The 72,089-nt window shown below is 42.1% G+C and overlaps 1 protein-coding gene across 1 annotated transcript; it reads right to left on the bottom strand.

The window, feature by feature from the left end:
- Positions 1-15,536: 15,536 nt before the first annotated feature.
- CDH20 (cadherin 20) lies at positions 15,537-51,089 on the bottom strand. The gene is made up of 11 exons (XM_035552706.1): positions 50,847-51,089; positions 43,823-44,117; positions 42,020-42,139; positions 38,503-38,670; positions 36,259-36,446; positions 31,321-31,574; positions 27,900-28,036; positions 25,259-25,380; positions 23,310-23,427; positions 16,578-16,829; positions 15,537-16,036 (listed from the first exon to the last, which is right to left on the bottom strand). Exons 1-11 carry the CDS (start codon positions 51,087-51,089, stop codon positions 15,537-15,539), a joined length of 2,397 nt encoding a protein of 798 aa, XP_035408599.1.
- Between the last annotated feature and the right edge of the window lie 21,000 nt (positions 51,090-72,089).

Below are 72,089 nucleotides of genomic sequence, written 5' to 3'. Positions count from 1 at the left end.
AAACTCAAGAACTGAAGGGATCACTGCATGGGACTTGCCCCTCCAACTTTCTGGATGGGTTGTCTGTTTTGGTCTGCATCGGACGTGCTTTTATAACCTCGTGGTGCTACCAGCAGTTGGAGCTAATTAAGGAGCTAGGTTTTTGACATACATGTCCTTCCCTGAAAACTCTATATCTCAAGGGGCATCACATACGTGCTGTTTGTTATCTAGGCAAAATCTTTCCAAATGAGGTGGCAATTAAGGGATTTTTAAAGCAATTCCTGTGAAGAAATTGCTGTACACAGTAGCAGGGATATTCCACAAAAGGTTCTCTAGCTTTTAAAAGTTACGGTAAAAAACTTCTTTGCCCTTGAAATCGGTGTGCTGATTTCAGTGGGAGCAAGGGCACCGTGCCATCCCATCAGGACACTTGATTACTGTGATTTCCAGAGTCTTTCAGAGATCCAAGGGGAAATGCCTGCCCTGCTGAGCTTACAATGTTTTGATATGCTCAATTGCTACCGCATCCATTAAAAGAACAAACAAATGAAAAAACAGAGGAGGAGATTTTCTCCAGCTTTTTTCCTGATGGTATTTTCCAACTGTCTGAGTGTGGACTCAAAGCCTTTTGCCTTTGCAAGCAGATACATATTTAACTTTTGTTCTTCTGTTTGCAAGTGTGTGGCTTTGTTAACACATGTCCAGGAGAAATAAAGAAAACAGAAGCAGAGTGATGGGTTCTTCTGACTAAGCTTGATGCATTGCCATCTACCTTGGGGCTGCAGTGCAGGTCCTGCAGCACCTGTCAAGTCTCCTCTCCTTTTCATTCCCTAGGTGTAGCACTATGTTTGCTGTGTGAGAGCCCCCAGATGTCCACCATCATCATGTCACCAGATCCCACTAGTGCTTGGAGCTGCAGGGATGGAGCCACAGGCTCCGTTTTATCTACGAGGATCACCAAAAGCCACAAAACATTTCAGACCATGGTGTGCAAAAGAAGAAAGAAAGCCAGCAAAACTGTAGACCTCCTTTTCCACTAAAGAGGATGCTCTGGCTTATCCTCCACTGCTGGGCTGAGATGAAACAGCCCCCCTGGCTGTGCCCTGCTCCTTCCCACGCTGCGTATTGGTCTTCCAGGTTTGTCAGCTTGCTCACTTGCTGGGGCAATCTCTCTCTTTGTGCATTGTACAACTGCTTGCCATTACTACAGGCTGCTTACTGGGAAAATAAGATGTTCTGCATGAAGAGAATCCAAGCACTCTTAAACCTGGGTGCCTTTGGCTCACTTCTTTGTGGCGCTGTTTTATCCTTCCTTCTCATTTTTTTAAAAAACCTCTGTACAGCCCCTGTGCAGCCCATTCATATGAGGATGAGTAATTGGACTGGCAGCAATACACAGTTGGACAGTGAAGTTTCATGTACAGTACAGTAAAAAATAATACTGGCATCACCTCAGCCTATGGCAATGACTAGAAGGTGATTTCTTTTAAGCCTGGATACATTACAGTGACAGTTTTTTCTTTCTTTGTGTGTGTGCGTGTGTACAGAGCATCACAAAAGGCAGATGATGGTAAACATGATTTTTTTTTTTTAAACTGAGTGACAGATACATCCAGTGATACAACCCCAGAGGTTGTACCTTTTTTTTTTTTTTTTTTTTTTTTTTTTCCATTTACCCAGCTCCCCTCCTGGGGGCAGCACACTTCGGTATCTTGGTGTTCTGCCCTACCACTGCTATGAAGAAAGGATCGCTATTTTGCTCAAAATGGAATTTTAATGCATCCAGATGGCAGCCAGTGAGCATGTGGACTGCTTCTATGGGATGGGAGTATCCACTAAGCTGTGGGGCCTCAGAAAGCATTTGGAAGGGAAAGATTTTGAAACAAATTTTTTGTTGTTGTTATTTTTGGTTTGGTTTGGTTTGGTTTTGGTGTGAAGGGGAGAGGAAAGGTAAAATTGCATGTGTCTTTTGAAATATCTACAAATGTTTTATGAATCTGCAGAAGTGATTAGGAAGCACGTTCCTTCACAGAGGCTGTGACCCTTTGACAAGGCCCCCTGTGAGCTCAGGGCCACCCTAACCAGCTGAGGCTTGCAGTGGCTGCACTCAGTGCAGGCATTTCATGCGGATCTAAGCGGGCCTGAGGGCGTGATTACATTTGCTTTTCTTATAGAAACACTGGCACCAACCTCTTCCCTTGATGGTTAAAGCAGAGGTGGGCTAACCACCCACAGAATAAACTATAGCTCAGTGTAGGACCTGGCGCAGAGGGCAGATTATCTTAAAGGACATGGTCCAGAGTCAGTGGGTGCTGAATGTGATCTTACTCTTGTCCATATTTTAATGGATGAGGATGAAGAATTTTTCTTGCTGTGTGTGGGAAGCACAGCAGAGAGTTGTCTACCATGAGTGCAGGAAAGTGCATTTCCTCATCACTGGTTTCTTTAACAGAGCAGAAGGGTGCTCTTGCACCTTCTTGCTGACCTTTGGTAGAAATGAAGTATTAAAACTCAAGAGCAAAGGAGGAGTACCAGTGTCCCAGAGTCATGGGATGCATGATAGAGAGCCTGGTGAGGAATGTTTGCTGGTGGGCATGCAGGTAATAAGGTGGGAAACACTGCTGTGCCCTCCAGAGGAGCAGGGATGTGCTGGCATCAGGGGCAGGCTCCCAGGTACTGCAAGGGGAGAGCTAGATCTTGGCGGCTCTGAGGGACTGGGTAGGTCAGCTAGCTGTCGTTACTCATACGGAGGGTTGTGCTGGTGGTGTGTTCATGTCCAAAGCAGTAGGGGCTCACAGGGCACAGAGAGATGGTTTGGTGTGTGGTTAATCAGTTGTCACGTGGGCTTGAGTGATTGCCTGTCTATTAAATCTTCTGTTGATGGACTTACAACATGTATTGCTCATCTGTAAAATGATTATAATGGCTATAAATCACTTAAGGAACCTTATAATTCATTTATGAGCCCATTCTTTAGAGTAAAGTGGGATTGATCTTCACCTTCACGCCCAGTATTTTTAAATTACACACATCCTCCGCAGTGGGCAACTGAATAGAAATGATCCCATGTGTTTCATGGAGGCTGCTTGTTTTCCTCTCCAAGCTTTGGTCCTCATCTTTGTGGCAGTTATCACCCTGCCCTCAAAGATACTCCACTAGGTCTGGTCCAACCCCCTGTAGAGCCTTTGGAGTTGACTGGAGCACGGCCATTTGCTTGGTCCATGGGAAGCTGGTGGGATTCTCAGTGGCTTATGAGGAAAAATGTAAGCTCATGGCCAGCATTGCTTTGCTTTGACCACGGTGGTGAGTAGCCTGGTACTACTTGAGAGCATTCCTGAGGTTGTGCTCACTTATATCTATTCGTAGTACTGAGGAATGTACCCAGGGACTGTGGAAACTTGGGAATGATACGTGTTCCCAAACCCTCCTTCTCCCAGTAAAACCTTGTCTGATTGAGTGAGGTCTATGGCAGCTTTGGGCCATCCGGTGATTTCCCTGCTTTTGGAGAGACACCGCAGAGGACTCTCAGGCCTTTTTGCTTGACTTGGAAGGTGTGTAGCAAGGCTGATGGTATAACCGGTTATGTTTATGGCACAATTTAGTGCTTCATTCATGCACTGGGACTTCTAATCCCTAAGAGAGAGATCACCTGCTGAACACCACAGAGGTATGGAGTAAACGCAGGAGAGGGATTGCCCTGAGTGAGCTATCAGCTGCCATCTCAGGAAAGGCTGCTCTTCTGCTGTCTGCATGTAGTACCAGCTACGCATGGCCTTACCAATTTAGCTGAGGCAGTACAGCCATATGCAGGCTCTTGCCTGATCAGAACAGCCTCTGAGGAAAACATAATTCACCCAGGAACAGGGCTTCTTCTGGGTACCAGTGAAGATGTGCTGCTGCACTGCTTACATCTGCCTCAGCACAGAGCCCCAAAACACAGTATCCCCATCTTGCAGGGAATAAAACAAAATAAATACTATATTCCCAGTAGGCAGGATGGATCGTGGTTCCTTTTTCTGCTGGCAGCAGTGGGGCTGTGAATCCCATGGGGCCAAGGCAGCCCCAGTGTCCCACAGCTGCTGGGTGCCCGCATGGCTCAGCAGCACCTGCATGGCTCAGCAGCACCCACATCTCAGACCTCGCTGCCCTCTGAAGCTCTGCAGGGAAAATCACACAGGTTTTTTTATTTATTTTCTCCCCCCTGATTGACCTACAAATGTGTCATCCAGCTGGACTGCTGCTGCTGGGAAAAGACTGCCAGGGCATTTTATTTTTTTCAAATGAAGATCTAAAACGCTTCCCTCCCACCCCCTTACTTTTTATATTAGCCTCTTGGAAATCAGAAATTGAAATCTGTTTTCTCCCTCAGGTTTTCTTTTTTTTTTCTTTTTTTTTTTTTCCCCTTTTATCCCTTAGACTGCTTGAGCATTTGATGGCTGCTTTTTAAAGGTAGACTCTAAGTTCAAAAAACAAACAAGCAAAGGAAAAAAGAAACCTATATTGGCAGGGGGAGGATGTTAATACACTTTGTGGAAATGCTTTGCAGATTTCAGGCAAGGATGCTATAGGCAATACTAGCATGGACTGCCTGCCATAAATACCTCTGTGCCGCTCCAGCACAGATGTGGGTTGCCAACAAGCAGCTGGCACCAGACGATATTGTCTGTAGATCCCGTGTGATTCCATGCGAGGCTCTACGGTGTGTGGTGAAGGACATGCCTATGGGTGCTGGAGTGCCTCGTGTCTTTTGGGAGGTTATTCCCAGGTCTGCCCTGTGTCCTGCAGACCTCACCCACTTGAGGAGCACTTAAGAGTCCCAGCTGAAATTGCCTCATTATGGTACAGGCTACGGTACACCTCAGGTCATGTTGTCGTGGAGGCTTGACATCCAAACGTTGGTCCAGCAAATGATGCCCATTCCCCTCCGTACCTGGCTTGTGCGTTGGGGTGCAATGTCCCATGGTGTCTGGAGGTGATACTGGTGATCTTTGCTTGAAAGAAAAGCAACTTACAATGAAGATGTACAAAGGAAGTTTAAAGATTTGGGGATGGCTGACCTGCGGTTTTTGGCGGCTTGTAACTGATATAACTTCTCCCTGTTACAACACCAACCACAAGAGGTACAGCAGGATTAGCTCTCCTTCACTTGTCTACTTCTAATTCCAGAGCGATTTACCCTTCACTTGGATACTTGGTACTAGTGACACTAAAAATATAAACAAGTGATTTGTTGTTGGTGGTGTTGTGCAACAGAAGGGACAGAAGGGGCTGTCCCCTCCCTGTGCACGACCCAGTGTGCAGTGACAGCCTGACACTTGATGGCACCCTCCACATGGTCTCAGTTTGGGCTCAGATGCAGTTTGATCCCTTCTGATGTTGCTGCTTCTAGATGGTGCCCACCTGCCCCAGCACCAGTTAATTACCCTTTTCCAGGGCTATCATGAATGCAGACTAGTTGTTATTCACCGTGAACTCTTGCCTGTCCCCTGCATGACCTTACCCCCTTATTATAATCGCTTGAAGCAGCTCAGCACCGAGGGAAATCCCGAGGACAGTTGAAACAAACAAATGAGACCTGAAGCCGGGAGCTTCCAGCCACAAAAGACTTCAGTTGTAAGCTCAGTTCATCCAGACACCAAAAAAAAGGTCACCAGGCTCCGCAAATGCTGCTGCAGTGTGCCAGCCCCAGTTGCTTGCTGCGGGGAAAGCATAGCTTTCTCCGTTTTCGGAGTGATGCTATTGCAGTTTCTCTAGGATTGGGGTGAACCTCATTAGCTCCATGGAGCATTAGGCAAGTCGAAAGGGATGAGGGGAGGCAGGAACCCACTATATGCCATTGCCATGCAAGGAGTTACAGCATTAGAGTTTGGCTGTACTGTGCCTTCTGATCCCCTTGCTCACCTTCAGCAGGGGGAGATGCTCCAGCTCTTACAAGGTATTGATTAGCAATGAAAATAACGTGTGGGGTGATGGTGTCTGCAGACTCTCTCCGTGAAACTTTCCAGCCAAAACTAGGTCAGGTTTAAAAGCCTAACGTGGGCACTGAAGCACAAAGGCAGGGAGAGAGATGACTTGTTCCCAGTAATGATATTTTAAACAAAAGGAAAAGGCCGTCATTCTGTTTGTTTAATGGCTGCAAGCTGATCGGGTATTTCACCACAGCTGTGTTTTGCTTTCAGATGCTGTCACGGTGTTTACTTGCAGAGACAGGACAATGAGTAGCAGGCAGAGCCTGGCAGGGAGAGCGTTACAGCAAAAGTAGCTAAATAGTGTAATTTTTCTTTTTATAATTCTGATACATTGCAGTGGCCATTATCCACACACAGAATGAGAGCTGCTCCCCTGGCCTTGTGGGCAGAGTAGCTAAGGTGGAGTAGGCCATTATCTCTGTTTTGTAGACGGGGATCCAATAATAACGGGATAAATGACTTGCTCTGGGTCTAAAGAAAGTCTTTAGCACAGCTGTGTACTGAACCAGTGCCATGTGCTTGCATCCTGCCTGAAGTACAAACCCTCTTTTGTTTAAAAGAGAGGTTGGCTAACTTGTTTTTGCCACATGCCAGTTTCAGCAGCAGACGTGGCAATTGGTATGGCAGCAGGTGTACAAATCCTCAGGCAGTGGCAGACCTCACCTCCTTTATGGTCTGTGCACCCCCATGAAGCACTACGGAGAGCCAACGCAACAATTTGGGAGCCTCTTGGATTTTACTCTTTACTGTTGTCTCTCGCACTGGTGTCTCAGTGAAACCCATCTTCACCCCTGCAGGAGACAGGCAGTGAGAAACCAGGGTGCCCTTAGCCCTCTGACCGATGTGGACACCTCCTCCATGGCCAGCAGTTGATGGCCTGGGGAGAGAAATGTTCCTCCAGGGTCCAACTCTTCCTCTCCTGAGACCGGTGTCTGAGGTAGGATGGTTTCCTTGCTAGGGTAACCTCCCCTCTTTCCCTTGTCTGCAGAAGGAGACTAAAAAATTAATTTTTAGATCCTGTTCTACAGTTTTCAGGAAAAGCAGAATCTGCTGTATTACCAGTCTCAAATCCTGCTGGGCTGCACCAAGACACTGAGCTGATTTTCTTTAGCAAAAATATCAACATGTAATAGTCTCCAAGGGCTACTGATAACGGAGTCACCGTACACATCAAGAATGCAGTGTTGCTTTGGTAATTCATATTTACTGTGTGCTTTTATGCTCTTGGAGGAAAGGCCTGACTAAAGGAGCAAAATATTGTGACTACAGCTCCTAAAGTGAGACAAAGGGAAGGGATTAGGATCTGGCTTGCCATTGCATTTTGCTCAAGTCTATCCTAGGGAGGCTTTAAGGGAGGCTACATCACTGCAACCTCTGAACGCCTTCTGGTAGTGCACTAAGAGATGCTACCAACGTCTGCCACTGAGTCACCCTCCTTTCCTGCTTTTCCCAGAGCTAGAATGGTATGTGCTTTTTGTAAAGAAATATGCAGCTTTGTATCCCATCTAGCGTGTGCCAGGGGCCCTAAAAATGCTTAGCAGTCTGCTTAAATAAATTCTAAAACTCTTCAGGTTGTTATGCTACTTTACAGCGGGTAGCAAAGATGGTTATCCCCACTGTATGCCGGGTGGGGAGCCAAGGCAGAGAGACTGAGAATCCACCATACAAAGCACATGGACAGCAGAGCCAAAACCAGGCACCAAGTCTCGTGGTGCCTTGGTGTTTCTCGTTAGTGACGAGCTGGGGAAGCACATTTGGCAGTACGTGGCTGATACAGGAGTCATGGTTGCACACCAAGGTGTTGGTGGGAGATGCTTTGCTTTCTGTGAGCCCAGATATACAAATGCAATACTGGGGTTGGTGGGGAGGGCTTTCAGCCTTCCCTTCTCCTTCGCCAGGCAGGTTATTGGGGTGGCCACTGCACTGGTTTATATACACTCTGACTCATTCTGTGGGATGGAGCCCTTTTCCTTGCTGACATTAGTTTCTCTTGTGCCAAGCCCCCATCAGAAAATGCCTGCTTTATTAGGTCTCGTTTTAAGCAAAACCAATATTTTACCTTGTCCTTGAACATGCTGCTCATTTATAAAGCAGATCCATGAGATGGCTGACATTTTTCAGGGAAGATGAAGGAGGCTCAGTATCTTATAAATCAGTCAGTTTGGAGCTTTCACTGTGAGTGATGTTTCTAAAATGCTAACGTCATCTCTAATTTCTCAAAATTACACTTAATTTTTGTTTTGGTTGTTCACTACTCTGTTGGTATAGGAAAACAGTTTACAATTAACTCTGGATGATAAGATTTAATAAGAGCTTTCACACATTTTTATCCTACTCATCTGTTTTGGCTTGTAAATGCAACATTGACTTTTGATTTCTTTAGTGGTCGGACAGCTGGCTGAATAGGAGTTGAGAATTTCAAATATACAGGAGTCATGAAATGAGTTTTCCTTGGATTAGTAGTAGAGTTAATTTTCTGTTGCGGGACTGTATTTATCATGTTACCCATAGGCTCATTTATTTTATCAGTTTAAAAAATGATTTTGCATCATGTCACCTATGCCAAAGGAATAATTTATGAAGTGATAAAAGGAGGTCTGCTGAGTGTAGCACAGATTGCCATTCGGTTACCAAAATTTGGTTACAGGTTACCAAATACAATGATTTCCTCTGAAATCTTAAGCATTTTGTCAGCTTCTCTGTGCTTCCACTTATTTGTCTTAAAAAAAAAAAAAAAAAAAAAAAGTTGTACCAGGTATTAGGGTCTTACTTAACTGAGCCCTTATGCAAAGCCCTTTGCATACAGTCTAAAGGCAGAATACGCATCTTCTTCGTTACTCCTAGTGGACATCTTAAACACATGACACTTCTTCCTGGTCAGTAGGCACAAGACTGTTGGAAGTATGTACTTGAACTAGTTAGTACTTGAACTAGTTAGTCTTTTTTTGAGAATGTGGCTCTAAGATGAAAATAAACATGATTTTTCTAAGCCAAAAGGATGCTCTGAGGTTGGAAGAGGTCATGTACAGTCTGGGAGTCTTTTTCTTTTGCTGTTGGAAGGTCACTTGATTGTTTTGTATCTCTTTTTTCCTACCTTCCCAATCTGTGATACCTGTGCCTTTAGAGAATAGTTGGGTAAGGTCCTTCAAAAAGAAGAGACCTTGCTGGACAGGTTATCTCCTTGTGGCTGATCCCAGAAGAATCCATGCAAAAAGGAAAACAAACAAGCCCAAACAATCCATCCTGTGTTAGCAATACTGCTTGGTAGAAGATGAGTTTTTCTCCTCTGAGCTTGGAAGCACTGTTCTTGTAGAGTTACAGTGATGCATGTTATAGCTCAGGAAGGAAACGAGAAGGTTATGAAGCTGTAAAAATTCTCCTGTTCCAAAATGTGTCCTGGGCTGCCCAGGGGAAAATGCCTTCATACCTGATGGAAAAGGAGATTCATATGTTCCCTGATTTCTCCCTCTTAACTGATTTAGATAAGGGTGATGTCAAGAAAATCTGGGACCCTGAGAGACCCCCCGGGGACCAGCAGTGACTCTGATTCTCTGAAGGACTGGTGTCGGTGGAGCCCCAGAGCATTAAGCTGCACAGGGAGGAACAGGGCACTGCACATGGCTCCAGGCTCTCTGCACACTCCAAGCAGCATCTGAATGATGTTTTCCAGGTTCTTCTTTCTCTCGACTTGGTGGAAAAGGCAAAATCTCCTATTCTACGTTCATCATGGTACTTCCTTGCTGAGGAGGATCACGCTGTACTCTGGCTTAATCCTATTTGCTTGGCAGGATGAACACCTGGAAATAATAAGCCTTTAACTAGGGGTTCAGCTTCCTGAGTCCCAGGATGAGTCTGGGAAATATCATCCCTCACACAGAACAGGAACAAAATCTCACCCCCAATTGTGATAGGCATTGGCTTTATTAATTTATGTGGATTTTGTGGCAAGCTCTTCTGCCTCAGTTATTAAATGTGATAGCTCATGCACTTTTCAAGAAAAAAAATTATAGGTTCAGTCATTGTGGGACTGGCCGATAGATATTAAAATGCTATTTTGAAAATTCATACTCCCCAAGAGGCCCATTCCTTAATGGTGGGCTTAATAACAAATGAGATTTGAAAATGGTATTCAGGCAGTGTACTGACTTCTACAACACCTCTTAAAAAAATCGTGATTTTTAAAAGTCACTGTAAAGATATTTCCTTCCACCTCCTCCACCATATTACTCTAATGTTTTGGGAAATAGTGTGGGCACCACACTACTTCTGCTCAGTGCCAGTGATGCAGGTGGACTGATCCTGCCACTTGTGAGGCCAACAGTAAAATATCGTGTCTGTCAGTGGTGGCAGGATCTTTAGAAAATTTACGTGGAAATTAAAACAGAGACTCTGTCCCTAAGTCCTTAGTTTGGCAGTAGGACTCCCCAGCCCTTATTGCTCTCCTTGGATCGTAGCTCTCACTCCACCTGAGCTTCATTGCTGTCCCTGCTGATATTTCTCCATCTGTTTACAGTGGATGCACTGGTACAGATCGTGTCTGCATCGCAGTCCAAATGACATTCAAATCACTGACGTCTGTGCAGGAGAACTAATCCCTTAGGTGATGCAGCTGTGTAGCGGCGGCTATCTTGGAGCACTCTGATGCTGTATGCATGGCCCTGCGAGAGACAGGGTGCCACAGGGAGAAAGCCACCTCCTCCTCTTCTGTGTGCTGCAGGTGTCAGCAGGCACAAATTAGGATGGCTTGGACGGGCCCACTCCATGTTTATACCAGCTGCATGTGAAGAAAATACATGAAGGGCTATTTCTTGAGCAGTACGCAGTGAGTTGTCTCCCACCCTGACAGGCAGGAGGAGGGAGAGAGCTGCAACACACTTATTTTACAACAGTACAAATATCCCCACATGCCATTCTCACCTGTTGCTCCTTGCCTTCTCTCCTAGGGAGCAGCAGCCTCTCCCGGGTTTGGTCTGACTAACAGCTGAGCCAGCAGAAACCACAGTGGTCAAGCCTGACAGCACGGCAATAATAAGGCCCGGGCAGCACAAAGTCAGATCCAATTGAATCTCCTCAACTTTGAATTTGTCCAGGTCAGAACTTTTCTAGAGTCTGTCAGGCACCATTTGTCTCTCTTTCACATGCCTCATTTCTCTTACTAATGGCCATCACAGGTAAAATGTGGTGCATATGCAGGACAGACCTCTGCGGTCCATCTGTCCCCCTTGGTTTGATGGTTCCTGGGAGCTGCAGTCAGGCAGCAGGCAATGAAGCAGGTTCTGGTTTGCTCTACGTGAGAGATGAACCAGGGTTTTGCCTGGTAAATCGTATTTCAAGGTGACCAAAATATTACATTTGGGTCCCCAAGGATCCATGTTACTATTGATTTTAATGAATGGTCTAAAAGGGGCTCTGTAGTTAGGCAGCAAACGTGAAGGTGGCATAAAATGATTAAGAGCAATAAAAGCTGGAGAAGAAAAGACAAAATCAAGAGGGACCTAATAAAGCTGGAATAATGGTCAATTCAGCAGCAAATGAAGCTCAGTGTTGCAAGAAAATTTATGCCATAAAGAATGATGTTAACTCTTTTTATGCATTCTTGAGTTCTGCATTTTGCTCTGAAAAGATCTGGGCTCTTGACAGACAGCTTAAAGAAAGCTGCTATTCAGAGCCTGGGTGTGATAACCCATGCAGTATGAGAGATGACAGGTCACGCAGCCTTCCTAGACGAGACAGAGATGGATGGTAGGAAGGGAAAAGGAAATCATCAGAGCCCGTAGTGCTTGCCCATGGTTGCTCATAAAGCCAAATGTAGAGTAGAGGGCTTCCAAATGTCATGCCTAGGGCCAGACTCTGAACTGCGTGGATAAACCCTCAGAGGTTAGGCCATTAACTGAGAGAAAAGCACTTGCAGAGGGCCCTTGCATCATATGGATGGCCGTGGTAGGGGCATGAGTCATTCTTTGTCTAGCTCTGTTAGTTAGAGAGCTCAGATGGGTTATTTAGGCCACATGCTCAACTTTAGGGGTCTGGAATTAGTGAAACGACTTACACTTTCTGCTACTTTTTTCCTCTGAACCATTTAGGTTACGCATAGGACTGTGGCTGTCACTTGGAGGTGTCTCCTGGTGTGGCAAAGCCCAGACCTGTGGCAAGCTGAGCTTCTGGTTGTAAACCACCACAAGCAGGCTTTGTGTAGTGCTGCAAATGTCCGAGCACACTGCCAGGCCCAGCCTTGAGGAGCCCCAGGGCAGGAGACTGAGGACCTGTGTGATCAGCATATTTGTTTCATTGCCAGCATGTGGCACCGTACATCTCCTTTGGGCTCATTCTTCTCCCTTATTCTACTTTGGGCCCTGATGTGTCAGCAAATGGATCGTTTTTACATCTCATCTGTAAATGCAGAGAGATCTTCAGTTTTGTTTGTGGGAGGGTGATAGATGCAAGTGTTGATTGTTTGCATAGAGATTTCACAGTCTGCAAAAACACTGTCACCTGTTCCACAGAATGGGAAAAATCCAGGCTGCCAACCGTCTACTAAACACCAGCTGGTAAGTGTCACAGCATCAAGCTGTCCAAGTATTGACTGGGCTCACGAGTTTAGGCAAAACAAGGGGGTAATCAGAGAAGCCAACTGCAGCGTGCGGCTTAGGAAAGTGGAGGATTCTCCTTGGAGGGTTCCTGAAGGTGTGAGTGCAAACACCTGACAAAAGTGCCACTGGTCCTTGCCTGCTGTGTGACACACAACCTGCGAGGTTGGTCTCAGCCACTGTACAGCCTCTCTAGCAGAAGCCACTGCTGGGGGCTTCTCTGGAGTAAAAGCAGACCTTGGAACACCTTTTCCTGGGAAGAGCCTCAGTAAATGCAGTAGGTGCCTTCAAGTTGAAAGCAACGTGATTCTGGACTGCATTTCTACTTCCCTTCCTCCCACTCTACCTGCAATGGTAGAGGTGAAGCAAACTGGTCTCAGGACGTGAGGAATTATCTGGAAGCTTTTTGTTACTATAGATTGTGGCTAAAGCAAAAGATGGAAATGGTCTGTAAATACTGAACTGTAGCTCTGCAGAGGAACACAGTCATCTGAGTGCATTGTGGGCTTGTATGGCAGCAAGGGATGCTTTGCTTGTGCTCCCCAGGGAAGGCTTTCAACACTGAACATATTGATGTTGTGGAAGTTTGCCTAGAAGGCTATGGAGCCTTAGCAGTTGGAGGTTTTCAGAATAATCAGGCATCTGCTTAAAATATATAAAATTGATTATTAATTCAGACAGGGAAGTGGTGAGATAGATGTGCTCTCTGTCTTTGTTCCTGCCCTACATTCTGTGATTCCTGTTGAATCAGGGGGTGAGCAAGCTCTCAGAAGTCTCTCAACACCAGTTTTACATGCTGCACCTCACTTCCTTGATCATGGTGGTTACAGTTCTTTGTCTAGTGTTATAAAATCAACAAAATATGTGAGGGTAAGTGCTACAGCATGAGTAAAAGAATCATTATCAGGTATATTTCCTTGCTCTTTCCCCAGAGGTGTAAAGCTCCAGTTCCAGGGGTAAGCAGAACCCATGGCATATTACACTTACAAAAGCAGAGAGTTTCATCATGGTAGGTTGAATAGCCACTTTTTTACTGTTGTTGTTTGATTTGTTTTGTTTTGTTTTCTGGCTGCCTACCTAGCTCTCCAGGATGCATGACTTTGTATGACCCCCTGTGGGAACAATGCTGCCGTCTTAAATTGGTGCAGCCTAAGATTCGGCAAAGTGGAGGCAGCAGTGTTTTGTGCATGTCTGCAACAGAAACTGAGCACAATATGCCTATGGTAACTGGGTGATTATGTCTGCACATGTATTTCCTGGGTAATTTGAGAAAGAGAGAGTTCTTAGCTAGAAAGACACATCATTGCAGACTGTCCTGCTTCCAGAAGTCTTTTGCCACATTTCATGGAACTTGTGTTAGTTAATTTCCCCGTTTCTCCTGTTTACACAGGCAAACAAGATAAGATCTAGGCTCAAAACTTTGGTTGCAGAGTAAAACTGACCATCAATGAATATTGCACGTTATAGTCCATTATATTTCTGAAGGCATGAGCTTCTGTCAGAGCTATGTAACTGGCATCCAAGCGTCTCAATGCCCCAGCTCTAACATTCCAAAAAAATCAGCCAAGACTTTCTTTTGACTCATATGGATCAGAAATGTAACTACTCTGATGGGCTACACATGAGCCGACTCACTGCTAAAGGCAGCATCCAAGTGAACATCAATAAAAGAAGCAGGCAATCTGCTCAGACCTGCAAACTGAAGGCTTGTCTCCTTGACACAATGCTGATGAGCCATTTCTTCTTGATGCCTGAGGCATGTGACAAGCCACAGATAAGCATTAACTGCTGTGTGCAAAGTAGTCAATAAATTGCCATCAGACTTTCCCTTCTGTTTAACTTTTATTAAAAGAGGTGCTAAGGTCCCGTACTGTATGCAGTACATCATATTTATTACCAAAATTAACAAATATACAAAACTTATACATGTAATTTTCTTACATCCATTTATTGGTCTATAATACTGCATTTGTTCAAGTAGGTTATCTACAGTATGTAAACATCCCTTGGATTGACCTCACACAGATTAGGAAAGCCCATCTAACCCATGTAGTTACCAAATATAGCTTTATCTTTTTTTACTTTTTTCTTTTTTTTTAATTTATTTGGCTTTCATTGGTAGAATCTAATCTTCACATTTGGCACGTGGAAGAGACATCTACAGTGCAAAAGAGGCAGATTTTCTGGTTTTGTTCTGAGCAGTTTAGCAGTGTAATGGTTTTAAAGAGTCAAGAGGAGAATAAATTTACACAAACTTGATAGGAGATGGATTAGTATTAACGTCAATGACTCATAGATCAGCCATTAAACTAGAGCAGAAATTCAAAGCCTCTTCCCCAGCCCTCTCAGCCAGGTGGAAAAAAAATCTCAGCCTTGTTCTAAAGGTTTAAAGAAAGGACTCTGATAGCAACAGAGAGAGGAGGTTTAGTTTACAAAGAGACCTCTGAGATCCCAGTTTCAATTTTCTGCTCTGTGAATTTTTTTCTCTTGTTAGCAAGCATTTCTTTTTTTTTTTTCCTTTTTTTTTCCCTCCTCCTTCTTTATTTCCCCTCCTTTTTGATGGGGGGAAAAATAACCAGTTGGGTTATTTTCTTTTCTGTGCTGATAATTTCTCAGTGAGCTGGAGATTACAATTAGAGTTTACAGGTCTTTGAACCCATATGTATAGAGCTCAGTAAGCTGCCATATATAGGAGAGGGAAAGGGGAGAGAGAAGGAAGGTAATGTCATTATATTCTAGGAGTGGAGCTTTCCAATTTTTCTGTAAAAAAGCAGGAAAAACTTTCTTCCTTCTGCTTCTCATTGTTTCAAAACATGACTTAATTTAACTGAGTAAAGCTGATCCAGAGAGACCTTCATTCACACCCTTCTTCCCATTCTCATTCAAGCACCGTATTGCTATTTTAGGAGGCCTCACCCATGTCCATGGAAGCATCTGATGAGAATGGACCTAATCGGACACCGTTTCGCATAGAAACCCCTCTGCAATTCCTTGCCCATTACCACAGAGCCCCGCTGCTGTCCGTGGCACCGTACATCTCGGCCAGCTTTTTGAAGCGTGGCCCCCAGTCCGTCAGGTAGTCGTAGCTCTGGTCTGAGTCTGTTGTCACCGACTGTAGGGAGCTGAGTGACTCTGCCACTGAACCATTCCCTTCAAACATGTACGTCTGGAGGGAGTCGAAGGGAGGAGCCCAGAGGTCCATGTCAGCCTCATACAGCTTGGCGAGCACATAGTTATGGACGTTGTTGTCCATGACGCACGCCTGAGGCACGTATCTGGAGAGGCTCTCTATTTCAGGGAGCATGTCCTGCCTGTTTTTTAACACAAGCTGGGCTTCCCGTGGGTTCCACATGGCGGCGATATCGAAGGCCTCCGTGTCCTCCTCCCCACCGCCTTCATCATCATACCTGACGATGTTCTCATGGATGTTCTCCTCCTCGTCAATGATGTATGGCTGCTTCCGCTGGCGCCGCATGGAGAGGATGAGGAGCACCAGCACTGCAGGAGTCAACCAAGACATAGGGCCATCAGTAAGAGGGCAGATCTTGCAGGGGCTTTAATGTGCGTTGAATGTGTGTGTGTTGAAGTAATACCTCATGAACCAAGAGCCCAAACAAGGGAACCGAAGTGCTTTTTACACCAGCAGCTAACTGGGGAAATAGAAGGTCTGGACAAGGAAAGGATGAAATACATTTGTGGAGAACAAAGGCAAGATGTCCAGCTTTCAGTACTTCCTTCTGACACACCCCTTCCTAGAAAGCAGGGCCGTACCAGACGGCCTGGCACACTGGGGATCTGCCAGAAATACTTGCAGGCCATATTTTTCCCCTATCTCTACACCCCAGAGTCTGAAGCCATATGTGGCTGACTACATCATCTGTTCCTTGACTTGGCCCTTTATGAATGTGCGTGTCTACATGTAATTTATATACATACATGCGTGTGTGTGTGCATTTGTATCCTTCACATTTGCTGAATAAGCACCCCCTGGCCCGAACAGAAGAGCTTGTCCCCACCCAGGAAGCAGCCAAGGCTTTACCTAGCAGGACAAAGATGCAGGCGAGGATTGCAATGAGTGCCCCTCTGCTCAGGCTGACGGGAAGGACGTAGGCCTCAGCGTTGCAGGACATCACCATGCCGTCATCGTCGCAGCTGCACACATGCACGGTCAGCGTGCCCGTGCTGCTCAGCACAGGGCGGCCATTGTCGCTGATCAGGATGGGGAGGTAAAAGGTGTTCTGCTCATGCTGTCTGAAGCCAGAGCGCCTTGTCAAAATCCACGCCGTATTGTCTAGGGGCGGACAACAAACGGAGAGGAGAACTTATACACAGAGCAAGTACGTTCAGCAGAAAAGGAAGGTTAAAAAAAATCACCACTAGGCCCACATCCACTTGTTTTCCCTCCTTTTTTTTTATTGTTTTTAATCAGTTTGTCACTAATCAGCATTTTGCCACTGCATCCCTTATTCCAATATCTTCTCAGGCCATAGCTTGAAACCTCCAAGGCATACACACCTTACGAGGTGTTTTTAACCTTTCTGACATAAAGTGCCCAGAGCAAAGTCACAGCCTTCAGATTTAGCTAGAAGAACTTTCAAAAGGCAGGACAGAAATGAACAGTTGAGGGCAACTTGTTGTCCCTGTTTGTTCTTGCTCAGCAGCTTTTCTAGACATTGCTCTTAAGAGCTGCCAGCATTTTGGGGATACTGGTGTATAACCCTTGCGGACATGTTAAGGTTGTCTTTATGTTTTTTGATACATGGCATGGCCATCTGCTTGAGGCAATAAGAAGACAAAGGAAAAAAGAAACCAGCTTGCTATTCGAAAGAGCAGTGAGTTGAAAATTTTGCAACTAAACATTTTTTCAATGAAATACAAGGAATTTCATTGACACTTTTGCCATCGAAAAAAGTCAGACTACTTTGTTGTCATTGCCAGAATTGCTCTGTTTTGATTGACCATTCTGCTTCATTTAGTGTGGCTACCACCTGTCTTCTATAAGAACTTGAAACAAAATGAATCAAAATGATGCTGTGGAAACAAAAGAGCAAGAGAATGACCAAACTGCAAATTGCTTTTAATTTTCATTTCAAGGGTAATTCCTACTTCTAGGGCTTTTCCTCCATATTCATCATGTTTTTTTTTTTTTCTTTAAAAGTCAACATCTCCCAGTGGCTTTTGAATTTTTTTCTATATTCCCTCCCTCAGATTCCTCAAGCTGTGCACCAAGTTTCCTAACTAGAAAGAAATTGGATCCAGGAATTTGTCCTTCTCAAGTCTTATCTCAGAAATACCACGGCAAACCCTTTGGAGGTCTGTGATGATTTTGCCTGTGCTGACTTTCAAGTTTTGTGGCCTCAGAGACTTTTGGAAACTGCAAGGCTGAATGTCTCCAATGTGATCTGGGCCACCAGGGTATGTAAAGGAAGCTGCAGGAAAATTGGCCCTTTACAAACATGTTTGCAAATCTTGGGCCAGCTAAGATAGATGGGGAACAAAGGTACCTCTTCCTCTTTTGGCAGACCTACAGCCCCTGACCCTGTGCGGTGATGCTGGGGGATTTTGAGGAGTTGAGTCTTGTGCACTTTCTTTTACTACTTAGTTTGTTTCCTGTTCCCTTGGTTCAAAAGTAGCTGCAGTGTGGCCATTCACTTTCAGGTTGTTACTGATGTATGTTTGCTATGCTTGGAAACGCAGGACGCCAACCAGCTGTTCCTGGCTGGATTGGCAAGAAACTTTCTGATCACAAGTAGACTGTGAAAAAGCCCCAAATTCAACAAGTGCTATTTACTTATTATTTCCCTGTCAATTCACCACCGAAATTTAAATCTGTGGTGATTTTCCTCAGTGCAGAGACTGACTGACTTGCAGGTAAATCAGCTGTATTATCTGCTGTTGTCTGAACATCAGAAATTATCTGATGGCTTTTAGGAGCGCTATCAGCAGTGTTACATACAGCCAGCTATGGAATATATGCAAACTCAAGCTAGATTCTCTAGACTTCCCTGCTGGATTTTAACTATGCTGCAAGTTCCATATTTCGTGCTGCAAATCTTATGGCATGAGGCAGCAGTGGCCCACGTAAGTACTGAGAATCAGGCTCCATGGTTCATCAGATTAGTTTGAATTGTGACATGTTTTTAAAAGCAATCTTAGGATCTTTTATTTCTTACACTTCGATGACATTTCAAGCTTTCACTCTGAAAGTGTAAAATACTGAAGAGTGCGTGTGTCTCTTTGTGAATATGTAATGAAATTGTATTGTCTCATTAAATCACGTAATCCCAAGAGCTGGGGCTTTGAGAAGAACCAGCACCAGATGCAGGCTGAAATCCCCAAAGTTGCTTAAAACTGGTAATGAGTCAGCGTTTGCTGATTTCACCACTTTTTAATACACTGTGCAGCTCTGAACATGTGCAGCTGGTATGCACAGACGCAGACAGACACATTTCCACTGATGCGTGCCAAGATGCAGTGGCGATCAGTACCCTGTGGCTGCCAAGGCTCATGGGCAAGGGGTGTGTGTTCCCCTCCTGCAAGCCTCCCTCTCCTCCCTCCTGGGGCACACACGTGGTTTCTCACCCTCAGGCTGTTTATGTGCCCTCTAGTAAATGCTTCCCAGTATTAAAAACACATCTTTTCATCATGGGGCCTGATTTAGCATGAGAAAAGCAGCCCAAAGGGCAGAAAAAAATAGCAAAGTGTCTGGATTTATGCTGCGTCAGTGGAAATGTCTGAATCATCTTAACAGTGTCGTAGTTTGGTTGCATTTCTCCTTCCTGGGTGAAAGACTCACTTTCTTTAAACTGGCTTACAATAGAAGTCACAAATTCCATTCAGGTGACAGCAAACTTTCATTTTATGTGCAATTGCTCTTTGTGAAGGAAAAAGACTTCATTATTCTGAGCTGGTCGTACTTTGCCTGTAGAAAAAATCACAGGCAGTGAATGTGACTGAAGCTGTGCAAAACCGGTTAGTGAGCGAACTCAAATGTTTTTAAGCATAATTCTCTCTTTTTTTTTTTTTCAGGCTGAGAAACAAGTTTCCATAATCAAATATTGAAGGAGATATATGTATGTGTATGTGTGTTATATACATATACATATTTTTGCAGTGATGTGTTGACCGTATCATCTAGGTCTTAAATATTCTTGGCTATGTAATTCCCTTGGTGACTTTCAGCATAATGTTTCATCCTTTTTGCTTTGTTTTGCTTTGTACTAGGCAGGCATCCAAATCATCCCTAAGGAATCACTCTACCTGTTACTCCACAACTGCAGTGTGTTGGTGCCAAAGCTTGTTGTGTGACTCATCAAAAGCCAATGTGATTTGATGTGCTGCTGCAGTGCAAAGGACATGCTGGAATGGGATGCAGCACGGTAGAAACTGGAATACGCAATTTTCTTCCAACTTTGATATCTGTTAAGCCCCAGCCATCAGCAAAATAGGGCTTGTGAGGACATGAAAGCCTCATTATATTAAAATAAAGCATGATAAGAATGCACAGTATTTTTGCATCACAGCTTCCAGTTACAGCGTCTTTGTCTTGCAGAGGGCTGGATGGTAGCACATAGCTACAGCGCTGAGCAGAGACAATGAAGAGCACAGTGTGGTGGGTCCCCATGCCCCTGAGATCACCTTGAGCATGAAAACCATACTTCTTCCAGGCATGCAAGTTGGTGTGCTTGTGACAGCAAGCCTTGGAGCATCTCCTTCTTGCCACTTTCTGCCCCAATGGAACTGATTTACCTCCCTGGAGAGGTCAAGGGTAAGTAATCACTGTGTAGGTCCAAACACCAAGATCGGAGCTAAGCTCTTCTCACAAGAAAGGCTTTTTTCTAATCTCTGCATGAATCTGTACAGTGACAGAGGACGGTTAGCCTAAAAGTTGTTTGTTTTTAAAACTAATTGCAATAATTATGAATGGTTATTGATAATACGACAAAATATTTCACCAGGGGTGGGAGAAAGAGTACAAGGAAGCAGGTAATGCAGACATGACTGTTTTCAGAAGGGATCACCTTTTTTTCTGAGGGATTTTCAGCTCATTGCTTTTGTGCTCTGTCATGCCAAAGTGTGAGGTAGACCTCAGGGTCTCCCTGAAAGGGTGTGAAGAAGAAGGGTAGGGAAGGAAGAAATAGCTAACAATTTTCCTAGGAAAAATTTAAATGCAATGGGGAAGACTTCTAGAGGCTTCCATTGACAGTCGTGATGGTGGTACAACACTGATGCCTGCACCCATCAAAATGGCTACTACCTTCATTAATGCCTGTTACCCAAAAATGGAGGAGAGCAGGTAAGGGTCAACAGGAGATCAGCTCAGAGTTTCATCTGGAAATGCGGTAAGCCTATTTTGTGGCTCATCCCATTCTTACAGCAAGTCTCTTTTGCCAGCTGCTTCCCAGCATAATCTTACCTGGAGCTACAAGCAGGATGAAGATGGATCGCTGATGCCCTCGGTCAGTAACCAAAGGGACAGGAGACCCCAGCTCAATTCCCTGCTTGATCACGTATGCTCTGTATGTCCTTGAGAAGTCATTCAGGCCCAGATCTTTGCAGATCCTTACATGTCTATTGCCCACTGATTTTAGTGAACTCAAAGGGAACCAAGCACGTAAGTAGATTAATTTCTCCTTACCCCAGATCCCCGTCTACGAAGTGGAGACAATAGGATTTCTCTGTCTGCCAGAGATATGGGGAGAATGAATAGCCTAAAGTAGTTCTTAGAGACTATAAATGACAAGGGCCAAAGAAATATGCAAAACAGCTCATCAGAATGCAAACCGTGATCTATCTGTTGCTTGGTAAAAATCATGGTTTTAATTGTTACCAGGAAGGCTGCATGTCTTGCAGTTTTTCTTACCACTGTATGGGATGACCAAGTAATCAGCATGATTGCTAATCTGCATAGTGTCTTCCCACAGCCTGGGAAGTATTGCTGTCTCATGGTTAGATGCACAGGCTGTGAGGAGCAAGGTGGGTTTTGTTCCTTGTCTTGCCACCCTGTGACATGCAGTATATCTAAACCCCTGTGAATAAGTCATATAATTTATATACTACTTAGGGGTCCCTAGATGAAAATAGAAATATAATTTATTGTTACTGAAATGACTACTGCACTCCAAATTGCTGAGGCAGTAAATTAACCCTTAATATGTATAGTCAAATAGTCAGTGATTTGATACTTCACATTTTTATTTCAGATTTGTAACCAACAATACCCTAAGCTTCTTGTGATATATATTTCTGGAAAACTGGTATTTTACAGAAAGTGGGAGGCACAGCCATTCAGTCACTGCTGTCACTATAAATTACAGCAAGTATGGCCTTAGACAGAAAAAGTGCATCTGATGCTGGGAATTTTGCGAGTTTCCTTTTTTAGAACAATGATGAACATGAACATGAACGGGATGAAATGAGCCTAGTTTGCCAAATGTTTTAGCAGTGGTTGTGTTTTATTTGCTTATTTATTTTGGCAATATATGTTCAAAAATAAAAGAGAGAGAGAGACAATGAGAGAGTGAAGGATAAACATGCAAGAAGCGGTGTGGGGAGACTTCAGGGACCCTACAGAAAAAAATGCTTTTGGGATGAAAAATCATTAGTATGCTGTGGAGGAGGGCTCCAGGGCTCTGCAAGCAGCATCTTTTAAGATGCGTTTAGTTAGTGAAGGCAGGGGCTTGTTTATTGGCCTATATGTTGCTCTTTCATATGCCTGCAGAGGCACAGATGGGGGCTTATGGAAATAAGTGTGACAAGTAGGCATGTGTGCTTATGTGGGAGTAGGATCAGCACTCTGCCTGGGACTGGTCATGGATGCTGCAGGTGCCTTTCTCCCCATTTGTAACAGAATTGCTTGCTGATTAGTGGTGCATTGAATACTAAACTCCTACTGATATCCAGCCCCTTCATACTGACTTTCAGTGCACCAGTTCAATCGAGGCCCTCCTTCTTCCCCACTGAAGGCTGGTGTGGACCAGTATTTGTTGCTTGGCACCGTTGTTTGCCCATGGAGGTCCTGTATCAGCAACAGTGATGTGAAGGCATGCTCACAGCAGGCTTTTCCTGCAGGCTCCAAAGCAACAAAAACTTCCCCAGAAGAAGCAAATTCCACTGGTGTGGATATGCAAATGCCAGTGTTTTGCCATGAGTCCTCCTCACTGGTATTTCAGTTTCTGCTTAACCCATCTCACATTGATGTTTAGCTGTATTCCAAGTCACCCCCCAAGGCTCTGCATCTCCTCCCTACCTCCCTCTCTTTCCTAGGCACTCAATGAGGATGTGCAAAGAGGAAGAAAAAAAGTGCTTGGGGAAAAAGATTGGAACAATACGAGAACCTTCCCTTTCAGTGCCTGGAAGAAAACATGAAGAGTACAAAAAAGAGCAATGTAATTTCCTTCAGATTTGTCTCCCTGTTCCAGTTTCTAGCCTACCTTTAAGCATCTCCTTTTGAATGAATGCAATTTCCACTCCGGTAATCTGAGATGCCTGCAGCCTGACCACAAGATCTGAATTTGCACAAAACACTGGCACATTTCCTTGAAGAAGAAAAAGGGGCCTATTGCTATAGAATATTTATAGAGAAGGAAATATCATATAACCTTCAAGTATATTAAGTAATATGTCATTTTATCTCTGCCTTTAAGGAGCAGGTGTCACTTGGTATTATTTGAAATGGCAGTCTTATCAAACACTGTAAGTCACAGCCTCTCAAGTCCAACTCAGACGTTAGAAATTAGAGTAGCTAACTGCCCATGTCCACTCTGATTACCTTGATTGTCCCTCAGAGTAAAGTTGGGGTTGTTGGCTGCTTCTGGAGCCAGGCTGTAGTAGAAGTGCTGACCATCCTGTGGGTCATCCCGGTCGATGGCACTCACTGTCTGGATCAGCTACAGAATACGAGAACAAAGCAGAAGTAGGTGAGAAGCAAAATGTATGTAATCTAAACAAGCAAATAAGTTAATATATATATTTATATATGTAAATATAAGCAACTTGGAGCATTTGAATAAAACTTTCTTGCAGAGGTACAGCAGATGAATCAAGAGGAGACTCAAAACCTCACAAGCTTCATTTTATTTTGCTATGATCATGCAAATCACTTTAAAACAAAGGAGGAGATAGTCAGTTTTATTCAAATAACAGACACTTTTCTCCCTTGTGTCCCTATCTTCTGTTACACATTTTTCTCTTCTTTTGAGGCTCCAGGGTGTTCAGAAAATACATCATGTATTAAGGAGCTTGTAAGAAAGCCCATGCTTATTTTCAGCTTCATTTTGCAGGTAAAAAAAGACTTGAGGTTGATTTTTTATCACTCTCAATTTTAAATCAATTAAGCTCTTCCCAAGAAGTCAGTGTAAAACAAAGAAAATGCAACTATGCAGATGCTTTGCACGTGCAACAAGTAACACTAAGGAAAGAAACCAAGACAATACAAAATCCAGAAAGAGTTTTGTCACCTCACTTATGGAGGCTTGGTGAAGTAGGTACAACAAATTGAAGCACAGTGAGCTGTAGCTCTGTCAGTAAAAATTCTAACATCTTTTCAAACAAAGAATAGGTCTTCACCTGGATTTTTGCATTCCAAGCTATTTTTGGATTCAGGGACAAATGACAGACACGTAAAGTCTTATTTAGCACATTAGAACCGATTTCAGAACTTTTTGAAATGAGGCAGAAGTCCCACTTAGTGTGCTTTCAAAACAAGGAAAAAGGCTGGGCAATAATTTCTATTCCCTGTATTATTAAGGGCATCTTTAAGTTAGTAGAATGAAATTATCCTGTGTAAGATTTTTAGTAGGACAGCTGTCCTAGCAGTGAATAACTATTTTATTCTGCTTCACAGCAAGCTGGGAGGAGCTCCACTGAATGAGCAGTGATATTGCTAGTATAATTTTTCTCTTCGTAAATCATCAGTTGTGCATCTGTGCACTTAAACTATGTTTATCAGATGTGAATTTGGAGATACAGGTCCCCACTGTGAACCCTGGGTGGTGAAGCACCAGGTTGCATCCACACAAGCTATAAGCAGTAGAAATTGTACCACCATCAGCGAGGGAGAGCTCCTGTCCATGTGTGATACAGGCAGACCTTGTTTGAGGGCTTTGATGGGGTTTTAGAAGGGGTAGGAGCAAAGAGGCGTCAGAGTTTGCTTGAAGGTACGGGTTTACAGTGTGTGGAGCTGGAAGTCCTGTGTTATCTATGATTCTCCGTAATCTCCAGTTCACGGCAGAACAGATTCAGTTTGTCACCCCTTTGAAGCTGATGTAGTATATTATGTGCAGCTCCCATAAGTCAGGGTGCTTAAGGCTCTTATAAATAGGGTCTTTTAAAAGTAAGACTTGTCACTCGCACACGGGCCGGGCTGACTCTGTGGCATTTCTTATAACACTTGTCCTCTATTTGTTGCTGCTACAGAACACACCATCTGTTTGCCTGCTGGCACCTGCCCAAAGGAAGGCTTTATTTCAGCAGTGAAGTGTATGGTGGAGTGAGTTTGGAAACTACTGAAGGAGAAAAAATGGTGCTCTACTATATGACGCTAATACTGGTGTAATGCGCTTGCCCTTGGACAGCAGCACAGGTAACTGCTGAAGAGAGCTCAGGTGCACCATTTGGTTAGCTGAGCCCTGTTTTCCATGCCTAGTCTGTTTGTTGTGCTTTCTCCATGCGGGACAACCTTGCCCCCTGCCAGTCCCCATCATTTCCAGCATTTCTCACCTGTCCTGCTTTGGCATTTTCGCAAACAAAAGATTCGTAGAACTTTGCAAACTCCGGCGCGTTGTCGTTCACGTCCAGGACTTTCACTGTCACAGAGACACTGCCCACCTGCGAGGGATTGTCTGGAAGGAGATGGGAGAATGTAAAGAAAGGCAACGTGTGACAAGGAAAAAAAAGATGTCTCCCTGCTCTGCTGAAGAGGTAAAGCAGTGTGTTTTGCTACTGATTTGTGTTAAATTAATTTTTTCTATGAGGAACTGAGTTTGCTTGCAGGTTATGTGACTCAGAGAGATGTTGCAAATGCTGCTTCATCTATCCTGGCTTCCCATCTGGTCACATCATTTTCAAACAAATTCCTTTGGATGCAAAAGGACCTTCAACCTGGTCCAATCTAATGGGACGATTTCTATAACAAAAGTTTTAGACACTGCCCCATAGTTACACCTTTGACTGGGAAATACTGTTTGTTGAGCCTTGGTACTGGCGGCATGAGTTATGTTGAGGCTATTTTTAGGGGATAGTCTTGTTATTTAGAGCTTGTTGGAAATGGTAATTCTGCATTTCATTTTTGCTCAGAACCTATATTCCCAAACATAAAAATATTGTGTCAAGTTTTTGATACTTTGTACAGGGGGTTAAAATGCAATAACACATGAAATTGTACAGAAAAGCTTTCAATGAAGCTTAAAATCACAATGAAAATTTTACATTCTGCATGACATCATTTGTGATATTTCTGTCCCACCGGTTCATTAGCTCTCTTGCCCAGTACATCCAGACATCATTTCACATATCTTCACAGTTTCCAAACTCAGTAGCCAAAGAACATGTTTTTTTACTGTTTTTTTTTTTTTCCTCCCAGAACAACGTTTTCCCTTATTAAAAGATAAAATGAAACTCTAAGAAGAGATTAAAAAAATAAAAATAAAAAAAAATTCATGATTAGGAGATAAGGAGCAAAAATCCAGAAAATTCTTAAAAGTTAAGCTTGTCTTAGCTATCCAGCCTCATGCATTTATTTCCAAATATATCTCACTTTATAGCATGAAATGATGTGTTCGTATAAACAATAGAGAATTTTCTTACACTCGGGAATTTTCTTAAAAATTCAATGTACTGAATCCATAAAGTGTGTCACATTTTATCGAGATAATATTCTTAAACTATATTGTTTCTCCCTGATTTATAATTTAGTCCTTCAGCTTCCCACATATCCATACATATCTTACTAACACACCTGTCATTGTGGCATATGAATGTCTGCATTCACACTCAGTAATATTCATCTAACTTCTGAAACTAGAAGCTTTATTCAGGAGCCCACAACTATGGCATTTTCGAAACTATTTACTAAATTAAAATATTGTGCTGTACATGTACAGAGCAAAACTGACAGAGGATGGGCAGAGGATGAGTCAAAGGCAGACATGCCTTCATATTGCTCTCACCCTGGAGTGCTGCTATAGGGCTGCTTCTACAGACTCATGCGTGTAAGTGGGTCTACACGGAATTGCAATGACCATTGGTGGCTGAAAATAAAACTAGCATTGAAACAGATGGGGTGAGATCCTGTCACATCACCAGCCCCTCTCACTACTAAAAAGGTGACAGGAAGGCTTTGCATGCTGGAACAGCCTACAAATATGTGGCAGATTCACCCTGACTCTTGCGAAATATTCCCCCTGCTAACTTCACATTGGTTGACTGTGTTTTGGGCCAGCTTCTCAATTTTTTTCCCCTCTCAGACTGACCCATATCTCTGGTACAGCCTGGATGTGTAGGAAGTGCTCTCAGACATGAGGAACAGCTCAGCTATTGGCAGCAAGCTTCTAAAAATCTGCTGCCCCTCAGCAAATGAACTGAAATCCTGAGCAAACGCTATGTGGAACAAAGAGATTTCAGGTGAAGATTGGATGAATGTTTTATTTTATTTGCTCATATATCCTTAGCTCCTTTATGAAACTCAGCAAAATTTTTCGTAGTGTCACTACATAATGATCAGCATCTCCTTGTTCTCATAGGCTTGCTAAATACCTGGCACCGATGAATCCTGAGCTGAGTTTTAGCTCACTGTGAAAGCTGAAAATCTAATAAGATTCAGTTGCTCTGGGGTTTTCATACAAGAGGATCACAAAGCACCCTCCCCAAATCATTCATGCAGAGAACAGATGGTGATGCCACTCACTCGCTACTGGCCCAAAGCAGATTTCCACCAGCAACCTAGCAGTGAAAGCATCGTTGCTGCCTGCCAGTCCCTGCACCAAGCAATCCTCCCAGGTAGGACTGGCAGCTGCACAGCCTTTGCAGCTTCTGCTTTTGCTGCCTAGTCCTTCTGGAGAAACAGAGCTCTTGCAGAAACATATTTCATGAAGAGTTTTAAATAAATCCCTAGAATACTAATGACAAGAAAAAGCAGCACTCTGCATTTAATTGCCAGCCTCTACTCCTCCCACCGCTCTGTGAAAAGGAGCATAAAAAATAAATAAAATGCGGCATTTGCTTGTTGATGTCAGAAGGGTAATTCAGTTAATACGGCTTCCCACTCAATACATAAGAACATCTGAATTGCTGAATTCAGGTCTCTCAGCCTGCTTTGTCTATTATATCTCTTTAATCTATGTACAGTCTGCATTCTCCTTACTCAGCTCCATGGCCAGCACTGTGATGTTGTGCCAAGAAACATCCTCCCGATCTAGAGGTCTTGCAGTCATCAGTGCTCCTGATGTAATGTCGACATAAAAGAACCGCCCCGGATCGCTGCTCCTGTCAATCGAGTATCTGCAAGAGTACAGATTGAAAATATTTTGCAACTCTTGTTAAAACTGGATGTTACGTACACCAAAGTACCCCAGCAATGGGAATACTGTCGCATATAGCAGATCCACATTCTTCCACAACCTAGCTGTGTGCTCCATTGACTTATCTAGGTACAGTGAGATGCATGAAAAACTTGTAGTTCGCATGTCTAATGGAATTTAACAGCGAGCACTGCTGGGATGGAGCTGGAAGACAGGGAGATTTAATGCAAGCAGCCTCAAAGCAAGGAACAGCTCAGCACAGGAACATCTGCTTTACAGAGAAAATGTGTCAACGAGGAGCACAAGTTCTTTTTCTAAGCTAAGTAATTATACCCTTTCCTTGGGCACAATTCAGACTGTATGAAAATGACTTTACACCAGCTCCTTCTCTGGGCACTCAGGCTGATGAGGAGGAACCGCTCCTTTCCTTTCCTTGTGCTTTTGCATTCTCTCTTCCTTCAGGAGAATGAACTCCACCTGCATCGTGAGCCATCCTACTGACTGAGCTATGTCCGTGCAAGGGGGATGGTGTCTGTCTTTCTCCTATCAAGCAAGAAAAATGGGTCCCTCTGTGAGGTTGGTTCATCATAATTACTGAGCCTGCCTGGCCAGAAAACTTTGTCAGGCAGCTGACTGACAGCTGTCACTGCTGCTCTCAGTCAGAGGGACACCGTGCCCTGTGCCAGGGCTGCCTGCAGGGCAGTGGTGAAGGGGGGGTCCCTGAGAGGGGACGCCTGCTGGCTTTGCCCCTGACTTTTCCCAGAGGAGAGAAGATCTTGCATGCAACCTGAGCACCTAAACTCTGCCTCCCAGCTGCACAGCTGGGCTTGCTGCTGCTGCTGCTGCTGCTGCCCCTCGTAAGCGCTGCCATGCAGGAGGCAGCCTTTACCTCTTGCTGGAAGAGCCGCAGACTAGGCTGCAGTACTGTATAGAACCCTGCAATGATGGGGATGGCTGGGGGTGAGTTAGGCAGCCTGAGTTCGAAAGCCCAGCTCTCAGGGCTCCTCCTTGCTTCTGCCCTGAGCCTCTTCCACAAACTAAGCCAGGGCTGATGCAGTTGGTACGTTGGTATCTTCCTGTTTTTCCTGCCTAATCTCTAACAGATTTCTGGTTTCACTGGTAATGGCCAGCAGAAAGGAGTTGCACTTGCCCTGTACGTGCCACGTTCGCCATTCAGCTCCATGGATGTATTCCTTGTGTTTGATATGTCATAAATACTCTCAGGTTTTATATCAATCTGCAAGTTGCACAAATCATGTTCCGTCACCTTTTCTTTCAGCAGATGGCAGGACTGGTGGCAAATACATTTTTGCAGGGTGTGTAAAATACTCAGTACCCTTCAAATGCTCTTAACAGCAGTTTGTACAAGTCGCCTTCCCAGCTAATTATGTTAGCATGGTAAGAGATCCTCTGGCAAAAACCACCCATGCGCTTATGCAAATGCCACAGCCTAGAACAGAGCCCAGACTTATTCTCTCTCCTTTTTTTGTTGTTGTTCTTTCTTCGAAGTTGATGGGAATTGAAAGCATTAGTCATAACAGATGCTCTGAATAGGGCTTGTTGTTCTGAATTTTCTCCTTTCAGCAAAAGCACATTCACTGGAACGAGTGTGCCAGCCCGTTCTTTATATAGGGACATATTAAATTGGGATATGAAGTACTGTTAGGCTACGCTGTTGTGAAACAAACAGCATTCTTTTCCACTTTTTTCAGAAAAATGAAAGAGGGTGGAAAAGCAGGTTTGCTTCCCTTCCCCTCCCAATGCTTTGCATTTCAAATAAAGAGATTTCTGAGCCACTGGATTTATTTAGGAAATAAGTATGAATGTTGCTATATTTTGCTATAATAATTATTTTTGCATGAAGGCTATAAAAAGAATTTCTCTCTGACAGTTTAAGGCCAACGAGTATCTGAAATTTAATATGGCCTTGTGATTAGTGGTGCAGTATTAATCACCAGTGTCAAGAGGCACAGGTGGAGTCTTTGTCTGGGTTCTCCATACACCTTCTCCTGTTAATAAGACCTGCTCCTTCACACTTGTTTCCACTTTACTCTTCAGGTAATCTTCCCAAATCACTTGAAAACAATCATAATGTAGAGGACTGAAGAGTTGCCCTGTGTTTGATGAGCCCTCCTTGAAGAATTTGAGACATCATGAGAAGTAAGATAACTTCATAACGTAGGTAGAAAAGGCAGGTATATTAAAACAGCAGAGATGAAAAAATTAATAAGAGCAGTAACACAGAAAGCAAAATCATTAAGAAAAACAGGCTTTGTGCCTGGTTAGATCTCCCAGCTGAAGCCCACAGAGTTGCTCGTACAGATTTCACTTCCTTCGAAAACTCCAAATGCTCACTGTTTTGGCTCTCTCTGGTATTTCCCAGTGGTTGTCCTGAACGCAGAGAGCTCAGAAGCTGGACCAACACCAGTTAAGGCACACAGCAGCTCAGCACCCAAAGCTTTTCTCAGATGAGAGGTACAGATGACCTGCTGGGATTATTAACTCACAGACACCTGGAGCTTCTGCAGGTTATGAAAATCAGTATGTGAGCTGGCCTCAGAAAAAACCGGTCTTCCCTGATAAACTGGGCTGATTTGGCCACCACTATGGAAAAGAGCACTGCAATTGCACAAGTCTGCCCCTATGACTCCTTGCTGAGTTGCAGCTATGCAGCTTCCATGGCTATAAATACACCTTTTACCTTTCTTAACTCCTTATGGGGTTATCTAGCTCTACAGAACTGACCAGACACTATATAATTCAGTGGCTCATGCATATTTATCAGCATGCATTCAAACTACTCCAAATGTAGCTGTGCATTTCAGCTGTTGACAAAGACAGGTTGCACATAGAAATGGCTTTGAAACAGAAGGGGGAGAGAGAAGAAGCAGGCTCATTACCTTCCCCTCAGTACTACAGCAGATTCTCAGCAGTGCTGTCAGGTCTTGTGTTCAGGTTGTGCTGGCAAAGGTCTGGGCTTTGTTTTTCGTGTACCCTGTCAGGGCCTGTCTGACCAGTTCATTGCAATGCTAGGTGCAGATGTCCTCCACACCACAGAAAACAGAAAGGTGAGCTCCTGCTTTGCTTCGCCAATTGCAACAAGGCCCCTGAATGTATGAGATCTGGTTTGATTAAACCTACTGATGACTACAACAGGTTGGAAAAAGAGTCCCTCCCACCTGTCCTGTCTCAGCCCTGTCACCAGTTCATCAACTGGATGTACCAGGGAACGCTCCTGGGGGTACACACAAAGAGAGGACAGACCTGATCGAGTTGTTGGTCACGTCTGGGTCCTTGGCAGAAATGATCTGTATGGTGGTTCCAATCTCCACGTCCTCAGGCACCTCCACAAAATAAAAGCTGGGCTCAAACACAGGAGGCTCATCCACATCCTCCACGCTGATGTGAACCGTGGTGGTGTCTCGGAAAGGACCCAGGTTCAGGAATCGCATTTCCAGGTGGGGGTTGGCACCCTCTACTTTCAACGTGTAGCTTTTCTTGCTCTCAAAGCTTAGAGGCTAAGAAGAGAAAAATTAAATCTAGCATTAGGCACACTGGCCATGTTATTTAGGCCATATCTCTGTAATTTTCAGAAGTAAAAGATGCCTTCTAATATAAGCCGATTCTCCCTTTTTAAAATAAATCTTAACCATGATTTTTAATTATAAGGGTAACAAAGATAAATATTGCAGATGGAGACAAAGCACCAAATGACAGTTGTATTGGCAGCGGCACTGCCTGCATCTTTTTCTTTCATTTTTAATTTGACAGTTGAACTGAAAAAGTCAGGATAAATATATTTGCAGCTCTGTTTAATATATGTATTCTTTCATTCTTCTTGGTGAAATGAAAACAAAAGTGGCCGTACCACCCCCACGTTGTGATTCACAGTTTCACTCCTCTCTGGGGTTAAAACAAACAAACAAACAAACAAAAAACAGGCAGAAACAGGTATATTGGGAGCACCTGAACAGAGGGCAAAGACAGGAAGAGCCAGTTCCTCAGAAACAGGTCCTGGTGGCACTGATAGGGACACTTGCATATGATGTGGAGGTCCCAGTTAGGTTCCCCTTTTCTCCCTGATGAGATCTGAGTCTCATCCGCAGAGAGCCCTGGCTGCCAAGCTCCTAAATGGCTCTGGTGGCTGTAGGGGACAGGGCCAGCCTCTCTTGCAGGATCCTGCTCCAGTTCGCATCAGTAATCCATCGTTCCTAGAGGTGTTTTTTTTTTTTTAACTTCCTCAGTAAATGTCCTAAGCACAAATTCCCACTCTAGGTGTGCTGGGTGCTAGAATTTGAATCTCCTCCCTGCTTAGAGAAAAGTTTAATTTCAAAGTATTATGAGCTACCCCTGGCTTCTTCCTGGTGAAGCTCTTTCACTTTTCATTAAATACTCAAGTATTATTTGAAACAGGGAGCTGGAATGGCTCTTGTTCTTACTGAGATAATGGATAAAGAGAGATGAGCTTCCTCTTTTACTATTTTCATGAATTTGATTTCCTTTCTAGATAAAACTACTTATTTGGGGAACATGGATATAGAAATTATTGATGCCAACACTGAAGTTTTTAATAAATAAATCTTTCATTTTCCTCCTTTCTCCTTTTCACAGATCCCTGAAGAAAATGGAGCCTCTCCAAAACCTGCTCAGACCTAAATGGAGATCTCCATATTTAACATGCATTTTACCAGTCCTAATGAGAAATGACTAAAAGCATCTGACAACCAGAATGACAGCATGGAAGGGTCAGCCCAAAGCACACAACACTTTTTCACCAGATTACATACACCTTACAGAGGACACAGTCATACTTTCCAGGCTGCAGTTAGAAGTTATGAGCAAGCCCACTGTGGTTAAATGGTCACAACCCTTTGCTTCTACACTCCGTGAGTTTTAATGCTGGAAGCCAGCACAACTGGATCCCCTTAACCGGCACAGCTCTTGAGCGAGAGAAGTTTTGTACCAGGAAAGAAATTGCCCAATTCTCAGGTTTGTCCAGTGGGAAATTATATTAATTTTTGTTACATGGATGGCTTTCAAAATGTGTGCCTGTATTTGGACGCAGGGATTTGAGTGCTGTGTGGAACTACCACGCACTCTCAGCTCACTCAGACTCCAGTAAGACCATGGTTGCTCCCATTCAACACCTTTGCTTTTTCCTGTTCAGCTCTTTCATTTTGAAGACCAACGACCAAAGTGGGGCAAAGAGGTGGGCACAAAAATGGAGGAGAGGGAGGATGCCAAAGGAATTGGAAGACAAAAGCACAGAGACCATTATTGAAGTAGCGAAGTCCTCCTTGGCCAGTTCCAACCCATCTCTTTTCTGCCTTGCACAAGACTGCAGCTGGGCAATTCTGCAGCCACGAGATGTGTATTAGTTTAACAACATCAGTAGAAGTTTCACATGCTCAGACATGGCAGGATTATATATTACAGGCCTCAAAACACCTCCTGAATTCAGTGGAGGCTTCACTTCTTCACTGCTGCAACAGCTTCTTTCTTCAGAAGTGGAAACACTGCAGTGTCATTTTATTGATTTCACAGTAAAATTACAAGTGCCAAGGTCCTGCAAATGAATGTCTGACCAAAGGCTGCAGTTCTGGCAATCACAAAGGTAAAACTGTCTCGGCATATAGTACGTGAGTACTGGAATGGGAACTGCTTCTCTTGTGCTGGGGCAGATGAAGACCCTGTATTACTGGAGATGCTGTGCAGCCATACAATACGTGCTGTGCAACCTGTGGCAGCAGGCACAAGCAGAGGATCTAAAACTTACTCCTGGTGCCCTCTGTTCCACCTGGTAAATCAGTGACTACTGCAGGCATAGCACCTGTCAGCAAGGATTTAAGTAGATCCACAAATATATTACCATTACTACAGAGTCATTATGGTCTACCAATTGCATATTTAAGCATTGTTAAAATAGCAATAAAATATATTCACATGATCAAGCAGTAGTTATTGTCCATAACAATGGGAGCATGCAATGCAAAGCTTCCTAAACATATACTAAGAAAGAGGCCATTATATCTCCTGATTTCTCATGTGAAGAAAAGTGTGCGAGAAACATTGCACGTATACTAAAAAGCTGAGTTGTATAAAGAGCAGTTAAATCACAGAAACACTTCGAGCTATAAAATCCAACTACATTAGGAAAAGACTTAATTGCCTGAAGTGCTCTAGTTAGAAAAAAAAGAAAAATCAAACGTGCTAGGCCACCACATTTCTGATGCTCCTGGGCTCAGACCAGCTCAGTTTGCTTTGGGCTCCTTCACTGTCAACTGCGGCTTAAACTTCTGAACCTGTCATGTGCCAGTGCCTCAACACAGCCGCCCCCTCATCAGATTTGTCTTCTGTGGGTGTGTTCAAACCTTTCCCCAATGATGCTCCCATGGGGAGAACAAGCAGGTCATCTCCTGTGAAGGTCACAGCTGAGAGGAGAGGCACCTCACAGAAACATCTCCCTGCCCTCATCCACCGTTCCCCAGTGCTGAGACAGGCACCAAGGGATTCACAGGTGGGATTTAGCACTGTGATAAAGCAGTTCACTGGGCAGTGGATGGCAAGGAGGGCAGCATGGGGCTCTGTCCTGGGCACTGGGGTTGATGCTGGCAGGACAACCCACCTCTGCTCCGCAGCAGCATGAAAGTGAAGGCAGGGAGAAGGGAGAGGCTGTCGCTGCGGTGAGTAGCAGCCTCATGGATGGGGAGCTTCACAGGCACTGCAACTCCCCAAGAGGTGCTTAGCATTGTGTTGGACTAGTTAGCTGAGATAAGTGCACTTCAACAAGCGGTGGTCTTCTCTCTAACTGTGAATTCCAACTTTTTGATGTCCAGGATAAAAGCAGGATTAACGTTAGTTATTTCTTTCTATTTTCTATCTGTCTAGAAAAACGAAAGGGAAAGTTTCTTTCAAAGAAGATTTCTTTCTGGCTTTAGAAATTCTCTCTCTACGCTCACTGTGATATCCTTTTCTAACAATACCAATTGCATTTTTTTTTAAATTGTTGAGTGGATCCAAAGGACGGCTTTTCCAATGTTTGGCTATGGATAACCATAATGTTACAGACAGCTGCAGGTATATATAGTATTTTACAAACATTTATGTACAGTAGATGGATTGAGCAGTGTGATGCCAGTACATATCCTGTATGACTCATGCCACAAACTTTTATAACTTCTCCTCCTCATACAAATGGACATCTAGTAAAACGTTATTTGGAATAACCAAAGTCAAGCTTATCAACATATGTACTCCAAAGAAACTTTTTTTTTCCCATCAATAAATAAGTGAAAAATTACAGTAGATTTTTCATTCAACATCCGTTTCATTCCTGCAAAGCACTTAAGCACATGCTTAACTTTAGTGACCAGTGCACATAAACGAGAGTTGGAGAGAGGTGACCATAAATACGTGCTTAAATGCTTTACTGTAGGGCATGCAGACTTGCAGGGTCAAATCTATTCCATGTGTTGTTCCATTTTCGTGCACAATTTTGTCCCAGGCTATTTAAAGGGAGAATATATTTCCTTATTAGTACACTAGATACATTTAGGCAGAAATATGGTTACAATTTCATAACCTAGAAATGGAGTTGAACTTCTAGCATTTACGTAAGATTGTAGAATAAATATCCTATAGCGGGGAGTCTAGCAAAATAGTCTATTTCTTTCTGCATAGCCTGCGGTACAGAGCACTAGGAGTTTCACAGCTGCCATTTTAGAGACAGCTTCTTCTAGCCTAATTAGCATTTATGGATCTTCAAGCAGCAATTAAAAAAAACTGCCTGGGTTTTATTGGTTTATAAATAATTCTAAGGCATGTTTTATTATTGTTTGTGGGACACCAGAGTGAAAAATGTGTACAGTTCAAATGCAAATATTGATCTAATTTCTTGCATTGTAGGATAATTAAGCTACAGAGAATATTTAAATAGATAAATAGTGAATCAGAATATTCCTCTGGTGGGAAAAGACATGTTTATGCTGATGCTGTCCCCACTTCTTAAAGGCTGTGCCTAAGAATGCGGTCTGTTTTCATATTTCAGCAATGATTGTTAAAGAAATGGTGTTTTATAGCAGGAAAGGGGCTACTGTCATGTAATGGGAACCAAGTTACTACAGGCATAAGGGAATATTGCACACATAAAATGTAACCAAGACTGTTAGACATATAAATTACTATAAAAATGAACTTTACTACCTTTCTCACAGTTATGATGCCAACTTGGTAATTAGGATCAGTGTTAATATCAAAGACATCCAGTCCATCTCCATCCACAAGGCTGTATTTCATCTCTGCATTAATGCCTTCATCCAGGTCTTTAGCAACCACGCGGCCCACAGTGGAGCTGACAGGAGCAGACTCCAGCACGCTCATCTGATAATGCTCTGGCACAAGCAGCAGAGAGGGACAGGGGAAAGAAAACCAAGTTGTGAAAAGGAACTGAAAACTGCACAGCAGTTCAAAGAGTAGATTGGGGCAGGCCATGATACCGCCTAGTCTGCCAGGAATCTCTCCCACCTTTCTTGGAGCTGAAACAGCAGTGTGATATTCTTTAAAAAGCCACAGCCAGACTGAATTGCTAGGGAACATTTTATTTAGGTGTTTGTCATATCAACAGGTTTATTCAAAGGGTTCTTTTCAAAACAGCAGTATACCTGAAAAGGGGAACTCTAGCTAAAAAAAATAGGGCAATTAACACCAGTGCTGTTGCAGCCATGATACATAGCAGGGTATGAAAAAAAAAATTAATAGGACAGGCATCTTTTATTAGATCAGCTTGCACAGCTGGAATAAACACACAAGTTCTGAGCACCACAAATCTTTCCTCAGGTCTGTCCAAACTTCTTTTTCAGCCCTGAACAATGCTTTGAGAGCTCAGAAGCTTGCCTGTTTTTTTCCAAATTTAACAGTTACTCTATTAAAATGTACTATGTCTCCCTACAAACCTTGTCTTGAGCACATTTGGTGCATCACTAATTTGCTTAGCAGCAAGCCTGGGGAAAGAAAGAAAGGCTATTTTAAAAATACGCTTTTTAAAAATATAAATGCCATATCTAAAATACTTTCCTGCCATCATACTTTATGTCCAAACCTTCCTTGCTACACTCTGCCCAATTATTGAGTTTTACAAGGCAGAGTAATACCAAGGATAGGGTTTGATATATTCTCATTTTCCTTAATCAATAGTTTGATATCAAACAGTTACAATTCACGCCATTTTCAAAAGAGGATTGGCAATGATATGTTCAATAATTTGCTGTGAAGGGAGAAGAAAATTGGAGGTTGATGTTTCTTGCTGGTCTTAGTGGAGTGTTTTGTTTTAGCAATGCAACATGCAGAAACAGATGGAGAAGAATAGCAACAAAAAGAACTGCAGGAGGTTTTGTTTCTCAGCCAGATAAGAAAAATGGAAAAACTAAAATTGCTTGCAATTGATCTATACTACCGAAAAATTGACTTTATTTCAAAATAAAAAAATTGTAGAACCCTTGAAAACTTTAGTTCAAACAAATCTGAAATGTTTCTTTCCAATTTTTAAAAGTAATGTAGAATTATGTAGATAAATTTGATCTAAAATAATTTTACAAAAGAAAGCAAAATATTGAAAATCTTACTTTGAGACTAATTTCTGTAAATACAAAGTAATGTTTCTGATAAGAGTGGAGGTGCCTTTCTTTCCATTGCATTAACTGTTGATGGTATGTATTTTAGGGTTTAACTGTATATTGCCAAGTTTTAGATGTACCTTTACGGGAGAACAGTCTTCACAACAGCATAGTCTATGCTAACAGCACAGTGATCAGATGCTCCCCTGCAGTGGCCTGGCTGGAGTGGTGAATTAATTATCTTTCAACTTCCAGTGCTGCCACATGTCCCTGATATGATGGACATCTTTTTGGAGACAGGATGAGGAGCGAACCAGGGCAGAAATAGCAGCCAAAGGCAATGGCCATGAGCAGTCTAGGAACACAAAAGTTCTTTTCCTTCCTTCCTTCCTTCCTTCCTTCCTTCCTTCCTTCCTTCCTTCCTTCCTTCCTTCCTTCCTTCCTTCCCTCCCTCCCTCCCTCCCTCCTTCCTTCCCTCCTTCCTTCCTTCCTTCTTTCCTTCTCTCTCTCTTTCTTTCTTTCTTTCTTTCTTTTTCTTTTTCTTTCTCTCTCCCCCCGCCCCTCCCCCCTTCTCTCTTTCTGTAAATTAATTTTCCTCCCCTTAAAAAAAGTGTTGCTTTTGATGATTTTTGGCAGTTGGAAACCTTTTTTGAAAGACAAACTATTGAATGCTCCGTTTTGACATTTTCTGAAGGAAAGTTCCTTCTTTGATCTGAAATTCTGCTCATCTCCAGTTATCGCTATACTGAGTTGGAAAATAGCTGTAATGAGAGCAAATAGCAGCTGTGCAGCTCAGCCACCCCTTTCTGCCCATCCTGACATGGTGGATACTCACTCTGTGGAAATCTGGGTGGATTGTCATTGACATCAGAGAGGGTGATGTTGACTGTGGTTGTTCCAGCTAATCCTCCCAGCTGTCCACCCATATCCTTGGCCTGGATAATCACTTCGTAATATTCTTTTGCTTCTCTGTCCATGTTCATCAGAGCTGTCCTAATTAAACCTGTGAGATTGAGAAGGGAAAGGGGTTTCGGGAACAAAAGAAATGGCCATTTAAGAGTGCACAAACAAGGCAGAGTGGTCTTGCTTCTGCATCGTACTCCCTACATAAAGAATGAGACCACTCTGCGTTCAGTCTCACCTTTGCTGGCACAGTAAAGTTCACCCAAATTAAATTTAGGTTAACAGAAGGTGTGAATTTTAAAGGAGCCCAGTTAAAGTGCATCAGCTGTGGGGCAGGCTGTCTGTTCAAAATTAAAACGCTGCCTTCCAAGGGAGCTGGAAAAGTATTTCGGGAACGGAGTGCGCAGTGCTGAGTTTCGGCCCTGCTCAGGCTGAAAACGTCTGCACAAAAGGTGGAAGCAACGTGCTCAGCGGAAAGCTAGACCACGACGAGTTTTACAGGGCGCCCCTCCACACGCAGCACTGGATGCAAGCCGAGGCAGGCCACGGGCTTTGCTCGCCTCCTAGGCCGGAGGCGATGGGATCGGGGTTTGTGGGGAGCTGGAAATGCCGCCCCTGTGCGAGCGAGAGGGCAGGGGTGGCCATCCCTTTGCTGAGGGGCGACACTTCTGCGGCAGGCCGTGAGGTGGCAGCAACGCTTCTCCTATGGAGGCTGCCAGCAGCCGGCCCCGGGAACGGGACACTGCAGCGCTCAGGGCCCATGCCAGGCCGGGCAGGGGTGTAGGGGTGCCCCACCACACGGCCGTGGTACGTGTTGGTGTCCCACTACACGATTGTGGTATATGTGGGTGTCCCACCACACAGCCATGGTACGTATGGGTGTCCTACCACACAACCATAGTATTTGTGGGTGTCCCACCACACGGCCGTGGTATATGTGGATGTCTCACCGCAAGGGCCATGGTATGTGTGGATGTCCCACCACACGGCTGTGATATATGTGGGTGTCCCAGCACCTGTCCCCCTCAGCCCGAGCACCTACCCTGTTCACGCATCTCAACACGCGCTGCTTGCACATCCAGACACTGCTGGCCTGAGTGACGTGTGTTTAGGCTTTATTTTTAGCAGACAGACAATGTATGGGTTTAATAAAAAAGCAGTAAAAAGATATTGCATTGGCAATTATCTCTGTATGTAAAAGGAAAGAAATAGCGACCAGAACTGAACAATTCACAGTGCACTATTTTATTTGTGCTACCTGGAGTCCTTAAGAGTCTCATCTTGCAAAGTTGAGCGACTCCAATGAAGTGCTGTAGCTCTCAATTCCCATGAATGTAAATAAGATACGAAAACGCATAGCACTTTGGAAAGTATTTTCTCCATAAACAAATACTTTGTAGGGAATTTCCACTCCTGGCTTGTTCTTAATACAGTACAAGCTAGATCTAAAAAAGACACTGGTGCCTGCGTTTGGGGCCTCTTGTCCCTAGACAAGGGCCAGTTCAGCACACCAGCACTCAGACCCACATCAGAGTCCCACACTCCCTCTTCTCCCACATCTAGGTCCATCTTCCTCTGAGAGGTTTGGCTTTTCTGGGAAAGCAGTGCAGATAACTGGCATTTTTTTAAAGGAAAATGTAGGTTCCTACAAGGTCCCCATCACCTGGATGCTTGGCCTCCCTATGTAATGCCTGGTGGAGGGGGGGGGGTCATACTTCTCCAAGCAGGACACAGAGTAGTGGCCATGCAGAGCAGGGAGTCTCCTATGCTGCTGCACACAACTGGTCGGCAAAGGAATAATCCCTTCCTTTGGGGAGGGCTCATATCCTCCAAAATTAGGTGCAGGTATCATTTCTTTCAGCAGACTGAGTGGGGCTCACTCTTAAAAAAATAGTAAAGAGCAGAGGCGATGTCCCTTCTTTTATATAACAGACAAATGGTTTCTTGGGATGAGAGAGACTCAGGTGCCTTTGCCTACTACACTTGAGGGGATTTAAATCCACATTTTTTACCTTCTAGGGGAATATGATCACGGATAGGTCATAAAAGTACTCTGGGAAAAAAAGTAGGAGGAGAATCTCAGCCTGTCTTTAAAGTGATTTACATATACATTAATACAACACCTGTGAGGCCAGCAGCAGAACAAGAACAGGAACACTATTCTTGAGCTAGTTTATGTTGGGAGGTGAACGATAAAGACACGAAGTGCTGCTAGCAGATGAATGTATTGAAATGGGTTGCCCACCACCAGGTGCTTTGCTCACTAGCCATCACTACAAAGGAATTGGTGATGATTTATGGACCAGTTCTGCTTTAGGAAAAGGTGAGAGGGACAATTGCATTTTGTGGGTTAGTGAATGCTGCAAGTTGGTTTAGGAAACTTGATTTGAGTTCTGTGCCTATGATGGGAGAACAGTTTCTGGATCACAACTGTATGCAGCCTAAATGGGTGCCCCGATGACTGTTTGTGAAGGCTGAGGCTGCCCTGAATGTGTCCTGAGACGCAGGACTAAGTGACTGGGAAATTTCTAAATGGAGAAAGAGGACATTTTCTGGGTTAAATAGCAACCAAGTACATGATTTTGTACTTAGGGACCTGTCTTCTGCCTAAATTGCATTCCTGTTGTTAAATCTATACTGGATTTGAAGCTCAATATTGCCTCTGCTTTCTTAGAAATCATTCAACACTAACAAAAATTATGCCCTTATTTGTCCATGTTTTATAACCTGATTCCAAAATGAACATTACTGTTTGCTTAGATGGTATAGGGCTGACTTGCTGCATACAAGTTTGTCTTTGGATAATGCACCTACTCCATAAACTGCTAACTTTCAGAAGTGGATTATGTAGTTTTTTTTTGTTTTTTTTTCTTCTTATTTTGTACCCTACGGCTCAGCAGTGACTATCATCTCATGATTTTCTGACCTTAGCACTACAGATGCCCTTTAGAAACTGTCAAAACCTGTCAGATTCCTCTTCTGGATATAATCCTTACATATATACAGAAAAAGAGTGAGAAAGCAAGTAAAGCAGAGAGGTTGTCTTGTAGATAAATTTAAGGTTATTAACAAGAACACCCTTAGGTAAAACTACTCCAGTAACTGCATCCTTCAACTTGTACTTTCCAGTTCTGGTTACCAACTAGATCTGTTGAAGTCATCATTGCAGTGATAAAAGCCAACAAGGATGTTTGCAGCATCGAACACACACAACTCCCTAACGAATGAATATGGTCATTCAGATGAACATATCACTGCAGAGAGCACATCCTTCTTCTGGGGTTCATTACAGCAGTCTTGTTCTAACCCTTTGAGTGCTGCCCTATGTTGGCTCCAAGCCATAGAAACATGTTTCTGTGGCCACAGTCATGGTGCACTGCTTTTTCTTTCTGCTTTAAATGTTTTCTTTCAGTTTTTACACTGGCTCATTCCCTGGTGAAATGATATACCTGTCCGAGAGTCCACAGAGAAATATGGTTGTCCTTGGAGAATACTGTACACTACTCTTGCACTGTTCCCATAGGTTGGGTCATCAGCATCTGTTGCTGTCACCTGGATAACAGAAGTGCCTGAAAAAATAAAACAACAAAACAAAACCAAACAAAACCGAACATGGGGTAAGAACTTGTGGGAAAAAGAGCTATCTTGAAAAGTACACAGTTCAAAACAAATTGAAACATCTAACAAGCTTTCCCACACCAAGTTTCTCCATTTGATGCTGGAAGTGTTTGTACTTACTGCTCATACTTGTATCTCATTAGCACTAGAGATTAATAGGCATAAATTCATCAAGCATCTTTAAGAAGATATAAAAGTGCAAGTACTCTATGTACCATAGTTGCAAAATTGCTGATCTAACAGTACTTTGTGGTGGTTTGTAGACAGTGATTAGTAATGAACTATTTGCTTCTTTCCCCCATTTTTTGCTTTAAAATGTTATTTAAAATCATTTCAAATAACATCTATAGCTATTCTGACATAAAACATGAATTGCCATGGATGCTGTAGGTTGACTAAGGGATGTAAATTGTCCACAAATATTGAGCACGAAGGGGTGGATGTCTCTCTGAGATAATCTCTCTGCAGCATTGTGCATGGACTAGAGATTATACCCTGCTAAAGTGCCTTGTGGACCCTGCATAGATTCATATACTTTTTTTTTTTTCTTCAATTGGTTTTCAAGGTCTGCTTCCTCTAAAGCTAATAATGGCTTATAGGTGATGTAATTCATCAAGAGCAAGGAGAAGGTGAGACATAACTGTTTGAAATATATGAGAGTTTTGACTCCTTAAAATGTCAGACAATGCCTTTATGAATGTATCTACTCTTCTACATAATGTTTTGTGTTAGAAACAAATCTAGTGTTACTATATACACATTGGAAAATAACCATGAATTCAAACTACTTGCTAATATTAACAAACGTTATTTCTGAATGGAACTTTTGAATTTGATACTTGTCTCTAGCTTTATGTCAACATTATATTGAAGAATGAGAAGTTGAAGCATATCGGTAACTTCAGAACACGTGATTTATCTCATAATATCTCTGTAACGATGGCACTGGGCCAGAAAGCAATATGCATCTCCAAAAGAAAGAAAAAAATCCAGGAAAAACAGTATTTTATGTGACTATTGGAATCATTATATGGTAACAGTGTAGGTAGGTAGGCTGCTATTTGCCTTCTGTCAGCACTGCAGTAACAGGACTGTCTTTGACATGATCCCACTTTCTAAGAAAGTGCAGAGCAAATAGCACCAGATCTTTGGGATGCAGGCTTACAGGTTTACAAGGAGCAAAGTTTCTAAAAATTGCTGTCATGTCTATAGGATTTCAAGGGCTCCTGGACAGTATTTTGGCTCTCAGTATGACCTAGCATAGGTTTCTAGAATTGTGTTATTTTCTGGCTGGTAATGGATGTCTAATGGTCATTACCATTACTACCAGCTGATGGCAGGGGAAAAGTGGCACTACATTACTGCAAGTTGTCTGAGGATGACATGTTCAAATTGCACCCTTTTTCAGCTCTCCAGCTCCCTTTTACATATTTCCTTTTAGAGGTGCCCAGTGGATGGTGGTGTAAAGCCTAGATTCCTTCTTCTGAGGCAGCCAGGCACCCCTGGGGAAGCTCTCCTGTCCTGCAGCTTTCACAAAGGGCAAAAGCTGAGTCCAAGGAGCCAGGGAATTGGTGTTTTGGTGACCATCTCTAGTTTGGTTATAGGGGGAAGAGACTCCACAAAATCTGTCTTACCCACAGGTGACATTTCCGGTACAGAGGCTACATATGGTCCATCCAGGAATTTGGGCTCATTGTCATTGATGTCTTGGATTTTGATGATGAACTCTGATTCTGGTTCCATTGGCCTGCCTGTTCTCCTGTCCAGAGCCTGTGCCCTCAGGGTGTACTGCGACCTTTCTTCCCGGTCCAGTCTCTGAATGGCATGAATGTCCCCTGTGGTATCATCGATTGTAAACACAATGCCAGCTCCCTCTCCCGAGAGGATGTATTTGATGGAACCATCTCCTCTATCCATGTCAGAGTGGAGCTGTGGAAAAGAACAGGACTCAGTTAGACCATGAGCGGTGAAAGCAGATGCTGAGAGACGCTAAGCACATGAGCGTCCTGAGCATTTTGGTCTCGCTGTTGGGACTCACAAGCTGGTTTTAATGAGCTTGTTTTGCTGAAAGAGGAAATGCTTAGTAAAGTCTGTGTCACAGAATTGCAATTAAAAACCCTCTCCTATCTTCCCATTTCTGTACCCACAGCTGTGCCAGAAGAAAAGAGAGGTACCCAATGAGGAACAGGCTTGGTGCCCTTTTCAAATCTCACTCAGCACAAGAATTATCTTTTGCCCAGTTGCAATGGCTATCGAGAAGGACTCAGTGCCAGGCTTGGGGTAAGGGGAGGTCAGCAAAAATACAAACTGCTTGCTCATGTGACTTAAGAGAAGTCAGATATTCCACAGGTAGCATAACATTGGGCAAATGAGGTAACTCTGTTTGGGATCAAGGGGGAAGCAGTATGGAAGAGCTATTCAGCTACCGTCATGACTCAGAAATCTGAAAATGTCACATGAAAATTGTAGCAAGAAAAATTAAGCTGGACCATTACATCTTCAGGAAAGAATTATTATCAAACGGTATGTAAAGTAAGCAACGAGGAACATTTGATTGTGGCCATAGCAGGATATTCAGATGAAAGGCATCCCAGATATTCTAGGGAATTAGCAAATGGATTTATTGCATGACAGCTAATTAGTTCTGAGCAGCCACAGATTGCTGGGAATGCAATAGAACAGAGGAAAAGTAAATGCAGTTCTAATTATCATCTAAAACAGAGAAACAAATCATCCTGGGGACTACCATTCTGTTAGACACCTGGTTCCCTCTGAAATACTGGAATGACTATCAAAAGACAAACAAATCACTTAATTTCACTCACACTATGAGGCTGCTTAACAGTATGCTCTTGCTTTCATGCTTTTGAGGAACAGAGCACAAAAGCCTGACCGATGCTCAGAGTATGATACTGGTTCAGTCCTAATGAGCAGGATGGTAATAGAACTGAGGAGCAAGAATGAAAATGAGATTTTAAAGAATGGCTCAGGTGTGAATACTGTTCTCAAATGAGATTATCATATTGGGAAATAAATAAGAAATAAATTATTATTATTATTAATAACCATAATAATAATAAAAAACACCCAGTCATCAAAGTGGCCTCACTTCAGTTAAGCACATTTTAAAATGTACACGAGCTAATTTTCTCAAGAGATCTGGTCAGAAATAAGTGTAAATAAGTATGTGTTTAATGCTTTGGTGAATTCAAAGGACATACGGGAACAATTGTGGAGGAAAAATCTTGGAATAATAAACTGGATATATGAACACAGGATTGGTGGGATTTGAAGAATGAATCCTGATAGAAATGGAAAATTTATGTGGAAAAGCAGAAGTCAAACCACATGCATTTGGTTACAGGCTATTCTCTCAAGCAAGCACGAAGAAATCTCATCTCTGAGTTGAGATATGGAAACACAGACAGAGCTATACGAAACTTTATAATTGAGGAAAAAGTTCTGTGGAGATGTGGATAAATTGTATTATCTGACCTAAGCATTTCTAATGCTAGTGGACCAGCTTTTTAGCTGTTACAGGGCACATGATCCTATCAGCTTGAGGGAGACAATTTCCCCAGTGATGGGTCTGGCTGGAAGATGCTCATTCTCTGGCGGTTGTTTTCCTTAGTTGCCTCTCAGTGCAGCACAACACCTACACAAAATTTGGGCCTTGAGCTGTTTTTAGGGTAAGTCTGAGGTGGGATCTATGGATTTTCTATGGCACTTGCCACCCTGGAGAGGGGTCTGGACTTAGTGGCACATTGGCTCTTGAAGACTGATGTGATGACAATTGTTAAAGGCAGGTACCCATCTGCCACAGGAGAACTCCAAAGTGGCTGTAAGAGCTAAAGGTACAGATTGTGACAAGTGTCTTGTCAGGTAATTGATACTTCATTTCATCGCTTTTCTCCTGGTCTCTGCGTGGCTACTGCATCTGAGAAACATTAGTCCTTTGGAGGAATGCTGGCAGCTCTCAGGTGATGGATCAGCTAAATGCAGGAAGAGCAAGCCCAGAGAATATTGGCAAAAACAACTAAATTTAGATGACTGCCATGTGTATTAATTCTTACATAGGCGCCAGAACTGCAAACTGGCATATCTTCAGGAAACAGCATTTTGTGATTGATTTAAAGAAAAACCTAGTGGTTGTCATTATTTACCCTAAGCACTCATAACTCAGAGATTATCATTGTTGTAGCTAGTAAACAAGATGCTTCCAGAAGGAGGACACTATTATAGCTTTTCAAATTGATTCAGAACCACTAAGCTACATCTTGGGCATTTATTTTAGTGCATCAGTGCGTCAGTGAGAGACTGCAGCTGCTCAGACAGATACAGATGTTAGACCTGACTGGGGAATTATAACTGGGCCTGATGGAAGAAAATGTGTTTTGGAACATCAACGAGTCTTCATTAAATTGGAAAAAGGAAAGAAAAAGTAAAAGGCAAAGAAAAGGCACAGGAAAAGAAAAATGAGAAGAGGAAGAGGAAGAGGAAGAGGAAGAGGAAGAGGAAGAGGAAGAGGAAAGGAGAAGAAAGGAAAAAAGAAAAAAAGAAACAGAAGAAAAAAAGAAAAAGAAAAAGAAAAAGAAAAAGAAAAAGAAAAAGAAAAAGAAAAAGAAAAAGAAAAAGAAAGAAAAAGAAAAAGGAAAAAGAAAAAGAAAAAGGAAAAAGAAAAAGAAAAAGAAAAAGAGAAAAAGAAAAAGAAAAAGAGAAAGAAAAAAGAGAAAAAAGGAAAAAGAAAACGTTTTAAAACAGCAGAAAGTGTTCTGGAAAGTTCAAAAGACTTAGAAGAAGATACTGAATAAGATAACGGGTTAAATTACACCTCTGTACAAAGCCCTATTTGGAATGAATGCATTTGTGTAGGCAGCAAACAAGGAATGACCGTGGCACGCTAATAAGAACATGGGCATACAAGAGGATCTCTGTCTAACTGTGATTTGTTAAAAGCATTGGGTCTCAACCATGTCTAGGCAATAAGAAATGTTAGCAATATTTTTGCAACTTCTCATATAGCCTGCTCTTTCTAGACAAAACAAAAAAAAGAGGATAAGAGTTAATAATTACAGACTGTAATAAATCAGAAAGAATTTGGTGTCTAACGGGATTGAAGCTCACACCGTTGCAATGACAAGCCCAATATCAGAACAGTACAGTTTTGAAGTGTATGTAGAAGTCACTGTACTGGAAAGGTGATCCAGTTTTAAGCTGGCTCTGTTTTATGGGTGGTAAAATAAATTGTGCTGCCATGTGGCTGACACAGAAGTAGGAGGAATTCATTTGTACTTTCTCCTCCATATTAAAGAATGAACTATGGGAGGAATGAAAGAGATAAACCCTGAGAAATTGTTACCTGCGTCAACCCAAGCTGCTGCTTTTGATAAGGATAGTACAAAGATTAAGGAGGCTGTATCTGCACCTAAACGACATGTTTTTCTGGCAAAGAGCACGTGCAAGAGAGTGGTGCTTCCAGGGGCAGCTCAGGGAAGGACTCATGCAGATCCTCTAAACAGGCTGTGATTCTGTCCTTGACATGCTCTCCCATCTCTGCCTCCACGGAGGTAGCACCTGCAGGGGATTTTTGTGAGGATGCATGAGAGTATTTGGTTGATCTGGAGTGATAGTCTGTAGAAAGGATGCATTTTATTCACTCATTCAGCTGCTGTGGTTCAAATGCCTTGTTCCTTTGAAACAGGGCTAGAGAGTGGCACTGCAAAGTGGTGAAATCTGTCACCAATTCAATTACTGAAGCAGTTTGGGATGCTGGATAAATGTGGAAAATACCTGTTGAAGCACATGTGGGGGCTTTGGTTTCCCTAGTTCATCCTATTAGCCAATAATAGCCACCTATAAGAAAGCTGAAGTCTGATATTTATCTGTTATGGGGAAACCTCTGAAGCTAAGATGCTTTACGTTAGAATAATGAGCACTGGAGAAAAGCAAAAATTGTACTGACTTCACCTCAGGAAGTTTCCTTTCATTTCCCTGCCCAATAGATATTTTGCACCATGCCTCATAGGTACGTAGGAAAGAACATTTGTTACAGCAGACTTTAAAATTGTATTAGGCAAGCCTGGACCCAGGGTTCAAGTCAAAGTTATTTTTGATTTGCTCCAGTATTGCGTAGCTAGCCAGAAACAGCCATACAAGAGCATCAGAGGAGCTACTCTCTTACGGGAAGCCTTCAGACTATGAAATAAATATAACTGGATCAACGCTGTATGCTGTTTCCTTCTGACACGGGCTGGAGAAAGCAGACAGACAACAGCAAGGCCCAGCTAGCAGGACGTTGCAGGGTGCTGTGGGTGTTACGGGTTAGGGGAGGCTCTGCCCGTCCAGCAGGAGACTCAGGGTGGTTTCAAGGGCTGGTGCATGCACTGAGGCTGTGGGCCTGAGGTCCTTCTGCATAGCTCCGCGCGAGCTATTTCTGAGCCTGCCTGGGGTGACTTTGGCTGAAAAATTTCTGTCCTGCCAGAACAATTAATTCAGCGCACAGCCTATTCCCTGCTGACCCCTTTCCTAAGGATCCCTAAGGAACAGGCAGCATGGATGCAGCAAGGATGATGGCTCGTGGTAGGCTGCAGCTTCTTCCGAGGCCTGCGCCTTCAGCTGTTTGGCGAGAGGGGAGGCCTTTCCCTCCCGGCAGCTACCACCCTTCAACACACCGCTCCCCTGGCTGCTCTGTGCCCAGCTTAGGGATGGGAGAGGATATCTGAGCCCCAAAGGCCCATTTTGGCAGCACAATTCCCTGGTGGTGGGTCTACATGGAGCAGACGTAGGAGGCCTACGGAGCAATCTAGCCAGCAGCTCACAAGTGTGTGGGGGTTAATTGGCCCTGTTAACCCTGAGAGGTAATGAGCCCTTCTTGCCGCTGTGCCAACCCAGCTGTGATGTAGGCCATCCTGGAGAGAGAGAGCTCACTCAGGGCGGCTTGGCCCTTTGTGTAGTGGACATAGAGCATGAAGAGTCATCACTGCTTCCCCCAGTTCGTCAGAGCTCAGTGGCAGCAAGCTCAGGAGCACTGCTGGCTGCGCCAAGTTTTTGTGCTCCTAATGACACAAGTCTAAAGAAAAGATGATTTGGCTTCTTCCAGTACTTGCTGTAGCTAAAATTCAGCTCACAGTGTGAGTCTGGATTTGTTTCAGATGAAATTGAGTATGTGAAATAATATGTTTGGCCATTGTTCCAAAGCTGTGAATTGCATGAAAATAAATATTAATTTCTTTAATCAATAGAGATATCATGAGCAGAAAAGCTAGGTACAGAGATGAATGAAGACTGATGTGGTCTCATTTGATGGCAATCACTAATAATACCACTGCTATGAGAGGAAGGAAGGAGAGCACATCTTGCTGTCAGTCACACAAGAATAAATCAGGAGGAGGTCCTTTGAAGCCAGTGGATTCATTTTGATTTATACTGGTGTGACTGAGGGCACAGTTTAGCTCTTTGTGGGTGTAAAACCATAAATACAAGTCCAAAATTGGCCTCTGGATTTGTAATACTTTTTTTTTTTCTTTCCCTGCAGATGGATAGCTTGGAAGGAAAAAAAGATCTGTGATCATGTAAAAATAAGCAATGAAATCTGAAGGAATTGTTTTCTGATGTAATTTTGTAGTTCTTAATCTGTCATATCTACCTATATTGTTGTCTGTGTTTATCATCTAGACATGTAAAATCATAACTGTATTGTTCAAACACTTAACTACACTAACCCTCCCCCTCCCACTTTTCCCACATTTGTCACCTCTGTTTTAACTAGACGCAAACCTAGTGCTGCCAATAAGTCTTTGAATAGCAGGTCAATATGTTGAACAGTTCAGAGTCTTTACAAATGTTGGGAAAGCAGAATAAGGAGGATGGATATAGTGAAGTAGACTGTGATGGCAGACATTACTAAGCCTGATTTCCATCAGCTAGTATCTCAAGGAGCTACAGAAAAGTGAATGCAAAGTACTACCAGGTAGATGGGGTAAGTTTAGCAATCCATTTTGCAAATATCTGTAGTGATGTATGGATTCTTAGTGTGTAAGGGATCTGAAAATTTGGCTCTGCCAATTGGATTTAATAAGCTGTCCTTCTGTCTTTCTATATTTGGAGCAACTTCTCTGTAGTCCACAGAATTAACCTGGGGTCAAGCTGTGGTTAGCAAGGAGATATTCTGGCCCTAGAGATCTGCAGAAAATGAAACCTGAAATGTCAGTTTTCATGAGATACTGGCTATTTCATTTGACTGTGAATTTCATCTTCCAGCTGACTTGATCACAGACAGAAGCATGATCACAAATGCTTCCTTTCTTTCCTAATCCTCCTATGTCAATATAACCTTGCTTTGTCTTGACATTGTAAGAGTCCCTGGAAAGATCACTGCAGATTTTCTAACACTACCTCAATTACAGCTGATGATGGTAACAGAAGATCTCTTTGAAATAGGCAAATATATTGACAGCACCTTTAAACAGAAATTCTTCACAACTGAAGGTGACACTGGTCAAAAGCTCTTGGGAGCTGAAGTGAAATTAATGTGGGTGGATTCACTGCCAGAAAGAAGGTAGAGACAAGGCACGTAGAGAAACTTCCCATGTTTTGCCACAGTCTGCAGGTACACAGAAGCATACACTGTGCCAGATATCCTCCTGGTGCAGCTCTTACCTTCCCAACATACAGAGGGTCAGTTCCTGTGTACTCCTCCAGAACGAAGAACTGGTTCCACACCCAACTCCTCTTCATACGCTGATGCAGCTTGTCTGACAGGTTGTCTTCTGGCCCTTCAGTGAGTGGCCTGGCACTTCCTGACAGCACAGTTGTAGTAAGGTCCATCAGTCCCCACAAATACAAGGAGACCCCAAGTCCAAGCAAGTTCTTTGCATTTCTCATTCTACCTGAAGTCCACATCTGTGTACTAGGGTTGACTTAGAAGTCAAAGCACAGTATCTTAGGTCCCGTGAGAAGAAAGTAGGTCCTTTTTGTAGTCCTTTGAAATGTCCAAGAGAGATCCTGGTTCTGGGAACGACAGCCTCCTGTAAAGTTAAAGGAAATTCATAGGAGGATGTTTTTTTCCCCAAGGAAAAAGAGTTTCCTCGATAGGCAAATGTGCTATAAAATATTTAATCTTCAATATAAAAATATAATAACAGGATGCACAAATTCTGAAGCTAGAAATACTATTACCATATAAGCTGCAGAACTGTAACCTCAGATACAAGAATCACCAGGGCTTAGTCAATAAGTAAGAGCGCTCTACTTTGCTAACTGAGCTGTAGTGTTGCTTTATAGTATTGATTGGCATGAGTTAAGTAGGTACTCTTTAGAAATATTTATGACCAGAAGTCATTAGAGAATATTTAAAAACTGCTCACTCTGGAAATTTATAATAGCTGGTGAACACTTTTTGGCAACTGGCTTTTTCTTTCTGTTTAGAAACCAGGTCATTGTCATTACACACATGTGCACGCAAACACGTCTACTTAAATACACATATTGCTACATTGCAAACCTTGAATTTCATTTCTAGCAGCTGCAAGTTATTTCTGTTTTTAATTATTCTTTAAACCTCCCCTGTTTCTTGAATTCAGTTTTCACACTCTGCTGCCTCCTCTCTGAGGAGCTGATTGCTGCTACAAATCCAACATTTCTGGAATTTGAATGGTCAGTTAATCATTTTATAACCCACAAAAGGTTTCAGAGTGCTGACGGTCACATGCTATTGTGTGATATGTCCAACCAAGTCAAGCTAACACATTTTTCCTCCACAAGCCTGAAAGACCTGTTTAGGCTGAGGAATGCTGACCTCTATCAGAGGACACTTTCTCATCAGTCTAGGATCTTTTGTTGTCATGAAGTCACATTAGTTGGTGACCTCACTCCAGGCTATGGATTGGAGCAACCCTTTCCTTCACCATTTTCCTGGGTTTAATGATGTGATGCTGCACTCAAGCTACTCTGCCAAAACACTCCATACATCCTCTGTGGGCCCAGTGTTTTTGCTCGGCTCTCAATTCTCTTCGAGACAAATGGACTCATTAGGAAAGGCGTATTGGGCTCTGAGGCTTAAGCGAGTAGTATAATTTCATTTTACTGCCATTCTATAGTTAAGTCTTTAGGCTTAATTAATTGTTTTATCCTGTGGAAATAAAAAGCACTAGGAGACATCTGTCAAATATTCCTAATTGAAATTCATGAAAGATTTCAGAATTTTAAAAAGTATTTTAAACATTTGCACAATAATATTTTGAAGTGAAGACTGAGACAGTACAATGCTCTCAACAGAGAAGAAGAGAGTGTTAGAAAATCCCCCAGCATCCAAGTTGATATAACTGGAGGCCTGGGACCCTTAGAAATCTACTGAAACAGCAATTCAGAATTTAATTCAGAAGTTCACTGAAGTCTGAAAAAGGCAGCTTAAGTCTGGAGTAAACGTCCACAAGGGAAGTAAACCCAAAATAACTATCTTAGACTGATTTCTATACACAACAATGTTTCCAAGTATGAAGTCCAGAAGGAATATGACTACACAGTGCTGCTAGTAGTGAAGCATAAAAAACAACTAGCATGCTCTTACCTTGAAAAGTTTAAAACTTAAGGTTAGGTACAAGAAAGAAAGGACAAACTATGACCACAACCACAGAACACGGTAGATCTCTTCTAAGCACAGCAATTTACAGACCTGCTAGTTCTTTAGATATGGGCTACATAATATGCTAGGGTTTATTGTCTGAAAAGCCAAAGAATGTGGATTTATCTAAGCAGTACAGGCCTAGAAGGACAACCGTAATCTCTGTGTGTCTGTCACTTCATGAAGAAGCTGGCAGTTCTGTGAGAGAGACAGGGACAAGGCTCAGCTTGCTGGCTGCCCACCATCCAAGGAGTCCAAAGGCAGTGCATGGAGTGCTTACCTCTCTGCACTGCAAGTCCTTAGCGCCCAATAGCCAAAATACAGTTACACTTGGGGAAAGGAGGCTGAAGTCCATATCACATAATAAGTACATACACCTTGCTCTTAGCATGTTGTCAACAGCAAGTTTTTCTCAGCAAAGACATTACTGATAGTCAGTGTTTTACTGGTGAATAAAGGTGGGGAGAAGCCTCCCACCACCACTGTCCACAATCTGAGGGAACCCATCACTGCCTCCACCATGTGACAGGAAGGGAGAGCAGAGGCCGGCAGGGGCTAAAGGTCCCACCTTGAGTTTTTACTTTAAGAAGTTCCATCTCCTGTATGTCAGTTATATTTTTGTCTGTATGACCAAAGAAGTGACACTACATGATGAGCCAATTCCTGTGGCAATGAGAATCATGTTTATAGGTGAATGCCCAAACCATGAATTCAGAACTAATGGTGCTAGGTGTCTCCTGCAATTAAATTTGGCCAACAAGGGTCAATAGCTCTCAGTCAAGGTAGTATTGAGATACGGATAAATAAACTCACAGAACTTCCTATTCCCAGTGCAATCCTACTTAAAGTAGGGTGACTATTAGGAAACTTACCATAATGCAATAGAAAATTTTGTAGAAGGATGTTCCTTCCCTGAATAATGGTAGTTTCTCAATTTAATGCCAGCCCACAGTGATATGGTCATATATTTTTATAGGCAGGGAAGATCACAGCAGAGATGAGGTGGCTCAGATTGTTTGTTTGTTTGGTGTGCTAGTACCAGAGTTTCTGGTTGTCTCATTCCTTTCCAAAACTTGAACAAGCAGGCTCAAAGTTGTCACATTTTCCTTCTTGCCTAAAGGCAAATTACTACTATTAATAACAGTGTTTAATCACAAATAGTTCCTCTAGAGATAGCTGAGGTACAGTTAAGGTCATGGAAGACTGGGTCCTTCAGAGGACTTGTGCAGATGGCTGCTTCACCAGCTGAGTGTGATGGATGAGGATGGGGTCACTTGGACTGTAGATACAACAGTTGGTGAGGACGATGGCCATATGCTTTGAATGTGCTAACTTGGTGGGGTCTCTAGCTTTAAGTAGACCTTGGAGCTTTTTGCCACAGATAGATGACGCAAGCATTGAGGCAGAGTCTGTGCTGCCCCAGGCTGGGTAGTTCTTTGCAGGGGGATCAGGAGGACTGGTCATACAGCAAGGCACTTGTTGGCATGACTGAGTGAGACCTCTAACATTCTCTTAATTCGAGTTGTTTCTTGGAACCCTCCAAAACACGTTCTGAAGGATATCTGTGGATATCTGCAAAGATGGAATTGATATTGTCATATGACTCTTTGTCATATGAAATACGTTATAGACACTCATGTTTCATGGCTCAGAATGGGGATGGGCAAAGGATTTTAAAGCAGTAAAGGGAGGGAAATCTTGTTTTGCTTGTTCACACACACACACAAAAACTAAGCTATTAAGCCTAAGAAGATTGCATGGCCACAGCCTGCACAGGGTATTTTAGTTTTCAAGAAAAATTGAAGTGTGTTTCAGAACCTGATTTGCTACCCACAGCTGAGTACCCCATTATAATAAGCTTAGCTGCATCTGTGCAGTTTAGATCCCTGACCCAAAGGGAACACCTTTCTTGGCCCTGCTTTTGTGATGAATATTTGATTACTAGCTCAGTTGTTTAGGTTACTTTTTTCCCCGCTGTTGCCTTGCAGATGTTGCTGAAAATCTTTTTTCTTGCCACTCAACAGTAACAAATATGGCTTTTGGCTTCATAAAGACCCGTGAAGATCTAATTGAACCCTGTGCAACTGGTGGCCTATACACAACACAAAGGAGACATCTAATTGTTCTACACAAAAGAGTCACAATAATGCACTTTCCACTGTTGCAAATACAAATTTCTCTCTCAGCACATACTATGCAAGTAAAATAGGCATATTCCAAATGTAAGCTCCTGTTCATGCTCCATTTTTAAAGACTCCCCCACTCCCCCTCCCCTCCATATTTGTACAGTAATTAAACTATTCTTAATTTAATATCTAATTCTGGTCAAAGATGAAAAGGAAAAAGAAATATCTGCCAGAATCGACTTCTATCATTTCTTGCATGTGACCCATTTATCACGTTGATTCTGAAGAGAACAGCACTCCCAAAGAAATGATAAAAATATTAATAGTTTGGATGACCATGCAGAGAGTTTCACTGGGATTGAAATGCATTGTGCTTAATACATATTTACATAAATGCCAAGGATTTTATAGTCAAAAAGCTGATACTTGAAAAGGTTTATACACATGCTTAGTGCATTTGTCATTTTGAGCAAGTGGTCTTCCAGAAAGTCAGTGGGCTATTTGCATTCATAAAATTAATTACATGTTTGCATCTTTTGTCCTTGGTCCTTCCAATGGATTTTGTTGTGTGGACCCAGCACTCATGTACAATGCTACAGAGTTTACTGGATCCCATGCGGGTACATTGCCTGAGCAGAGGCAATTGACTTACAGAAGACATATTACATTGAAAAAAGTGGGGAAGAAAGAGGCAGTCACTTTCAAATTCAGTCCCCAACTTTCTCTGTACATAAATACACAAATATGTGTGATAAATTTTCTCTGTACATAAATGCGTGTGATATTTTTAATATATATATATATATAAATGTTTCTTAGCAGCATATACACTGCACTAAGAATATGTTAATGGAAAATGATTTTTGTGCTTAATAACACCTTTAAAAGAGCCCCACCCTCCCTATTTTGTCAAAAGAAACCAAACTACTTGGTAATAAACCCAGTAGGGAGGAACTGAAGTTGAATGAAAAGAATCTCCAAGTGTGCTATTTGCTTAGTTCCTTGAATTTCTTGTGATATTTTGAACCCAAGGTGGGAGTGTAAGTACTGTGTATTTTATTTTCCCTCATTGAATGAATTATTCTTTTATGTTTTCCCAGATTACGTCTTAGGTTTTTGCACCCTTACTTGCTCACAGCTTTGTCATAAGATGCCTTTGCAACAACCCTACAGGAGTGCCAGCCATTAAGAAGGTGTAGGCTGTGTTCTGCATTAGGCAGACCACCTGCAAAAGGTGCCTAACAGCAGCCTCCAAGGCCACTCTCCTCCACACAGCCAGGATCTAAAATCTCTTGGGCAATTTTTGCAATCCTGGTCTCATTTGAGAGATCTAATGCTTTCAATACCTGAGTTACGTACCTCTAAACAGGCTGATTACAGTCCTAAATGAATTTATACTACTTTCAGAACTGCATATGTTTTATCTCTGTCCCAGACCAGTCCTACTGTTATTATTACCTATCATATTTACTGGGCAAATTCAAATTAAAAATAAAAATCTAGAGGAGTTCGTTACTGAAAATAGCCTAGGCCTGAACATGTATTTTTATTTTTACTTCTTTTTACTGAGATCTTCATAAATACAACAAAACTTGACAACATACCATATGGTGCATAAACTTTAACTCACAATACAATCCGTTGTCATAAAATTACATCCACAGACCAGTCAACAGTCTCTCCTGGGACACATCAGTGAACTCATTTTACTCAAGATCTGAAGTCCTTCAAAGCCACAGAGTGCATGCAGAGCAAAAATTCCCACAGAGTGACAGAGGGAGTCCCATCTTATAAATCCCAGCCCTATCATTACAGGCTCATAAAAAGATCAAAAAGAATGAAACATGCACACAATCACAAAGTAAACAATTTCAAATAAAATGATGCTGGTAACTTAGATCAGGTGAAGATCTGATCCCCAGCTTCTTCTCAATGGGAGGTACTGTAAATGCTACATTAAAAAAAGCAGGACAGAAGGAAGAGGAGGTTTCAAAAGCTCCACGCTGGTCTAACTGACTCTGCTGAAGTCAGCCTCAGTAGGAACTAATGAGGCATCACAAATACATTGGGAAATCCAAACAAATGCCAGGTAAGACAACCCCTGTCCAATCAAGGACATACAAAAATATGTAAAAATGGTACTAATTAAACTATCATTTTGAAGGGAAAACTCTTTAGTTTTCACAGACTTCTGTCTACTTTTGCCATCCTGTCAAGAAAAAAAAACATATACAGGCAACCCTGAGTTGTTACTTGATGGTCACATAAACTGTGACAATCCTCTCGACCAGGTAACATTTAAAAAAAATACAAACCTCCTCCTCGCCCTCAAAACGTGACCTTTCTTGTTTGCTATGCAGCTGTACCAGAAGCCTTTGCTCAGACCTGTCCCAAGGCTTCCAAGCAATGTAAGCAAAATCTGTTGTTTCCTGCCACAGAGTGAGAGGGCTGGGTGGGGACGGTGAAATTTCCTGTGCTGTCTAAAAGGAAGAAGTATGGGTTAGGTGTGGTGTGAAGAGCTGGTGCCTGTTAGAGAACCAGGGCTTCTGTGAAGGCCATGAGAAAATAAGATCGTAGTGCTGGGTTAGTCTGCCCTCCCCTGTGAATGCTGCAGTGCCCTCCTGAGCTCTGAGGGGCCAGCAGGGATATAGCCCAGTGATACATCCTGGTGTCCTAGCCTGTGGGGTACTTATGGCCAGAACAGGATCTACTCAAAACCGTGACAATCCTCTTGGAGAAAAACAAACCAAAACCTAAAAAACTAGTTCCTTCTTTCTTTTCTTTTCTTTTCTTTTCTTTTCTTTTCTTTTCTTTTCTTTTCTTTTCTTTTCTTTTCTTTTCTTTTCTTTTCTTTTCATTTGCTTCCTTCTGCCAATTTCCCTCCACTCTTCCAGTTCCTGAGCAGATGCCTAACCCGATCCCTCTCATTCCCCTGCAATGGGATAAAACCCAGTGCTGTCATACACTTGGAACACATTTTGAACCTGAAGTGTCCCTGCCTGTGCTGCATGGTGTCTATGGAAGCAGACCATGTCCTTTAGCTACTAAATATTGCACTTTGGGTATGCTAGTCCTCAGAATATGACAGATTTCCATGTAGCAATGAAAACCGGACTCTTTCTTATCCCACAGCTGCTGGATAGACAATAAGGCTCACTGATATCCCCTAAGTACCGAAGATGGAAGAAGTGTTATCTCATATCTGGAGACAGATAAGAGAAGCAGCTGTCTGGCTGGAACAGATAGAGGTCTTTCAGGTAACATTTTTTCTCATGCATGATGATTGAAAGTAATGATGGGTCAGGGCCTATGTGCTGTCATAGGTGAAGACAACTTCCTAGTTTCATTATGACTGTATTCCTAGTTAGCTTGGTATTTCATAAAGTATTTTGACATATTAAAAATGGTCCCCAAACATCCCACATCCAAAAGCAGCTTCTGAAGGCAAAGAATTGAACAGGGAATTTTCTTTGTTTGTTTTTCTTTTTTTCAGCCAGCAAACAGTATTTAGTCATCTATCAAAATATGTGTATGCAAGGACTGGCATGTAATGTGGCTTTTTTTCTTTTTTTTTGGTGTGGCGGGATGGAGGGCTTAAAATTGTCCCTGTATTCATAGAGAAAGGGCCATATATTAGCTTAGGAATAGCTGCAGGTGCTATAAGAGGTGAAAATCTTTCCTCTGTTTCATATTCCTTGAGTCTGACATTGATTCAACTGTCCAAAACTGGCATCCATACCTTGTCTTGACTTCACAGACTTCCCTGTCTGAACATGAAGACATGCTACTAACCAACAGGATGAACATTTCCAAGCCTACTTTGAGCTGCTGCCTATGAAATGAAAACAGCAAAAGAAACAGAAGTCTTACAACCTTTCTCTATCTGAACTGTTACAGTGCTGCCTTGTTCTTATCACCCAGCTTCAAAGTGTTTCTAGAAATACAGAATATGAGTGTCTGGCCTTCACAGGACACTTTCAAGCGGAAAGAATAAAAGGAATAACGATGTGCTGACCTCATTTGTCCCAGAACTGTTCTAATACAGCAAGAATAAGGTTCATAAAGCCTGAAAACCAAGATATTTTGCATGTCAACTTCTAGATTTTGGTCTTTAAAGTCAACTGTTGCGGTCTCCACAGGAAGTGTATGAGGTATTATCTAAGTGGCTTTTGTGAATGTGACATGCACTAATAATACACCTTAAGAAGATGATTCTATTATCTATTTTCTGTCTTCTTCATAATCCACTGTTGGGACATGTTCCCTGAACTGATGACCCTGACCACATAAACATGAGAAGACCCTACTGACAACAACTGCATGGGATATCAAGGCCCATTTCTCCCACTGTGGGTAGTCACTTCACATAATCCCTCAAATAGTTTAATGATTCTTTCTTAATTCTCAAGAATTCAGTCAAAGTAATGCATATATGTAATCAAAAGAGAGCAAGGAAATGCAGAAAATGTAGGAGGGCTTAAAGGAAAGCAAATTAAAATACATTGCAGAAGAACTCAAATGAGATTGCAGCTTTGCTATTAGTCCATATGTGTGCATTGCAGCTAAAAAGATTATTTATTTATTTAGTTATTTCTATTCTTTCTTACTTGTGGATCTGCATTTTTATTAAGTACTACACAGTATCTTTTTGATACGTCAGGATTACCCTGCCAAACCAGATCTTTGCTCCTAATGTTGAGATTTTTGCCTTTGGAAATTGCCAATAAGTGATACTTCTAAGTAGCTAAAGTCCCTCTCAGTATGCTTTAAATGTGGTAGTTCAGACATGAAGGAAATTCTGAAAAAAAGAAACTTGGCATCAGAATAGCTGCAGTTAATAGAAACAAAAGATTATACCAAGAAGCTGGAGAGATAGTGGAAATGGAGTGGGCTTCTAGTCTGACACAAGTGAAATCCTAACCAGAGAAGGTGCAAGGAAAGGAGAAAAAGAGGTATTTTTCTTAGATATTGAGTTATGGATTGCTGGGAACACGTTTGAGACTTGAAAGACAAGTGCATGCAAATTTAAATGATTTGCTTGAAAGATGGTTGCTCAAAGAAACTTTGCTTGCAGGTGAAGCAGAAACATACAGTCTTGGTATCATGTTGTTTCTTTCTCTTTGTGGGAGAAATCTAATTGATTTAATATTTTCTATTTGAAATTTCAGAGAGGGGAAAGAGGAGAAGTGGAAAATAAAGAGCAATGGGAATAAGCACCAGCGCTTATAAGAGGTCAATATTATGATACTGCATGATACATCATCTTTAGTTAATAATAATGAAAAAGAAGGCTCTACTGTTGTGAGGTGCTGGAATAAGGTGAGAATTCCTTGCTGACCCTTGTGATTAGATTAAGCACTGAAGCATGAGATTTATTTTCTTCCTTTTGACTAAAGAATTATTTGGTCTCTTTAAAAAATCTAGCAGTAAATATCTCCTTCAATTTCTTCAAAATTTTCCAGTATTTTACTCCATCTTTTCTTTTTAGATTTGGGGGAAGCATAAAGAAAAAGGATGGATCTATTTTTACTCCATCAACACAGTTCGATCTCAGCCAAAAGCCTGATCTAGTGCCCAGTGAAAAATGATGGGATACCTAGGTATTATGTTCTGCTTTCTCTCAGGCTGCATAACCTACATTTTTGAAATCTCTTGCCAAATCAATCAATCTGCATGGAATTTACTCTCAGGTACTTCAGAAACCAGAAATAGCTAAAACCTTTGTGATTATCTTCACGAGCTTATAGAAGATGAGCAAGTTCCTAGAGGACTGGCAGAGAAAAGTCATTATACCTACATTTAAAGGGGGGGTGAGAGGGATGGGAGTAGGGGGAAGCAATCCAGTGAATTATAGGGCCTTCAGCCTAACTGCAGCACTTGGAAATTTACTGGAACAAACAACCAGTTTTTCTGTATCTAGAGGATAATGAGGTACTAAGGAATGGATAGCTTGGCTTTGCAAAGAACAAGTTGACAACAAACCAGCCTGATCTCCCTCTCTTTGGTAAGATAACTAGCCTAGCAGATGCAAGATGAAGAAAATGCAACACATCTTGATTTTCCTAAGATATTTTACACAGCTCCCCAACTCATTGTCAAAGGCAAGATAGAGGAATATGGCCAAGGTGAAATAAGAGTAAGGCAGACTGGAAAATAACTCAAAGAGCAGCTAGCAGTAACTCAATTTCTCAGCTACTGGGAGTCAACACCAAGTGCCCCCCGTGGATTTTGAGCAGGGTAGATTTAGATTAAATATAAGGAAGAAATTCTTCACTCAGAGGATGGTGATGCACTGGAACAGGTTGCCAGAGAAGCTGTGGATGCCCCATCCCTGGGAGTGTTCAAGGCCAGGCTGGATGGGGCTTTGGGCAACCTGATCTAGTGGGTGGTGTCCCTGCCCATGGCAGGGGGAGTGGAACTGGATGATCTTTAAGGTCCCTTCAAACCCAAACCATTCTATGATTCTATGATGATTTTGCTTCATGTCCACTACTATTCAATATTTATGTTAACAGCATGGATGATGCAGTATAAATATGAGGATGACATCAGGCTGGGAGATGTTGTAAGCACTTGGGAAGATGGGGTTAGAATTCAAAATGATCTTGAAAAATTGTAGAAAGGGTAAGAAATCAATATGAGAAAATTCAATACGAACAAATAGAAAATGCAAGCCTTAGAATAGCAAAATCAAATGCCTAGGCATATGGAGATGAATAATGGCCTAGGAATCAGCACTGTAGGAAAGAAGCTGACCAAAAACTGAATAGGAACCAGCACCTTGATGCGTGGGTTGTGGTAAAGAAGGAAAATGCCATTCTGTTTTCTATCAACAGAATGTCATGTGTGTTGTGTTTCATTTGTGAAGCACTTATACTGGCATCCACAGCATAGAAAGTCAGCATATCACAGATTAAAGATGTGGCCAGACTCCCAAGCTGCTCCCAGGAAGAAAGCAAGAAATTGGAACAGTAGTCTGGAAAAATAGGACTTGTGAATAGGTTATAAAATTGTATTTGCTGAGTCCAGAAAAAGAAGAATTGGAACATGGCATAAAAGCAGACTTTAAAAAAGTGTAATATATATTAACAAGTGTAATAAGAAGCATGGTGATCTACTTTTTTTCTTAGTTTCCAGGAACAGTGGAAGGTGCAGTAAACCTACTTTGAAACAAGAGGAATTTAAGTTAGAAGCAAATCAAACCTTTAGTATAAGGTGGGTAAAGTATTGGAAGAGATGACTGATAGAAACAGTGAAATCTGCACTTTTGTAGCTTTTAAGAAAAGGTTATAGAGTAGGCTATTGGAAGTTGTTTTGTTGACTTTTGATCTTGTATCAGAAGCAAAAGACAAAAAGAATTTAGAAAAGTCCTACATTTCTCTGACCCCAAAACTTATAAAATCACATCTTACAGTGCAAAAAGAAAACACATGCAAAAAGAAAAAAAAAAGAAACACACACACACAAAAACCACTTTTGAGTGCTCTAGTCTTCCTCTATCACCCTTTCCCTCCCCCCGCAGTTAGCCTGAATCCACATCTGCTGTGAATAGCCTTTACTAGGTAAGCACCCAAACCAGTTGCTTTTACTAGGTTGTAGAGGCGTGGATAATACTTTTAAGCATATGTGAACATAACAGATGAACCCTAGGATGATCAGTGCTTCTCATGATAATTAGAAAAAATATGAAGAAAAAAACCTCATGCTTTACTTGATCATTGTAAGTAATTGGTCTTTCAAGGAGGGGAGATGATCAGAAGGTGCTTGGCCGTGATTGCTTTACTGTGGGGCTGACTGGGAACAGTGCCTTCACCCCATCTGCACTCTGATTGCTCCCACAGGTCTCCACTTCTATAAAGCACTAATTTCATGACAGTCAAATATCAGATCCAGAACCTTGTATGCCTAAATGCCTTTTTTTTTTTTTTAAGATTATCCCTTCAAGTAGGAGGTTGTACCCTTGTTCCCTGTATAAGTATTTTCGTGGTGTAGAGTACTCTGTAATCTCTCTATCCACACTAAGCTGTCACCTTATTTCATAAAATGATCATCAAATGATGTTGTATTGATTCAGAAGAGGCTTCTCTTTCTGTATGTGTTAACTGAAACTCTAATAAAGTCTGAGTTAACATACAAAAGTGCTAGCTAGGCTGAACTCCCTGCAGCTTTGTAAAAGACCATTCTTCCCTGTCACCTTCCAAATCCCTATATGAGAAGATAAGGACTACCCGCCCACTTTTCTTATTGATTCCTGCCTCAGAATATAAGTTCACAGTCTAAGTATCCAAGTGAAAACAATAAACCAACCCTTCCTGTTAAGTAAAACAGATTTTCAATAAAACAAAGTTTGAGCCCCAGTGACTCCATCATAACCTGTACAACATCATGGGGTACACTAAGACAGTCCTCTTCCCATTAGTCAGTTAAAATATCAGAGAGCCCCTAGCTATTTCTGCATTTTAAAAATGATCAGAACTTACTGTAATGGTAGGTGCTCTTTCTCATGTACTATAAACTCACTTTTCTGTTTATCTAAATTCACTTACAGCTGGCATTGATTCACTTTTGGCCTATACAGTCTTAGAGCAACGCTTTACATTATTGCATTTGATCTTGGATGTGCCTTGTTTCCGTAGCAAGCAAAGTGGTTTTTTGTGCAGAAGACCAAATTTTCCCCCAAAGTCTCTGACCTAGTCTCTAGGTTTGAACAGATTTTGCACAGCACAAATCTTACACGCTTTGCCTATTTGCACCTTCCAGTACATGTGACCTACATGCACCTTCCAGTACTCATGTGAACAGAGCCATGAAGATATGACCTGCACTTCCACAGAGGCACATAAAAGAATTACAACACCTCACCATATACTTTGTAGGCACAAATGTAGCTTTTGCATTCAAAAGGCAGAGTTAAACGTCTATATTATATCATTTGTGTCCATTAGCCTATTAGTTGTCTCATTAGCAAGAATGAATAACTGCAGGCATAAAATAGGTCTGAAGAAACTAAAATTTTATTCGGGTACTATTTATATTACTGTGACATTCTTTGGGATTCAAATGCAGTATAAATTCATAGTATTACCTGTCAAAAATCTATCACCTCATCTCCAGCCACTAGAATATCTTCAAGAAATACTTTTCCTGCCAATCAGAAGATAATAAGCAAAATACAGCCTAAATGAAATTTTCTACTTTTTAATGTCAGAATGATCTCAACTTGCATAATAGAAGGGGACTGGGTTTCTTAATCAATATTTGATTCACCTAAAATAAAATAGTATAATATAATGTAATAAAATATACTATTAAGTAATGTAATGCAATATAATATGACACATATGGAATGCATAGTGTCTGCTTTCCCTAGAAGATATGACACGCTTATGAATATGCATCATTTGGTAATACTAGGAAGGGCAAACCCAACACACACGCAACTCACATCCATAATTACTTGGACAGCTTCAATGCATGGGGACTGTAAGTCACCTTTAAGTCCAGGGTTTGAGACACATTCAGGAAATGATCAGATTTGATTAAAGTCAGTTGCTTCTAATTTCTAGATAAATATTGAAGGTAGAGTAATAAACCAGTGAATGCGACTGACTCAGGAAGCTACAGAGAAAAGCTGTATTTTCAGGATTTAAATAGAGAAGCGTTACCTTGCAAAACTCATCCAGGGAGAGCATTGCAGACTGCTGGTGTGACGTGTTGACATGGTGGACTGGGCTGTTGTGTTTCTGCTCAGAGACAGCCTCAAGCACCACTGTCCAAGGCTGGAACAAGGTTTTCTGCTTGTGCCCTGCTTTCTACAAGACCTCTGTGCTTACCTACATCTTCCACCTGTCCCAGCTGGCAGAGGTGCTATCTGGGGTCCCAGAAGACACCCTTCTCCAACCATTTTGAGAGATGAAGGATCCTCTTGCTGCTGCTCTGGGCAAAAGTTGGGCACCCTGGGGAGTTCGTACACTTAATATTCAGGCAGAGGAAGGCCTTCCTCACCAGGAGCTGACCCGAGGGCTGTGCATCCCTGCCTGCTCTGGCCTGTGGAGGTCTCACGGTCACCCTGTGACAGGGTCACTGCACCAAGTGGGGCAGGTAGCTGGCTGGGAAGCCAGAGAGAGAGCCCCAGCTGAGCAGACAGTGCAAAATAATCACTGCTCCTTGTCCCATGCCAGAGGAGGGAGGAGGAAAGCGAATATTTTCTCATGTGCAAGAGCTGCACTGCTCCGCTTGTGGAGGCTTTCACCTGTCTCTGCAGCTTTCCTTATAGGACAAAAGAATTTTTCATTAATGACCTTCCCCACACACCATTAATTTCAGTGGGTGGGCTCTATAGAGTAGTTACTAGTCATTTTGCTATGAAGAAAAATCGAATAAACTACAAAAATGTGAACAGTGATTTGGAAAGAAATACATCAAGGACAATAAAACTTTTGATTTCTGGTTTAACATTCATTCAGTATTTCAAGATTAGCTGTAGTGTCTGTCTAATGCTGTTAATTAGCATAACTGAGCTTCATTCACTGTAACTATTATTTTCAAACACATATATTGCTATATATCCCCCATTTTGTTTTCCCACAAGGCACATTTCAAAACAACATGTGCTGTTTCGGATGCAATACCATATCAATCTGATTATTTCGTACATAATAAGATATGCCCTAAGATAGAGCACTGCAAGATATTTATTTAGAAGGACACCTTTGATGTTATGTGAACTAAAGAAATCTTTAAATTCTACTGAAATAAAAGTGAAATTCAATGTCACTATAATCAATCTTGATCCACTGCAGGAGTCAGGGCTCCGTACAAGTGCCATTCTAATCTACTTCCAAACACAAGTTTCCAACTAGACAGTCAAGACACGCGGATTAGCTCTTTGAACAGGAATTTTCTGAAAGCACAAATAGAAATGTATGTGCCTAACGCCTATTTTACAAATCAACTTTTCAATTAGAAGAGTTTTACAACTTGTTTAAGAATAACTTGTCCATGTCACTGTCAGTCTTAAGTAATGTATGGGTTTAAAATTAGAGCCTGCTTGAACAGACTTTGAAGAGCAAATAATGGAATTATTCCAGAGCCTTTTATATGGATACCGATGACTGCAACAGACAGCTACTTAATATTTCTGAAGAACTGTTTCAGACAGCTTGTCCAGATCTTAGAGAACACAGCAGAATCATTTGTTTCTTACCAAGACAAAAGTACAATGCTTTCTAGATCTTTCCAGTTTTCAAGCAACCCACCATATTCAATGGGAAGCAATATAGAAAATGAACTTTTTGCCACAGAGAAAAAGAAATAGTAGCTTTACAACATACCTTTCACTATGTTTGCACTTCTCTGTGCTCCTGCCGCTCAGTTTACACACTGCCTTTCTCTAGTGCACTCCTGGGCAGTACAACAGGCACTTCAGCAGCTCTGTCCTCTTTTGAACACAATCATCTCTAAAGAAAAAATTTCATTTGTATTATAGTATGCGGCAACTTTCAAGGAAAAAAGAAAAAAAAAGACATCACCACAAACCAATCAGAATATTCTTTGTCTGAAGATCTAGCCTCTTTCTCAACTGATGCACTAGTATGTGAATGAGGCCAGTAATCCATGAGGTGAGGTATACAGAAGCCATTCACTAGAAAAGATGCCAGGAGAACATAAGCTACATGGGTGGATGGTGGGAACAATAGCAAACATTTCATGTTGAGGTGGCTGGGAATGAATAATGCATGTGTTGGGGAAACAGTTGCCCCATTCTGGCATGGGGAGGATGGAAAGAGTGGGCGTGGGAGGTATTTTCCTGATCAAGTTAGCATTTCCAATTAAAATCATCATCTGCATAGACCCAGAAGACGTGGTATGACGATAAAACAATGCGCAAATATCCAAGGGGGAACCAATTACCGTTATGTGAACCCACAAAGAAAGCAGCTCAGATGCAAAAATAATATTTTATGTAGGGAGGCAGACATGCACAAATGAAATGAAAGGACCAAGAGAAATGTTAGCATGCTATGTGTTCTTTTGATCTGATGTTTTTTAGATATGCTGTATAAATGAATGCTTCTTATTAGCTGAACCACCCTTTCAAATTATTGTTAATTAAGTAATAATCCCTGAGAAATCTGTCATTACCAACAGTTAGGAACTGGTTTATTATGTTTGCCCCAGGCTATTAATGCTCAGACACAATGGCCACTAATTGCAATAAGAACAAATTTTCCTAGATTTATACATGCATCTTCTCACTATCTGGAGGCATATTTTTGTTTTAAAACTTTGCTTTTTAACTTGTGTAACTGGAGCAATGGTCAGTCAGAAATTCTCTAATCATTCCTCACAGAAATCATCATTAATGAAAAGAAAGCAGGTTTTCATTAATGTTTTACATTATTAATTTTTTGTTGCAGACAACAACAGTAGAGGTTATAATCCCTATAAACAATGCATCAGCTCCAAATCCAGCAGTGCTAGCAAAAGCATTTTCAATCAATGCAATGAGCTTTGGATCAGTCCCAACAATTCCTTTAAAAACAAGGGAGGGGAGGGGTGCCAGTTGTTATTTTCTGAGCTTGCATTACAGCTCTTCTTCCGTAACACATTATTAAAGTAATGAGAACCCATTTCTGGGATGTCAATGACCGAACTATGACATTTATTTCTGTCAGTTGTTTTCCGTGTAGACAGGCCAGCTGGCCATATGAATTATTACTAAGTATTGTTAAAGAGAGAAATTGAGAAAATTAATCCAGAGGCAGGGAAAAAATCTACCTGGAATGTAAAGTGATTCGCTCCACAAACACTTTTCCCCTCTACTCAGGAGCAGAGTATAAGGAAAAAGCCTTAAAGAAAAGCTGCCATTGTCATTGCATTTTAAAAGCATCCACATGACAATTTTAAAAGAACTGCCATTTCAGCTATTTCTTAAATAACCTCTTTCTTCCTCCATAATCATGTAATGTATTTCTTTCACCTTTTGACTAGCACTTTTTTTTTAATAAACTTACACACTCATTTTGCAGGAAATTATATTTTAAAATGCTTCTCAGAGATGTTTTATCCTTACAGTTTCATTTGGGTTGAATTAATGCTGAATCCTGATTTGCAAAAATAGAGAGAGAGGAAGAGAGGGAGAGAAAGAGAAAAAAAAAGGCTTAGCTTGTACCCCAGCTCCAAAACGCACTTATCTTCAATTCACATTTCCAAATCAATCTTATGGTAACCTTTATCTGTAATAACAGAATTATTCTGATACTTCTAAAACACATACAGCAGCAGTATAGTTATCTACCAGACTAGATAGTCAAATGACTTTCCTCCCCCTTTCTTTGCCAGTTCAGAGTTTGTTTTCAAGCCTTCAGTGCTGGTTCTCACTTGATAGTTTTTATTCTTTTATTTTCTTTTTTCTCTTTTTTTTTCTTTTTTCTTTTTCTTTTCCTTTTTTTTTTTTAAAAGGTTCTCATCTCTCTTTTTTCCCCATTAAGATTCGAATGGGCTGGTACCTCAGCCAATATGTCTATACATGCCTGAATAGACTTGCAGAAAAGCGGGGTCTCCTTTTGTCTGGGCCTGTATGGCTGTATGTCATTCCGCACCGATAGGCAAGGGCTTCTCTCTCTGTGGGAGATTTCCAATAATTGCCAGAACAAATTAAACTGGGGCTTATCTGTTCCTCTCTCTTTTCAGCTTGAAAACGAAGGGAACTGAGAAACAAGACCAATTTTAACTGGTGACAATGCACCGTAGAAATAGATTGGATACAGCTTGTGTGAAGTCATGTTGTAGTCAGCAGTGGCAGGACCCTGCTTTGAGGAGTGAGGTGGTGTCGGGCTACATGGACCCAGCCGGTCCTCCGATCTGACAAAGAGTAAAAAATGAGTTGGGAGGTTACGAGCAGTCCATATAATCACCATTGTGACAGGCAGAGATGAAGGGAGGAGTATTTCTGGTCATACTTGAGTGGACTGGGCAGCCCAGAGAAGCAGAGACAGAGTGGACTGCAGTGTGTAAAGAGGACAGACATGGTGTATCTTGAAAAAAAGACACGCTGTGTCCAAACAAGTTCTGATACTTCCCTCCCCCCAACCACTGCCATCTACATAGTTTTCCCACCATTTTCCGACATCTTATGCCTCAGCCTTTGGGCAAGCGTCATAAAGTACAATGCTAAACCTCAACAGACAGGGAGAGTAATGAGGATGAGTTCTGCCCCGCCTCTGTGGTGAGCACTTGGCTGTCTGGGGCTGAAAAGAGTGTTTTAGGAGATAATATAGTTATCAGACACATATTTTCTATAGCAAAGAGCTGTCATCTTCCTTTGCAGATGAGATAAAGTGAGTTCAAAGTGCTTTCTCCAGGCAAAGATAGACTCAAAGCTGTGCAGTGGAAATGAATTCTTTGACAGTGTCTGACAGACAGAAATGTGAACCATCAGATTTGAAAGGGACCTTTAATTCTTGGGGCTTCTGAATGCCAATGAGAAATATTAGGATCTTCTCTTGACCAACATGATTACTGCTATCACACAAGAATATGTCAAATACCTTTCAACATACTGTTGTCAGTCAAGCTCTAAAAAACCATCACTCACTGTAAACTATCTTCTCAGCTACCACTCTGCCTCAGTCAGGCTCTGCCAGCCTCATAGTCAATGAGAAACTAATATGAAAAAAAAAAAATAATCCAGAAGTACTTAGTGTTAGGTTTTCTTTTCTTTTTCCCTCAAGCTCTCATGTTCCTGATCTGTATCAGAAAATCAAGAAAGAAATTGTGATACAGTCATTAATGCAGACCAGGGGGTGTAACTTCAGGCTACAGGAACTGGATGCAACATCTGTTGGTAAGGTCATCATACAATTCGTAGGAAAATACACATATATATATTTTTCCCTTAGGAAAATCTTTTTAAGGCATTGCCATAATTGAACCATCTGAATTAGAAAGGGAAAGGGCAAACATTAGACCTAAAGGCAAGAAGGAAATAGGGAGTAAACTGGCGGTTGATATGGCACAGAAAAGGGGATTGAAGGATGAATGTGGGCAAAGATGTGGTGGGAGATAATGGTGGGCAAGAGTAAGGTTCTTTTCTGAGAGTAAAGAGAGAGGCTGGTCTGTAAAGCCTCTACACCACTCACAGCTGATTTGGAAGATGTGGGTAAGATGAGCAGTTGGATGTACAAAGCCCCTCTGTTTTAATGCTATAGTCCCTTAACCCAATCCTTTTTTAGGCAGCTCCTAACTGTTCAACATTTTCTAGGTTTAAGATTCACCACCCTCTGGTATGATTTGCCAAACAGCTGATCATCTTCTGCTCATGTCAGATGGATTCTGAATATATGCAGTGTTTAAACTACCAAAAATTCTGAAGCAGCTTGAATAGGGCATCCAAAACCAATGACCTCAGTGTCTCAGTTCCTCATTTACAAGGTAGGAGTAATGTGGTAAGAGCACCTCATCTCACCTGAGCAACGAAAAGACGCACCTAAAATGATGATGCCAAAATCACTAGTCATTTTGTCCGTTTTGTTATAAAGGTAGGCAGAGGCAGAGGATTTGAAAACAGTTACAAACTTACACCTATAGCTGGATAAAATGTTTAAAACTTCAGAAGAGGAAGTAGACCACTTCAAGAGTCATATCAAATTTATTGAGATTATTAAGATATAAAATCTTCATTTGGATTCCTTCTTTGGGGGGACCAAAGATATGAAAATTCTATATTGTTGAGCTTTTATGGACTTTGGAGACCACTTATAATTGCAAGTAATTGCAGAATGGCATGAATTACAACACTGGTTGGAGGCCAAATCAGTCTATACTCTTTACAAAACCTCTTTGGTATCATATTTGGTGGAGAACTCGGGACAAGTGTTATCCTAACAAAAAAAAGTGCTAGGATTTTGCTACACATTTGCTTTTATACTGATAAGATCATTCTAACATTATATGCAAAACAAACAAACAAACAAACAAACAAAAACATAGTAAGAGAAGTGAAATCATCAGGAAAAATCAGAGGGATTGAAAAAAGTCACATTTTCAGTTTGTAATGTCAATCCTGTGAATTGCTCTTGGACTTAATTACTTTTCTAACTTGTGAATCTTAAACAAGCAATTTTGTTTCTTAAACAGCCCATAACTAAAATAATTACTTAAAGAGATGTTTTAATTTTAGATCATTTTAAAACGTCTCTGGAGGAAGCTATGGAAAATTCTTAACAGGTTCACTTTCCATTAGGTACTCAAGAAAAATTTAGCGAAGTGCAAGTTTTACAGTGTGATTTTCAGTTCTAAAAACTGTGAACAGTCAGCAAAACTGGAATAGCAAATCCATTCTGAATTGACTTTTTTATAGTCATAAGCCCAAGAATTCAGCTTTTTCAGAAGCACACACTTCAGAGATTCTGCACAATTTTAGCCCCATACGTTCTTGTTTCTAGCCATTCTTCTTAATTGGGGCAGACAGGAGCTAGCCACCACCCAACAGGCTTACATTGGAAAGGGGTATTTTTTAAAACTCTACAGAAATCATCTTCTGTTTCCCTCTGGAAAACACAGCAAAGTCAATAAAACCAACACTCCTGCAAACAAAATAAGAACTGAGGCTCTAGGATCAATTTCAGTCATTATTTATATTCAGGAAGCCTCCTTACTTAGGAGGAGTCGGTAAAGGGGATTTCATGTCTATAAAAGGGGCTAGACTGTCATTGGACTTTAATCAGTGCCATGGTAGAGAAATCTGAATATGGAATAAACATGTCCTTTATCAATAGGCAAATACATGCATAGAAGTAAACTTTTGCAGAAAAATAAAGGTCAGAAAGTAATTGCATGCCAGGGCGAAGTTAAGAATGACTTCTGAAGTCAATACACAGCAAAGAACAGGCAGTGCTCACTGGAGGAATGGGTACCCCTTTGCCTGCCCATGACATCAGAGCCTCAGGAACAGAGGGCTGTCACTGCTCCTTGTGGCACTCAATCTGCCTGGCCCGCTGCTGTAAACTGGAACACAGCTGACGGCTTCAAAAGGTGCGAGATGCCTCGCCAACCAGCCACGTGGCTTGGAAGAGAGCGAAGCTTTCCTGAACCAGCCATGTTTACCTTGCAGTCCTTTATCCTCTTACTATGGCTGTCAAAGGCTTAAAA

Source organism: Cygnus atratus, chromosome 2 (assembly GCF_013377495.2).
Source record: "Cygnus atratus isolate AKBS03 ecotype Queensland, Australia chromosome 2, CAtr_DNAZoo_HiC_assembly, whole genome shotgun sequence".
Classification (NCBI taxonomy): Eukaryota; Metazoa; Chordata; class Aves; order Anseriformes; family Anatidae; genus Cygnus; species Cygnus atratus.
This window is presented reverse-complemented; position numbering and strand designations above follow the sequence as displayed.

Coding starts and splice junctions, on each gene's coding strand:
- CDH20 (XM_035552706.1), bottom strand. CDS start 51,089: ATGTGGACTTCAGGTAGAATGAGAAATGCAAAGAACTTGCTTGGACTT. Junction 38,671..42,019: donor CTCTGTGGACTCTCGGACAG/GTATATCATTTC, acceptor TCAATCTCACAG/GTTTAATTAGGACAGCTCTG. Junction 36,447..38,502: donor TCCACCCAGATTTCCACAGA/GTGAGTATCCAC, acceptor TGCTTGTGCCAG/AGCATTATCAGATGAGCGTG.